The sequence below is a fragment of the Mustela putorius genome, unplaced genomic scaffold (genome assembly GCF_011764305.1).
Source record: "Mustela putorius furo isolate JIRA1106 unplaced genomic scaffold, ASM1176430v1.1 tig00000242_pilon_pilon_pilon, whole genome shotgun sequence".
Classification (NCBI taxonomy): domain Eukaryota; kingdom Metazoa; phylum Chordata; class Mammalia; order Carnivora; family Mustelidae; genus Mustela; species Mustela putorius.
In genome coordinates, this window is record NW_025421325.1 from 379,014 (window position 1) to 451,102 (window position 72,089).

The 72,089-nt window shown below is 38.8% G+C and overlaps 1 long non-coding RNA gene across 1 annotated transcript; it reads left to right on the top strand.

Annotated features, from left to right (window-relative positions):
- The first annotated feature begins 11,486 nt into the window (after positions 1-11,486).
- LOC123391553 lies at positions 11,487-58,516 on the top strand. The gene is made up of 3 exons (XR_006606241.1): positions 11,487-11,862; positions 27,953-28,086; positions 57,906-58,516. It is a non-coding gene; the product is annotated as an uncharacterized LOC123391553 (long non-coding RNA).
- The last annotated feature ends 13,573 nt before the right edge of the window (positions 58,517-72,089 follow it).

A 72,089-nucleotide genomic window follows, 5' to 3' on the forward strand; every position in this document is an offset into this window, starting at 1 on the left:
TCATTTGAAGATTCATCTGGGATACATGTCCAAGATGGTCCACTCACATGGTTGGCAGTTGATGCTGGCTATTAGCTGAGGGCATAAGCCAGAGCACCTGCAAAACACCTCTCCATGTGGCTTGGATTTTTAATAGGATGGTCACAAGGTCCTGAGAGGGAGCATTCCCAAATAAGTGTTTTTAAAAATCTGGGAAGAGGGTGCCTGGGTGGCTCAGTGGGTTAGGCCTCTGCCTTCGGCTCAGGTCGTGATCTCAGGGTCTTGGGATCGAGCCCCGCATCGGTCTCTCTGCTTGGTGGGGAGCCTGCTTCCTCCTCTCTCTCTGCCTGCTGTTCTATCTACTTGTGATCTCTCTCTCTGTCAAATAAATAAATAAAATCTTTTTTAAAAAAATAAAATTAAATAAAAATCTGGGAAGAAACTGTAAGACAACTTCTGACACAGCTTCAGAAGTCCCAGAACATCTCTTATGCTGCATTCTCTCGGTCAAGCAAGTCACTGGGTCCATCCTAGATCCAAGAAGAGACTAACATGTCCCCACCTCTTAATATGAGGGGCAGCATATGCACACAGAGAGGAAAGTAGTTGGTGCTGGACATATCTCGATCCTAGTTACCATGGTTCATCCTCTGGTCACCACAATTTACACCTTTCTCATCGGCAAAATGGACTCACCACAGCTATTAAGATCCTCTACCATCTTATTTGATTATAGCATCAACTAAAAATCTAGGATCTCCTCATTTAAATGACAGTCAGATACAGATGATGTAGTTCGCTGGATATAACTCTTCAAGTATGCTCTCTCTCAGTCTGAACACCTGCGAACTCAAGAGTTAAGTTATCTCCCCATCCCACACACATAAGCACAAATCCCACATGCAATGGTAATACACAAATAGGATGACCACAACAAATATTTTTTTCAGAAACAGGACAGACGGGGCACCTGGGTGGCTCAGTGGGTTGGGCCTCTGCCTTCGGCTCAGGTCATGATCTCGGGGTCTTGGGATCGAGCCCCACATCGGGCTCTCTGCTCAGCAGGGAGCCTGCGTCCCTTCCTCTCTCTCTGCCTGCCTCTCTGCCTACTTGTGATCTCTCTCTCTGTCAAATAAAATAAAAAATAAATAAATAAATAAATAAATAAATAAATAAATATTTAAAAATAAGGAAAGAAACAGGATGGAAGTGGAGGAACTATCAGGAGGCACAGAGCAGTGCCTGGTTCACAGAATTCTAAAATCCTAGAAGACACATACCACTAGTTCTTTGATTGGGGGCTAATCTTCTCCCCTGGAGTGGCTCTCCATGACTCTTGATTCTACCCCTTGGACTCTTAACTCTTCATTTTGAGTCGACCTTCCTTTTTTTTTTTTTTTTTTTTTTTAAGATTTTATTTATTTATCAGAGAGGGGGGGGGGAGAGAGCGAGCACAGGCAGACAGAATGGCAGGCAGAGGCAGAGGCAGAAGCAGGCTCCCTGCCGAGCAAGGAGCCCGATGCGGGACTTGATCCCAGGACGCTGGGATCATGACCTGAGCCGAAGGCAGCCGCCCAACCAACTGAGCCACCCAGGCGTCCCTCGAACTTCCTTTTCTATAAGAAATTCTGTTTGGTAGCTGAGAAGCTTTCTCAAACTCTTTCCCGCCTGAAGAAGTTCAGGACCTTTTCATTTTGAACTATTTTGTCCTGTCAACCCAAGCAAACTATGCTTGCAACTACTTCTTGAAAACTTAATATATTCCCTACTAATATTGGTGTTCACTCCTTTTACACAAAATCTCTCTAAGACTTGCCTTCTCTACCTGCTTGAGAGTCAGGGTGCTATGGGAAGATGCCCTTAAGATTCTCAGGAGCCCTAATGTCCACCTGACAGAGTCTACAAGGCCCACACTTCCATCTGAGGGTCAACGATGGGTGATACAGCTGCAGCTTTAATTCTAGCTTTATCCTGTCACCAGAATTACTAGTAATTTTCTAGCTTTGATCTAGAAAATCCAAAATCCCAGAGCCCCTTTATAATCTTAAGAAAATTTTACTTCCCGGGAAACTGTCCAAAAACTTAAGAGTATCTTTTCCTCTCTCTACATCTGTTACTTTAGTGTATGTTGCTAAAAGAAACAAGATGACACTTTCAACATGGTACATGGAAAGTCTTTCTGGCCAAATCTCTTAGTTCGTTTCGACTTCCCACATATCTGCAGGCCACATTTTTGCCAAACCTTCTAAGATTACATAGCAAGAATTCTCACTCTTCCTGTTTCCAACAATAGCTTCCTCACTGTCCTCCAGGTTTTGCTAATCGTTTCCTCAAGGCCTTCCAATATTCACCTGTGACCTAGTCTCAAAGCTAATGCCACAAGTTTTAAGTCTCTGTTACAACAGAATCTCAATTCCAGGCAATTTTTAAAGTTTTATTTTATTTAAGTAACTTCTACATCCAAAGTGGGGCTCCAACTCACGACCCTGAGATCAAAAATCACATGCTCTTCAGACTGAGCCAGTCAGGTGACCCTCAATTCTGGATAACTTTGTCTCATGTATCTAGTACTATGTGACAGATCAACCCATATTTAGAGGCTTAAGACAAAAATGCATTATTACCTTGCATAGTCCTGTGTTTAGACAGGGCCCAGCTGCGTGGGTCTTACTTGGAATCACTTGTATGAGTGCAGTCAGATAATTTCTGGGGTCGGAGTTATCACATGGGTCGAACCTCTGAAGGAACTTACTAAAAAATGGCTGTTGATGTTCTAGCAGGGAGTTCTGCTAGAGCTCTCCCCCAGAGCACCTGCATAGGATATCTTTAGAGAGCTTTGACTTCTCACAGCATGGTGGCTGAGTTCTGAGAGGGAGTGTCCAAAGAGAAAGTCTTTCAAGAGATTCATGTGGAGGCTGCCAAGCGCCTTATGATTTACCTTAGAAGCACCAGAACATCCTTTCCACCTCATTCTATTAGTCAACTGGATCACTGAGGGCAGCCCAGATTCAACAGAGGAAAATTAGATTTTACCTCTTGATATGAAGAGCGGAGTACACTTGTGATATAGAAAGAATTGATGGTGGCTGTCTCTACAGTACCTACTGTCATAAACCACAGAATATTTATATAGTCTCAAAGTCTCCTTAGAGTGGAAAAAACCATCAGACACACTACTGTAACCAAATGATCAATGTTAACATCTCTGTGAAGTACTCAACCTTACTCTTGTGTTCCCACCCAAAAAGCATAAACTGTGTCTTATGAGGAAATAGCAGACAAACCTCAATGGAGAAAATGTACTCTTCAAAATGCCAAGGTCATAAAACACAAAAACGTACTAAGGAACTCTCCAGATTATGAACTAGGGACGCATGACAACTAAATGCAGAGCACAATCCTATATTTGATACTGGGCAAGGGACTTCTTTTTCCTTTTTTCTTTCTTTTGTTATAAAGTAAATTACTAGGAAAATTACAAAACTTAAATAGGGTCTTTAGTTAAGATGGATGCATTGAATCAATGATAATTTCCTGCTTTTGATAATCATACCAAGGCAATTTGAGCTTTATACACAATGAGGTATTTGGGAGTAAATTATCATTATGTCTATAATTTACTCCCAAATGGTTCAAAAAACAGCAATAGCAATAACAGAAAGATAAAGGAAATGTGGCAAAATGTAAACATTTAAAGAATTCCTTGTGCTATTCTTACTTACTTTATGTAAGTCTGAGATTTTATTACAAAATAAAAGCTATAAACAAAACTAACAACGAATTAGCAGATCAGTAAAAAATACTAAAGAATTCAGAAATGGAATCAAAGAATGAAAACAACTGATATATAGGAAAAGATAGATAAAATGTCATGAAATAGGAAGCCCCGTCACAAGAAGTCCAAACATTTCTGAGGAAAAGCTTTGCAGCACAAATGACAGAAATCTCATTTCCTTAATTTTCAAAGGTAGTCACAATCAAACAGCACAAGAAGAGCAGCAGTAAAGAAACTTAAGCAAAATACACAAGCAAACACTTACAAAACTAAATGCAGGTAGCCAAAATATGCAAAGAGATGCTTTAGGGCTTAAATTTTATGAGTTGAGCACATGTGTCTTTCTCCATCCTTTCCCAAACTCCCACTGAAATTACAGTAGACGATTTTTTTTTTTAAAGGCATTAATTCGTAAGTACAAAGAGAGCATGAAACAAGACAAGAGTGGAAAAAAAGAAAAGATCATAAATTATAAAATCTAGAAAGCAGATAGGAAAGCAGTAACTATGGTACATGCCAAACATCTGCAAATTAAGTGCCAATGGGCAGGGGCAGGTGGAGGGGGAGCAAGTAGGAAGAATCATGCTTGTTTGCTTTGCCCCGGAATGACCCAAGAGTTAAGGCACCAGGTATCACTAAAAGTGAAAATGCAGGGCAGATCATTCTAATTGTCAAGCTCCCCTGTTCATTGGGAAAATAGTATGAAATAAGAGGCAAAAATGCCTATCCTCATGGAGCTAATCTCCTAATAGGTGCTTATAATAATATGGAAATATATAATATGGGGATAATATATATTAAAATAAAATAGTATATAATATGCAATTATAATATACTTCATTATGATATATTCAATTATATATTATATTTATATTCTATGGCAGTAAGGATGGTGGAAAAAAAATCAGAACAGAGGTAGGCAGTACTGCGGGTAGGAACCCACTTTAAAATACAGTGATCTGGAAAGCCCTTGCTAAGGCTTTTATCTGACCAAAGATTAAAGGAGTAGAGGGAGCCCACCATCTGGGTACCTGAAGGGAAACAGTACATCAAATGTAAATGTCTTGAACTGGGACTGTGCCTGGCATGCCAGGGTCTAGGTTGATATGGGGGGTGGATGAAGACAGGCCTTAGGGGATGGTCAGGAAGTCACTTGGACACCTTGGAGGCCATTGTAAAGTTTTTGGAATAAGACAAGGGGACTTACAAGTATTTGAAGCTGAAACCTGGAGAATTAATTGGAAATCATAAAAAAATAGTAGTTTCACTCCTAGAAACTACTAGTTTCCAACAAAGGGAGGAGAGGACCTCTCTCCAGCAACAGTAGAAGATGAGAGGCTAACATTCTTGAAAGGTGTGAACTGTAGAGTACCTAGCCACAAAGACATCAAGCACCAATGGAGCAAAGTCCCATACTGAAAACGCCCGGTAAGTGGAAGTCCCCACTTCCACCCACCATTGCCATTCCAGTCCATTTTCTCCACTAGCTTCCTGCTCCCCACACGACGATGGCTGCCCACTAGATCATGGACAATTTCTGTTCGAGAAAACTAGCCAGCCCAAGAAAAAAGAGCTCTAGACTGACATTTGGTAATCTTACAATGATATACGAGGTTCTTCCCCAATCCCCCTGTAGTAAAACCCAACTCTCCTAGAGCTTCCAGTCAACACTCTTAAATATGATCAGCCAATTACAAATTGCAAAACATTTGTGGAAACTCTTCTCCGTAAAAGAAAGACGAAAAGAAGTAAACCAAAGAAGTTCAAAGAAAATAGAGACAACACATGATACTATGAAAAACAAAGACTTTTTAAAAAATCTATAACATTCTTGGTGGGGGGGGACCAATATTGCAGATGGGGGGTGGAGAGCTGCTACCAAAAGAATATCCAGAGGCAGAATGACCAGCCTTCTTAGTTTGTCCAAGTATACCTCGGTTTTAGCACTGAAAGCCTGCTATTCCTGGAAACTTCTCAGTCCCAGGCAAACTAGGGAGGCCAATGAACCTACTAGGAAAGGAGAAAGTTTTATTAAATTCAAAATATGACAGCAAAAATATAGGGTAAAGCCAGGGAACCCCCATAATCCCACAGGTTCACTGAATCCTGCCCTCTCCTGGGCTTCTCTCTCCTTCTTCCCTAGTCTTTCCTGCTCTGACATCAGAAAAACTAGCTAAGAAACTGTTGCAGAAGTCCACTCAATAGAGGGTAAGGTGGTATAAGGAGGACAATAAAGGAAGGAACCCACTGAAGAGATATCTAAGAGGTAGAATTCAAGAGGGTTAGCCTTAAAATTTCAGAATGAAGAAAATACTTCTGACATCTTCTGGTCCAATCCTTTCTTTTTATAACCCAGTGCCTGACTTATAGCAGTAGCTGAATATACTAAATCTTTGCTGAATAAATTAACAAATAAATGAGGAAAAAGCCCCAGAGACGTACCGACACTATTGATTATTGCATACCTGGCGTAAGAACATCAGCCTCCTGACTCTTTAATCAGCGTTCTCGCCATCATGTCACACCTGGTCTAATCACGAACAAAAATGATAAAGACATTATCTCAACTTCATTTTAGGGCCACAGCCCAAATCACTGCCTTCACATTCTCAATGTCATCTATAAAGTAGCACATTAATTTTTTTTTTTTAATGACAGCAGAAATAACAAACCAATAGAAGAGCCTGAAAAATAAAGTTGAGGGCAAAAAGCAGGGTAGAACAAAGACAAAAGTAAAAAGTAAAAGAACAGAAGAGAAAAAATATTTTTTGCAAGTAGAGAATCTGTCTAGGAGATAAATCATCAAATAATGGGAGTTTTTCAAAGAGAAAACAGAAAATAGGGAGGAGAAAATTATCAAAGAACTAATGCAAGGAGCATTTCCTGGAATGGAAGGACACACGTTCCCAGACTGAAAGGGCTCACTGAGGGCCCAGAACAGTGTTTGGGAAAAGGAACTGCACCTAGGGACATTATCAAGGAGGCTCAAAAGAAATGACCTCTTATACATCAAGATACTAGAAGTGGCTATTTCTGAATAGTAGAATTAAAAGTGACAGCAGCAGGAAGGCTGCTTCTGCCTCTCCCACTCCCCCTGCTTGTGTTCCCGCTCTTGCTCTGTCTCTGTTAAATAAATAAATAAAATCTTAAAAAAAAAAAAAAAAAAAAGAAAAGAAAAGAAAGAAAGAAATGATCCCTAAAGCACAGAAAGAGAAACAGGGAGGATGGGCAGAGAGAGAACAGATCAGATTCCAAGGGCTTAATAGCATATTTAACCACTCAACAGCAATGCTAGGACGTTTAGTTCATAGATCATGCCTTTAAATTTCTGAGAGAAATTATGTCAACATAGACTTCACACCTATTCTACCCAGATGAATGTGCAAGGGCAGTTGTGTGTATCAGCAAAAATCCAGAAACAATCTAAATATCTATTCCTGGAGGTAAAATCAATTATAACAAATAAAAGTAACCTTAAAAATTATTATAATTATACAAATAAAGGGTAAAATGATAATATCTTAGGGGCGCCTGGGTGGCTCAGTCATTAAGTGTCTGCCTTTGGCTCAGATTATGATCCCAGAGTCCTAGGATCAAGTCCCATCTCGGGCTCTCTGCTTGGCGGGAAGCCTGCTTCTCGGTCTCCCACTCCCCCTGCTTGTGTTCCCTCTCTCTCTCTGTGTGTCTCTCTCTGTCAAATAAATAAATAAAATCTTTTTTAAAAATTATAACATAGGGGCACCTGGGTGGCTCAGTGGGTTAAGGCCTCTGCCTTCAGCTCAGTTCATGATCTCAAGGTCCTGGGGTAGAGCCCCATGTCGGGTTCTCTGCTCGGCAGGGAGCCTGCTTCCCTTCCTCTCTCTCTGCCTGCCTCTCTGCCTGCTTGTGATCTCTGTCTGTCAAATGAATAAACAAAACCTTTTAAAAAAATTATGTTTTCACCATTTAAAGCAATGCAACAAATTCTACTAAAGAATTAAATTAATGATATGTACTGACATGGAAAGAATGCCATTATATATTATTAGGTTAAAAAAAGTATATTTCAAAGTAACATTGTACAGAATGGGATTTTTTATAAAGGAATATATAGAAAAAAACAGTATATAGATATACAGAAATATACAGATATATAGATAAAATAACTAAAAAGAAAAATCTCTGTGCCATCAGTGACTACCTTCAGAAGTTTAGCTTATCCTTTTTACTTTATACAGTTCTATAGTAGCTGGGTTTTTTTTTCTTACAATCTGCAAATTATTTTTTAAATATGTATAGATTTCATTTCTTTGCGATGACAGCACCATCTAGTGGTCTATATCAACTTTTTAAACATTTTTAACTTTAATGTGAAATTTAATAATTTCACATTAAAATAAAAACTAGTAAAAAATAAATAAAAATTTAAAATAAAAACAAGTGGGCGCCTGGGTGGCTCAGTGGGTTAAGCCGCTGCCTTCGGCTCAGGTCATGATCTCAGGGTCCTGGGATCGAGTCCCGCATCGGGCTCTCTGCTCAGCAGGGAGCCTGCTTCCTCCTCTCTCTCTCTCTCTCTCTGCCTGCCTCTCTGCCTACTTGTGATCTCTCTCTGTCAAATAAAAAATAAATAAATAAATAAATAAAAATTAAAAATCTTTAAAATAAAAACAAGTAACTACAGCACACACGGGAAAAAAACTATTTTTAATATGGCATTTAGAGCAAATAGAGCAAATATAGAGTAAATCCTTATAACTTCATTGAAAAAGTTTATCTTTTAGAATAATCTCTAAGATATATTAAATAGGAAATTCAAAATACAGAAAAATATGTGCAGTAATCTATCATTTGTATTAAAAGGAAAGTATAGCATTCTTGCATATTTGATTGTATATGCATAAAATGTCTCTGGAAACACACAGACACACCCTGGTGAAGTTGGATGTCTTCAGTGAGGTTAAGTAAATGGCTGAAAAATAGGAATGAAAGCAAGAACTTTGTCTGTGTACCCTTTTGAACCTTTTGAATTTTAAGCCCTGACATAAAATGTAAGTTAAAAAATAAGTCTTTCGCCTCACTGCTTCCAAGAGACCAAGATGGGTCCACCAGTGGTTCTCCTGGAGCCATCCGAGAAAATCTGGCCAGGCTTCCCATTCTTACCATCTCGTTCTTATCTGCTTAAACCAGCTCGTTCTCTTCCAGAAATATGCCCTCAATCTGTGCTACCCGTGTTTCTGTCAGCAGACAAAGGATTAAGTTGGATTGAGTGAACCTCTTTGAATGGGTCATCTAAGACACCTACTTTAACCGCAGATATCCACCATACCTACCTTAATGCTAACTCTTTGTATATACAGCAAAAATACTTAAAAAAATTGTTAAAAATGAAAAAAAAGGGGGGCAGGATGGAGGGTGCCTCGCTGCCTCAGCCACAGAAGCATGTGAGTCTTGATCTCAGGGTGGTAAGTTCAAACCCCACATTGGGCATAGAGTTTCCTTTAAAAAAAAAAGAAGAAGAAGAAGAAGAAGAACAGAGAAAAGAAGTATACAGACATCAGATGGAAAATAAAAATTGTAAATGGAAAATCTACTGACAGTTCTATTAAATAAGAACATATAAAAGTGTTAATTCATGTGCACAGAAATTATACACATGAGCAAAGGAGTTTAAATAAAAGGGAAAGAATGATAATTTGGGGGGCGCCTGGGTGGCTCAGTGGGTTAAGCCTCTGCCTTCAGCTCAGGTCATGATCCCAGGGTCCTGGGATCGAGCCCCACGGCGGGCTCTCTGCTCAGCAGGGAACCTGCTTCCTCCTCTCTCTGTCTGCCTCTCTGCCTACTTGTGATCTCTCTCTGTCAAATAAATAAATAAAATCTTTAAAAAAAGAATGATAATTTGGGGACAGATGGTCCAGGGGTGATGATCACAAGGCAGAGTGCTGGCAATGTCAATGAAAGGATAGGTTGAATCTGAGAGAAATTATGGAAAAAGTCCTGGATTTGAAAATTCTAAAATGTTACCAGGTTCTGATCCTGGATGAGAAATACAGGGAAGTATAGAGTGGTGCTATTTAATAAAAATATGAGAGACACATATGTAATGCCAAATTTTCTAGTAGCCACATTTAAAAGATCAAAAAGAAAAAGGCAAAATTAATTTTAATATATCTTTTTTTATCCAGTATATCCAAAATATGATCATTTCAATGTATAAATTCAAAGGAGAAATGTGTATTTCATACTCATTTGGGTTAATCACAATTCAAATGTTCCATAGTCCTACGTGACTGGCAACTATTGTATTAAACAACAAAGAAAGATTGAATTTAGGAGAAAATAGCATACTTTAAAAATGCAACATGGGGGCTTAAGTGGGTAGGAGAAGAATAAATGAAACAAGATGGGATTGGGAGGGAGACAAACCATAAGTGACTCTTAATCTCACAAACAAACTGAGGGTTGCTGGGGGGAGGGGGTTTGGGAGAAGTGGGTGGGATTATGGACATTGGGGAGGGTATGTGCTTTGGTGAGTGCTGTGAAATGTGTAAACCTGGTGATTCACAGACCTGTACCCCTGGGGATAAAAATATATGTTTATAAAAAATTAAAAATTAAAAAAAAATAGTGAGCTTAAGGAATCAACAAGACATCTATATAAAACTATAAAGCGAATTGTTGTGCAGAACAAGTATGCAAGCAAAGATCAGCATTGGCTGTGGAGATTTGGACAGCCACATACATGAAATGATACAGCCATGAAAAAGGAATAAGAGAAGGAATGCTAAGTAGCATTTGCCAAAGCATGTTACTCAGAACATTAGGAACTCCAAAAGCTTATTTTTTAAATGACCAAATTAACCACAGCATCTTAATGCATTTAAAAGCCTGAAGAGAGAGGTGCCTGGGTGGCTCAGTTGTTAAGTGTCTGCCCTGGCGGGTCATGATCCCAGAGTGCTGGGATCGAGCCCAGCATTGGGCTGCCTGCTCGGCAGGAAGCCTGCTTCTCCCTTTCCCACTCCCCTGCTTGGGTTCCTTCTCTGGCTGTGTATCTCTCTATTAAATAAATAAATAAATAAATAAATAAATAAATAAATTTTAAAAAGCCTGAAGAGCCGGGTGCCTGGGTGACTCAGTCAATTAAGCATCTGCCTTTGGCTCTGGTCCTGATCTCAGGGTTCTGAGATCAAGCACTGCATTGAGCTTCCTGTTCAGGGAGCGTCTGCTTCTCCCTCTCCCTCTGCAGCGCCCCCTGCTTGTGCTCTCTTGTTCTCTCTCTCTGTCTCTCTCTGTCAAATAAACAAAGTCTTTTAAAAAATAAAATAAAATAGAAGACTGAAAAGAACATTTCGAGCAAGATTTTTCAACTCACAAATAATGTTCTGGACACATGAATTTAACAGCCTCAGAATAACTCCTGCCACTGAAATATTTATTTATTACTAACATCATTCTAGAGGTATTGCTCTTACTTCTTAATTAATTAATTAATTAATGCTTTTAAAATAAAAAATAACGAATAAGAAGAAAATAATGAGATCTCCTGGTGGAGTGAATAGCAAATGGGCTACTTAAACCACAATAAAAACCAAGACAAAGTCCCAAGATAAACAGTACTTGGAAAGTTAATTGTTTACCAAGTGCTTATTTGTTCGGCCTGGTTTACTGTTAAAGAACACTATAGAAATTGACCTGTGTTCGGACACGTCACCCTATCAACCACCTGTTGAGTCTCAACGTGCCTGGACGGAAGGAACAGTCTTTGCTTGCTCAAAGCTGTATATATTAGTGGTATTTACAGAAGGGCATGTGATAGAAAAAGTAAATAACTGAATTTGTTCATAGCTTCCTGTTTCCTTCTTGATTCTTCAGGAGAGGATGCCTTTTCCCTTTGGAAGTACAGATTCTCCTTGGACAAAACTTAATTAAAACTCCAGCTAGATTAGTAAACTTTGGTTAATGAATTGGCCTCAGGAAGCCCCTACATTTTCATGGCCTCGTAGAGTTCAGTGAAAATGTTTATTAAGGGACACAGCCTGTCCTGCTCTGACCCCAAGACACTGAAGACTCTGTTTGAATCAGACTCAAGGGCTTCTTCCTCCTCACCACTCTCAAGGACAGGAATGCTTCTGGTAAGTTTCTATAAAATCCTCATGTTTTCTTTGCCTCAAACGAAACTTTTTTTTTTAATTAGCCCATATTGTCTAGTAATTAATTTCATTGCCATAGGTAATGAAATTCCACTTATCGTTCTTTCCTGGAGTTTTTTTTAGTATAAAAGAAATATGGCTAAAAGGGGGGAGAAGAAGTCTGCGCTTTGTGGAACACACTCTCCGAATATTTTTCTTTTCCTTTGCCATCTGTGACTGATTTCTTTGTGCAGTTTTTATTTCCAAGTAACAAGAAATGTATTTTCATTTATTTTCAAGGTAGAATTAAGGAAATCCAATCACAAGATCTCATTCAGTTCTCGTATTTTCCTCTTATTGAAATTACAGTACCATATTTTGGTGAAAGCAAGAAATAATTTCAAGAGAAATATTTCTGAGGGACATAGCTAATAATGCATTATTTTTAATTTAGGACTAAAAGATAAATTTCCTCCTGAATTTTTCTTAAGATGTTTTGTAACTGGTGATAGAAATCTGTAACCAAAATTATTTTGTACTAGATACTCAACCAGCATTCTGAGGTAAAAATGTTATGAGATGTGCCTTAAAAATTCAAACTGGACTGAGGTTATTCAATTGCCTGTTGTGTTGTGCGATGAGGTACAGAAAATTCATCTGGTCTCATAGGGATCCTCTCTGTTGAGACAGAGCAGTAATCACATTACCAACAATTAAAACCAAAAATTCTCTGGGTTGCAATACTTATAATTAATCTACATAAAATCTACATAAAACACACACAAAATGTTGTGGGTTTTTTGTATTTTCAAGTCCAATCAAGAGTATTTTATCTAAGACTTTAGCAGCAAAGACTTTCTGTTCCCAAATTATTGAAAATTTTCATACATACAAAAAATTAAAATGATTATACCATGAACACCCAAATACCCACCACATAGATTCTACAACTAACACTTTGCTGTATTGGCCTCTTCAAATATTACCCAATACCCCTCCATCTATTCATCCATCAACTCATATTCTTTACTTTTTTTTTTTTAGAGAAGTTTAAGGTTCACGGCAAAATTAAGAGCAGGGAACAAATATTTCTCATATGCTCCCAGCCTCCCCCATTATCAACAGTCTCCCACCACAGTGGTTCACTCGATTACAATGTATTTTACTTTAATCAGGTTACAACTGATTAAATCAACACATCATAATCACCCAAAGTCCGTAGTTTATGTTAGGGTTCACCCCTGGTGTTCATATTCCTCCATCCCTGGCAATCACTAATAGTTTCCCTGTCTCCATAGTTTTGCCTTTTCTAGAACATCATATAATTGGAATCATGCAGTATCTTGCCTTTCCAGCTTGGTTTCTATCAGTAATAGACATCCTTATTGTCTTTTCATAGCATGGTGGCTCATTTCTTTTTAGAGCTGAGTAATATTCCATTGTCTGGGTATTCCACAGTTTATCTATTCACCTGCTGAAGGACAGTGTCGAAATTTTGGCAATGATAAATAAAGCTGTGTGCTGGGTTTTGTTTGGAGATAAGTTTCCAACTTCTTTGGGCAAACACCAAAGAGAGTAGTTGCTAGATCATGTAGCAAGAATATGTTTAGCTTTGTAAGAAACTGCCAAATTGTATCCCAAAGTGGTGGTACTGGGGCACCTGGGTGGCTCATTCAGTTATACACACGACTCTTAGCTTAGGCTCAGGCCATGATGCCCGGATTGTGAGATCGAGACCCACGCAGAGTCTATTTGAGATTCTCTCTCGCTCTCCCTCTGCCCCCCAACTCCTACTCTCTCTCTCTCTCTCTCATTCTTTCTAAAATAAGTGAACAAATCTTTTTAAAAAATGGCTGTACTAGGGCGCCTGGGTGGCTCAGCGGGTTAAGCCTCTGCCTTCGGCTCAGGTCACAATCCTGGGATCAAGCCCCGCACCGTGCTCTCTGCTCAGCGGGGAGCCTGTTTCTCCCTGTTTCTCCCTCTCTCTCTGCCTGCCTCTTTGCCTACTTGCTGACCTCTATCTCTGTCAAATAAATAAAATCTTTAAAAAAAAAAAAAATGGCTGTACCATTTTGCATTCTCATCAGCCACGAATGAGAGTTTCTACAGCTCTATGTCTTCACCAGTATTTTGTGTTGTCAGCGATCTGGATTTCTAATAGGTACAAAGCAGTATCTCATTTTACCTGGCATTTTCTTGATAACATATGATATGAAATATCTTTTCATATGCTGAGTGACATTTGTATCTTTTTTGGTGGGTGTCTGTAAAGGTCTTTGGTTTATTTTTTAACTGGGTTTATTTTCTATTGTTGAGTTTGAGAGTTCTTTGTGTATCTTGGAAAACACTGCTTTATCAGATATTGAGTTTTGCAAATATTTTCTTTCAGTCTGTGGCTTGTCTTCTCACTCTCTAAATATAGTCCCTCACGAAGCACTCTTTCATTCTAATGAATTCCAGATTACCAATTCCTTCTTTTTGGATTATTCTTTTGGTATTTTATAGATATTTTTTAATGTTTTCTGATGTCTGGTTTAAGATAAGAGCTATAAGTCAGGAACAGCCAGATGGAAGAGAAGCCCAGGGCAAGGTGTGGGGAAGGGCACAGAGCTTCCATGTCCTGTCCTGGAGCATCACTTTCCCTAAGTCAACACATGTTCACCAACCCAGAGGCTCCATCCTCTTTACTTGTATGATGCATTTTAAAGTTGCAGACCTTGGGGCAACCTGGGTGACTCACTCAGTTAAGCATCAGCTTTCGGCTCGGGTCATGATCCCAGGGTCCCTGGATCCAGGCCTCCATCAGGCTCCTTGCTCAGCGGGAAGTCTGTATCTCCCTCTCCCTCTGCTGCTGCTCTCTCTCTCTCTCTCTCTCTCTGTGTCAAATAAATAAATAAATAAATAAGCAAACAAATAAATAAAATCTTAAAAAAAAATAAAGTTGCAGACCTTAGTATACTTTACCTAAACATTTAGGGATACATGTCACTAACTAGAGTCCAATTGTTTAACTTTTTTCTTGAGACAAAGTTCGTGTGCAGTAAGAAGCACAAATCTTTAGTATACTATCAGATGGGCTTTGATAAATATATACATCTGTGTGATTCAAATCCTTGTCATCATTCCAGATCTAGAAACCATTATATTCCCCTGCTTAGTCGGTGCCTCCTCCTACCTCCAGAGGTAATCTTTCTTCGTCTCCTTCAGACAGTGCGTATGCATGATGTTGTTTTCATGTTCACTCATGTTTTTGTGTGTATCAGTAGGTCATTCCTTTTTTACTGATGAGCAGTAGCCTGTTGGATGAATATACTACAGTTTGTTTATCTACCTCTCGTTGGGGGACACTGGGGTTTCACCCAGGTTTTTAGCTATTCTGAATAAACCTGTTATAAACATTCTTACACAAATCTTTCCTCGCACACATGCTGCTGGGTCATAATGTAGTAATAACCTTGGTTTTATAAGACTCTACCAGAGATTTTTCTAAAGTAATCATACCATTTTATCAGCCTCACCAGCACTGTGGGAGAAGTTCAGTTACCCCATCCTCTTGTCAATTTTGAGGTTAAGCAGCGCTTAGTCTGTGTCATTCTGCTGGTTGGGTGGTCCTAGCTCATTGTGCTTTGATCACCATTTACCTGATGTCTCCTGTGGCTGAGGGTCTTCCCATGGTCATTTGCATAGCATTATTAAATGTCTATTTAAATATTTGGCCCATTTTTTTTTTAAATGGACTCTTGGTCTTTTTATTGTTGAATTAGAGGTGCTTTTGTAAGTGTATGCTGCAGCTACAAGTTCTTTGTCAAATGCATGTTTTGTAAATATTTTCCTCCTGTCTGTGGCTGGCTCATTCATTTTCTTTCCCTTTTGGGGGGAGGGGAGATTTTATTAATTTGACAGAGAGAGAGCACAAGCAAGGGGGAGCAGTAGAGGGAGAGGGAATTTGGCTCCCTGCTGAGCAGGGAGCCCTTCTCAGGGCTCATCCCAGAACCCTGGGATCATGACCTGAGCGGAAGGCAGAAGCTTAACCCACTGAGCCATCCAGGTGCTTCTTATTCAATTTCTTAAATGTGTAATTGGTGAGCACTAGTTTTAAAATTTGGTGAAGTCTAAGTACCTATTTTTGTATTATCATGAATTTCTGTGTGCTACCTAAAAACGTCTTGTTTTTTCTCAAGTTGCAAAGATAATCTTCTTTTTTGGGTTTTTTTTTTCTTTTTCCCTAGAAGTCTTATCATTTTAACTTTTACATTCAGTTCTAAATATTTGTGTTTGGTGTGAAGCAAGAGTTCTTTGTTTTCTTTCTTTTTTAATGAATATCTAGCTTAGTGAATATCTATCTTCTAATGAATATCCAGTGTTTAAAAAAAAAAAAAAAACTATTTTTTTCCCTTTCTCTACTCGGTTTCTTTGAAGACTATAGAAAATCAAATGACCATAAAGAGTAGATCTTAATTTTGGACTCTATACAGTTCCATTAATTCATTTGTCTCTTCTTATGCAAACACCACACTTTTTTTAATTACTGTGGCTTCACAGTAAGTTGCCAAGTCAGGTAATATGAGTCCTTTAAATTTACTCTTTTCTCTAAAATGTTTGGATGTGCTACCTCCTTTGCATTTCCATAGAAAGTTTACAATCAGATGATCAATTTCTACAAGGGCAAGGTAAGTTTACGACTATGATTACATTAAATTTACAGGTTAAGTTAAGAATAAGCTTAATAATATCGAGTCTTCCAATGTATAAATATGGTATATCTCTCAATTTATTATTTCTCTCAGAAGTGCTTTGTGGTTTTAAAGGTAGAGTTTTTGTTTTTTTTTTTAACATAAATGGTCACAGAATTCATAATTGTCCCAAACTGGAAACAAGCCAAATATGCATATTGGCGCATGAATTGATAGCAAAATGGAGATTTTTCATAAAATGAAATACTACCCAGAAGGAAAAGAATAAACTGAGTGGGGTTTATTCCCATTTTTTTTCAGGATGGAGGGTGAAGCTGATTGGGTGAAAGGCTAGTCTGGCAGAAAGTAGGACAGGGATCCCCTGTTGCTGAGAACGTCAAAAAGGGGCTAAGAATCACCTTTATTTTAAATAAAGAAATAAAGAAATAGCTAAGCCCTCCTTACAGTGACAACTTCACTTCTCCACTGGCCCTGGGGTCTCTTCAGCTTCCTCGCATCCCCACTGTTCTTAGGGAGGAGTTATGTGGCCGGTAGCTACAGTCAGCTGATCCTACCCACCCTGCTGACGCCAAGCCCGCTCCCTCCCCCAGCAGCCTTCAGGTCACTTGAACTGTGCAGCCAACTCTTGGCCTTTGTGGGCTTTTCCGTCCTCTGACCCTGTCTACATCCTGTGTTTCTGAGACTCCTTTAAACTGACACTCCATTCACCATCCTTGTGCCTGTGTTCTACTACTATGATGGATTTCTTATTAAAAATATACATCAGGGGACATCTCGATGGCTCCATTGGTAAAGAATCTGCCTTCAACCTAGGTCATGGTCCCAGGGTCCTGGGATCAAGTCCCATATCAGGCTCCTTCCTCAGTGGGGAGCCTGCTTCTCCCTCTCCCTCTGCCTGCCACCCCCCATCTTATGTTCCCTCTCTCTCTCTCTCTCTCTCTCTGTCAAATAAATAAAGTCTTTTAAAAAAGGATAAAAGAAAGAGAAATATTGTAAATCTAATGTTCTTTCTAAGACTATACGATGAAGACCAGCCATTTCTTTACATCATTTTAAGTTTTGCCACCATATGTGAAAAGTATTCCTTAGAATGCACTCTTTTGGGAAAAAAACAGAGTGTACCCTTTTGGTTGAGATGACAGAAACCAAATTTGAACTAGCTTTATGAGGGTAAAAAAAATTTGAGTGTATACAAGTATCAGACATATGGTAAGTATTTCAATGTAAAGGCCTTGTACCTCTTTTGTTCATTTATTCCTAAGTATTTAAATTCCATTTTAAAGGGAATCCTTAGATTTTATCTTATAATTTTTGAAACTGATCAAATATAACTGATTTTTTAATACTGACCTTGTATGTTGAGATCTTGACAAATTCTAATAATTCCTTTGTAGAATCCTTAGGATTTTCCACTTAAATTATCATGTCATCTGCAAATAGAGATAGTTTTATTGTTATGTTCTTCAGGTTTTTTATTTTTATTTCTCACCTTATTGCAATGGTTAGAACTATATCAGTGTAACACTGAATAGAAGTGGTTGGAGTGGACATTATTATTAGGGACAAAGCATTCAATATTTCACCTTTAATTATGATGGTAGTCATAGTTTTTTTAGAGATTCACATTATCAGGTTAGGGAAGAGCCCTTCTATTCCAATTTCTAGGAATTTTTTTGTTGTGAATGGAGTACAATTTTGTCAAATGAGCTCTCTCTATTGATTTAAATGGTTATATGGTTTTTTTTTTCTTTATACTCTTAATAGAGGAAATTACATTGATTGAATGTCAAATGTTAAACCAACCTAAGAATAACCTGGGATGAACTTGGTCTTTCTATCATCCTTTTTTTTCACCACTGGATCTTATTTTGTTAGGATTTTTCTGTTTATATTCATTAGGAATATCAACCTGTAATTTTCTCTTGTTGTTGTTTTTGTAGTATCTGTCAGGTTTTTTTTTTTTAATCACAATTAATGCAAGCCTCATAATATGATTGGGAACCGTTTTCCTCTGCTTTTATTCTCTGAAAGGTTTTATAGCATATTGCTATGCTACAAGGAACTCAATATTGTCACTGCGTATTTCTCAAAACAATTGCCCAGCTCTAAGTTTTTATTGCTATGCTAAGCTCAAGGGTTAAAGTGTCTTGCTTATTTTTAGATCGTTTAGAGCTCCACGATATATTCATTTATATTCATTTCTAGTATTTGAATGCCAACTCTTCATTAAAACACACACATACTGGATTTACTAGAAACCGAACTTCATGCTATAGTATAAATTTATCAGAGAAATATTCTGTTGACCATTGCTAATACAAAGAAGTGAACTAAAGGGGCACCTGAGTGGCTCAGTTAAGCATCTGATCATCATCTCGGGATTCTGAGATCAAGCCCCGCATCAGGGTCCCTGCTTGGTGGGAGTCTGCTTCTCCCTCTCTTCCCCCATTCATGTTCTCTCTCATTATCTCTGTCTCTGTCTCTCTCTCTCTCTCAAATAAATAAATAAAATCTTTTTAAAAAAGTGAACTAAAAACTTCATCTTAACAGTTTCATAAAATAATTGAAGTGTTTTTTTGAGTTTATTTTTATGCTTTACATAATTCTCGTATCTTTTTCATCAAGTCATCCATTATTATCACCAAAAAAGGGTTATAAACTGGTCTTGAAACTTAGGGCTTATCTTATAATTTTACAGAGGTAGTTATAAAAACAGACATAATGTCTGCCCTTTGGATCTAGCAATCCAGAAATCACAGCACTGACAAACAGTAAAAGAAGCCATGGTCAATTACTCATTCCTAAAATAGAGTCTATAGTTGGCAAGAGTTAGATTAGTAAGACTGTGCTGTCCAGCAGCCCCATGACCCACCATCACAGTCATGCCTGAGATGTGACAAGTAACCTCCAACCTGGACAGCAGACTCAATTTAATGAAGTATCCCATGCTTTGTCTTGGCTCCCACTTCCAGGGCTCTGGCCAGCTCAGCCAGTGATTACAGGAAGGAGAAGAACATGCAAGAGAGCCACCTCAATCCAGCCAGCCTCCAGCACGCCCAACAATCACACAACACACACTCTGCAAGGCCAAGGAGTACCAAACAGGAAACTCTCTAACTTTCCATAGAAACTCGGCAGTGTAAAACTAATGATTCGGAGGGGACATAAGTATTTCTGCCTTAAAATGGCAACAAGTAGGGGTGCCTGGGTGGCTCAGTGGGTTAAAGCCTCTGCCTTGGGCTCAGGTCATGATCCCAGGGTCCTGGGATCAAGCCCCAAGTCGGGCTCTCTGCTCATCAGGGAGCCTGCTTCCCTTCCTCTCTCTCTCTGCCTGCCTCTCTGCCTACTTGTGATCTCTGTCTGTCAAATAAATAGATAAAATCTTTTTTTAAGAAAAATGGTAACAAGTATATGCAAAACAAAATAGGACAGCTCCTCTCAAGTTTTAGGGAACCCAGACACTGGAGATATACCGGACATCATCTGGAATTCAGGATGCTGGAATTATAGCTATGATGTCCTGAATGTCTTTCTTTCATTTTAACAAATATATATTGCAACCAAAATGATAAAATGTCTAGTTCAGCAAAAATGATAGAAAATACTCGGCAGCATCTAAACAGAGCCAACAATACTGCCATAAAATAAGATACAAAACACTTGTTTATATGTCATGTAAAACTCATCTAAACTCTCTCAGGTTGAAAAGCATTGCAGTTACTCATTTGTGGGTGGATTTATGTGATTCTATACTGCCTAGAAGAATGAAACACTTTGAAGAACTAGCAAAGAGGAAAATCTGAACATACCTGTATTCATGCTCTCCTGGGGCAAAAATAGATCTCAAATAGCCCTGAATTAAAAAGATTTTGGAGATCTATTATTTTTCAATCACAAAGGGATTCTGACTGTTTTTGATTAGAGGATGAATATCTAACTAGAGACAAAAGAATAAAGAAAAAATAAAAGTTAATATTCTTAGCATGAACTTGAGTTAAAATAGTGTGTGTGTGTGTGTGTGTGTATATCCTTAGAAGGCAGAAAGGGGAAAAAAAAAACCTAGGAAACCTATACCTTAGAGAATTGCAAATTTGGTGATGGTTCTTTCAGAAATATAAACCCACTGCCTAAAGAATTCTGTGAGAATATCAAAATGGGAACACAAACCTTCTGTGATTTTTTTTCCTATTTTACTTTACTTTCCAAAATCCCCCAACAAATATAATATTTATAATCACAAAAAAATCAGTATTATTTTTAAATCACCCTTTAGAAATCCAGAAAATGATATTAAATAAACTAAAAACCAATAAATACATTAAAAGGGATGAGAATAGTCTCTTTAAAATAAGTATATAGCTAAAACCTGAAAAATTTTGAAGATTGACCAAATAGAGACACAGTTTAAAACTGAGGGATTTATGTTTTACAAAGAACAGATCTGCAGAGGCAAATTAAACTTAGCAATTTCCAGAAGAGGGTTGGGGCACCTGGGTGGCTCGGTTGGTTAAATGTCCTACTCTTGATTTCAGCTCAGATCATGATCTCAGGGTCATGGGACAGAGCACTTTGTGGGGCTCCCTGCTCAGTGTAGTGTCTGCCTGAGGACTCCTTCCTGTCCTCTGCCTTTCCTCCCCTCCATCTACTGCCCCATGCTCACTCACACATGCACATGTGTGCATGTTCTCTCTCTCTCTCTCAAATAAATAAACAAATCTTTAAAAAAAAATTTCAAGAAGGGGGATAATTTTCAATGACTAATTTACTGCGCACCCACCAAATGTAAGGCACTGTTCAAGATACTTTATCTCCTATGATTCCCCCTAAAACTCCAAAAAGTGGATTCCCTAAACATGTAGATTAAGAAAAGCCAATAAACCTCAGTATATTTTGACTTGTTCTCATTGAGCAGATAACCTTGTTCTAAGCAGTGTTTTCACCAAATATTTAAAGGCTCGTGTAGAAGACCCACCCATTGGCATAGGTGACATAGAGCTGAAAGGATTTGCAAAGTTGTGGCATGATGAGAAAATGATCCTAAAAAAGGTCTTAGACAGATGGGATAGATGGGCTAAATCTAATAATATGAAATCTAATGAGTAAAAAAATATTAAGGATCAAACAACCAACTATAAAAGAATTCAAGTTAAGAACTATAATTTGGGGCGCCTTGATGGTTCAGTCAGTTAAGCAGCTACCTTCAGCTCGGGTCATGATCCCTGTGCCAGGACAGGATCCCTGCTCTGTGGGAAGCCTGCTTCTTGTGATCTTGTGATCTCTCTCACTATCTCTTTCTCTCAAATAAATAAATGGAATCTTAAAAAAAGAACAATTTGACAATTTGGTAATAATACAGAGAAAAAGACATGGAAGTTTAGTCTGTCAGTTAGTGTATGTGTGTGTATACACACACACACACACACACACACACACACATATTTTTTTTAATCAGGCCTGATTTGCAACCAGATCATTGGAAAAGGAAAACATGTAAAAGGCAGTGCACACAGCTACTGCTCTATGGGACCCTAAGCAAATCAAATTATTGTCTTCATGGGGTGCCTGGGTGGCTCAATCCATTGGGTGGCTGCTTTCAACTGGGGTCATGATCCTAGGGTTCTGGACTGACCATCGGGCTCCCTGCTCAATGGAGAGCCTGCTTCTCCCTCTCCCTCTGCCTGCTGCTCTGCCTACTTGTGCTCACTCACTCTCTATCTTTCTCTGTCAAATAAATAAAATCTTTAAAAAAAAAAAAAAAACAGTATTGTCTTCCACTTGGGTACTTCACATAAAAGATTTGGAAACCAGGGAGAGAAATCACAATGGAAAAGAGATACAGAACTGTATCAGATGAGGAATGGTTCTTTTAGAGAAAAGAAAGGAGGTGCAAGGGACATGTTATAAATTCATTGTCTTCCAATATTTGAATAGCCCTCACACAAATGCAGAATTATTTAAGAACTGAATTGGAATGGCTATGAGGAGAAAAAGTTGTCTAAAGAAGTTTTCTAAATGAGCAGAGAGTTGGCCAGAAGTGAAAAAGGTTGCTTCCAAAGGTAGTGAGTACCCTGTCATTAGAGGAATTCAAACTTGTGCTGGGATCTATTCTGCCAAAACAGTTTAAGGAGAATTCATTGTGTAGTGAATAGGCAAGGTGATCTTTAATTGTCTTTCCAAACCTGAAATTGTATTTAAGGGAACGTTCTCAGGAAGGAGATAGCTTTTTAGTCAAAATTTGAAGAGAAGAGGCTTGAAATATGGAGTCTAAGAGAGCAGAGGTCAATATGGCAGAGAAACCAAAATACTGAGGAAAATCAATCAAGGAGACATTTATCAGACTGAAATATGAAGTAGAAACAACAGTACCGGAGCCAACAACACACCCGTAATTCAGCAAGGGCAACCGAGTGTACGAATATCTTAGTCTGTGTGTACCACCACAACATGAAGCATCGCAGAGCGCTCTGGCCATTCAAGCTCATTCGCTTCCAACCTATAGCACCTCTGGACCACTAGATGGCATCATTTCTTTTCCTTCTCTGTTTTTACTTGGCTTTCTTCTGTTTTTCCAAGAGGAAGGAGTCCTCATAGGGATACTGGCAATAAAAACGATTTTTTGTTCTCTGAGCTGCTTTAACAAACTTAATAGCCTTCATATTCTCTGAAGAGGCACACAGCATGATTGATCTGATTTCCAAATATTGAAGGACTCCAGAATGTTCAACAACGTATTCTACATCTCTGCTGACCGTGAGGAAATTTAAAGAATTCATATCCTCTATTGCTGAATTCACACATGATTCTGTGGACCTACCCCCCACCCCACTCCGTTATCTTCATCTCCCCTCTTCCTCCTTGTACTGCATTTTAACTGGTTTTGGGGCACCCTCTGCACCCCCTATAGCCAGCCAACTTCCAAGATCCTTCTGCTCTTCCTTTACATTTCTTAGCTTCATCCCTTCCTCTCTAATCCCATTGCCAGAACCTAATACAGAGCTAAAAACTCTCACTCCAAGTTTATTACAGTTAGAGTTCTTTTCCTTCGATCTGTTCTTCACTTGGAGATGCAATTAATATTTTCAAAACACTACCTCATCATGACATTGTACTCTATTTTTTTAAGTAATCCCTTATGCCCAACATGGGGCTCAAACTCACAATCCTAGAATCAAGAGTTGCATGTTCTGCTGACTGAGCCAGCCGGGTGCCCCACGGCATTGTACTTTTAATGGCATTGTATTTACTATCCAACAGCATTTAAGACTAAGCTGTCACTATGACATTAAATTCTTTCATTTGTCCTTTGCCTAACCAATATTATCTTCTCCCACTACCTAACATAAAAACTCCTTTCCAGTTAATCTGCATAATGTTTTGCAAAACAGGATTCTAACTATGAGGGTAGGTTTTGGTTTGTTTGCTTGCCTGCTTGCTTAGTGGTTGGCTCATGGCCAGTATAGTATATTAAGAGTGAGGATTTCTGGAACCCAGGCTGCCAGAGGTGGTATTCTAGCTCTGCCTATACTCGTTTTATTTTTTTTGGTAACTTTTTAAGTGAGCTCTACCCCAATGTGGAACTCAAACTCATGACCCCAAGATTAAGAGCCACAGCCAAGAGCCCCCACACGCTAGTCTTAGAGTTTAAGATAAGTTAGCTCATGTCTCAGAGCTTCAGTGCCTTCATTTATGAAATGGAGATTAAAAACAGTATCTACCAGGGCGCCTGGGTGGCTCAGTCAGTTAAACATCTGCCTTCAGCTCAGGTCTGATCTCCTGGAATAGAGCCCTGAGTCAGCCTCCCTGCTCAGCGGGGAGCCTGCTTCTCCCTCTCCCTCCACCCCTCCCCCTGCTGGTTCTCATCTTCTCTCTCTCTCTCTCTCTCTAAAATAAATAAAATCTTTAAAAACAACAACCACCACAACTAGAGATCGTAATGAGTTTAATGGGTGCCAGGAGTGGAAAAGAGGGAGGACAGGGATGAATGAAGCATAAGAGAAACTATTCTGTATGATACTGTAATGAGGTTGACATAAGTTTGCCAAAGCCAACAGAAACATATAACACAAAGAGTGAACCCTAATGTAAACTATGGATTTCAGTTAATAATAACATTTCCATATTGATTCATTAATTGTTTTTTTTTAAAAGATTTTATTTATTTATTTGACAGAGAGAAATCACAAGCAGATGGAGAGGCAGGCAGAGAGAGAGAGAGAGAGGGAAGCAGGCTCCCTGCTGAGCAGAGAGCCTGATGCGGGACTCGATCCTAGGAACCTGAGATCATGACCTGAGCCGAAGGCAGCGGCTTAACCCACTGAGCCACCCAGGCGCCCTTGATTCATTAATTGTAACAAACAAACCATGCTAATGCAAGGTGCTAAAAATAGAAGAAATGGCAGAGAAGGAAGGAGAATATATGGAATTCTCTGTACTGTCTGCTCAATATTTCTGTAAATCTAAAACTGTAGTTAAAAAAAAAAAAAACCCTAAGGCTATTTCTTATTTTAAGATATTAAAATTATATATAGAAAAGAAAGCTTATGTGACTTTAAAAGCAGCCAATAATGTGTTGACCTACTATAAAGATCACACCTATGATAAAGATCTACTTATTACAGAGAATCAGGCCTTTGAATAAATCATTAAATTCTGCTTATTTATGCCAAGGTGACTTAATATCAGCCAGTTCCTATAATATTGCCCAGACTTACTGTCAACATGATTTAGCAGATTCTGTCTGTACTCCTAGAAATTCACCTTGGATTTTGGAAACACTGGAGTGGGAAAAATATATATATTCTCAGAGAAATAAACAGAATTCATCCATGATTACAGATACAGACATACCATAAAATGAAATTTCACTTTTCCCTACATTCTGATTTCCCCAAACCACCCAGAACACCCACTTCTGTTTTAATTACTGTGTTGGATGACAGCTCCTTCCCATGCCTTCTCAATCTGAGAATGGAGCTGTGAGTCTGGGTTGGTTTTGTTTTTTTTTTTTTTTTTTAAACATTTATTTATTTATTTATTTATTTATTTATTTGACAGAAAGAGAGAGAGAGATCACAAGTAGGCAGAGAGGCGGGGGTGGGGGGGAGCAGGCTCCCTGCTGATCAGAGAGCCCCATGTGGGGCTCGATCCCAGGACCCTGAGATCATGACCCGAGTGGAAGGCAGAGGCCTTACCCACTGAGCCACCCAGGCGCCCTGTGAGTCTGGGTTTTGATGCAGCAGGGTTGACGGGAAGAAATGGCGAGGCAGTATGGATGACGTCGCCAACTCAACAACGCTCTGGTGGTCATAGGTAATAATTAACTTCAAATTCCTACCCCAGAGATGGCAAGACCCCAGAGAGAACAAGGAATAGGACCAGAGATGGACAAGGGCTTTTTAGTCAAGGTGGATTTAACTTCATAAAAATAATTTTTTAATCTAAATAACAAAAGATACCAGAAGCAAAGACAAAAGATATATTGAAGGTAATAGAATATGTATATCTAAAATACATAATGAGAGTCTACAAATTAGTGAGAAAATTACAAATGCCCATTTTAAAACTGGACAAAGGATAGGAATAAGGTTTTCACAGACCCAAAGTATAAAAATAGTCAACATATGAAAACAATATTCAACCTCACTAAAAATCAGGGAAAAAACAGTTTAAACAGAGAGAGAATTTTCAACTTCAAACTGGTGGAAAAAACACTAAGGAGAGAGCGTTGGGGAAAGATTGGGGAAACAGTCCTTTACATATGGTATTGGTTTTTTGCAAATTCCATGGAAATTTATGAAGAAATAATATTTCAAAGTTGTATAGTGTCAGTAATTCTACCTCTTATAAATCTTTCCTAGAGAAATCTGAACCTCTCTGCAAAGTTACATTTACAAAAATATCTTTGCTGCCGCATTGTTGGTAATGACAAAAAACTAGAAAGAGCCCAAATTTTCATCAGTTCAAGAGTGGTTAAGCACATTATGTTAGGGTCATACTCTAGAAAGCTGGACTCCATTAACCAGAATTAATTAGGTCAATGTGCAATGGTATTAAAATGTTTTAAGATACATTTTAACCTCCATTTGCAGTATCCTTTATATTTTATATTTTAAAACATACGTACCAAAGGCACCTGGGTGGTTCAGTCAGTTAAGCATCCAACTCTTGTTTTCAGCTCAGGTCGTGAGATCAAGCCCTGAGTTGGGCTCTGTGCTGTGCATGGATTAAGATTCTCTCTCTCCTGCCCTCTCTCTCTCTTAAAACAAACAAACAAACAAAAAACATGCAGACCCATGACAAAGAAATTCTGTCCTACAAGATTCTATCTTTAAAAAAAACACAAAAAGCTACAAGCTTCTAATCAGAGTTCCCAAACTATTTTCAAATATTAAAAAAAAAAAAAAAAAAAAGTCCAGAAGAAAAGAAATCTGTCAAAGCCAGCAGATTTTTAAGAACCCGTGATTCCCTCAGCCACCTCTGTTCTGCAGAGGACAAACCTATGTTGTCTCTCAGTTACAGGGTCTGATGAGGTCATCTTAAAAACACATTCAGAGAAAACTGAACCCTTCAATGAAAGACTCAATAAATCACTTCCACAAAATAGACAGTAAATGAATTTAGAATGAGTTACAGTGGAAAGATGTGAAATCTCATTCTCTGGGTGTTCTTAAAATTATAACATTAACCCACATGTCTGAAGTCATTTAAATATTTGGCATTCGTGTAGTAAACGCTGAAAGGCAGAAAGACAAAAAGAGGGAGGTTACTTCCAACTAGGTAATCCTATAATTTTCCCCCAATGGAGATCCTATTTCCTGTCAACATACACGAGCTCTTGTTGTTGGAGTCTGATATTGGAAGTTCCACGGCTGAATTGTTAACACGCTTGTATTTAGTTAGGCTGGGTTTGATCCAGCTACCTGAGGTCTGTGGGTTTTTTTCAATAAAATTTGCTTCAAATCGTCTATCACCTGGCTGGCAGATGCCAGGTAAGTTCAGGCCCGTGAGCAAAAGAGATTTTACTCTGAAGCTGGGTCTAGTCGTATCAGATAGATACTAACATCACTTCTTATTCCTTCATGAAATGAAATACACCCTGTTTTTACTCCCAGAGGGGTATCCAAAAACTCACAAATGTATGTAAACAGAAACTGCCTCTGCCATTCATTCACGTTCTCTTCTAATCTGCATGGTGAAGGCATAAGTTCAGTGATACCAATAGTTCTGCCAAACTTCGAGAAAACAAGAGCACACTCGCCAAATGTATTGTTCCAGGTGCATGAAAATACCTTAACAAGTTTCAGTAAATCTCACAAGTGTTTAATTCTAAAATAAATAATTGTCAAACAAACTGTCTCTAGATTAGAGTGTGCTGAGCCACTGTTTGGTTTCTATTACAGGTGAAGACGTTTGTGGTGGCTCATGGAGCTTCCATTCACCAGGCTGGAAATGGCATTCATTTTACTGGCTTTTGTTATCTTTTCCTTATTTACTCTGGCTTCCATCTACACTAACCCAGAGGAGAGGAATGAAGGTAAGAAGGGAAAGCTCTTTGAGGCTGGTCTCTATGTCTCTATGTCTCTTTCCAATCACCTTTTTGTATGGTTTGATTGGTTTGGTTTCTATTCTGTGTGAGGAGGAGTTTGTTTTGGGATGTGGTATGCACATGTGAGAAAGAGAGACAGAGAGTTTCTCATTAAGTAGCACAAAAAACCTATTGTGGCACTTCACCACTATTATTAAAAGGTTTAGAAATGGGGGCCCCTGGGTGGCTCAGTGGGTTAAAGCCTCTGCCTTGCTCAGGTCAAGATCCCAGGGTCCCGGGATCGAGTCCCATATCGGGCTCCCTGCTCAGCAAAGAGCCTGCTTCTCCCCCTCCCACTCTCCCTGCTTGTGTTCCCTCTCTCGCTGTGTCTGTCAAATCAAATTCAGGGTCCTGGGATCAAAAAAAAAAAAAGCCTGGTTTAGAAATGGACTCTGCCTGCCTTATCACCTGATTTCTGATCCCAGAATCTGGCAGATTTTATCCCTTGAACCTAATATACATATAATGTAAAATTAATATATATACTATAAAATTCAATATTTATTTATCTAATTTTAACTTTCACCATCTTCCCATTCCTGTCCCAAGTCAGAAATCTAAAATGTACAAAAAAGCCCAATGTTCTAAAAAGTTTTTAAAGGTAATTTTTCTACGAGGCAAACATAAATGAGTTTATAAGAAACAAATTCCAGTGCAGTATAGTATGGAGTGTGGTTGTGTGTGCACGTACGTGTGTATGTATGTTCAACCATACATGGGAAGGAAAAGGATTCAAGTTTTTTCTAATGATTTCTTGTCAAAGCACAAACATTTGAAAAATAGATAGAAGTATTTTAAAAATTCGACACCACATGTTTACCCATGGCCAGTAAGAACAATTGTTAGCAACAGCTTATACAACTTCAGTGGTGTGCTTGGTATTTCACTGTAGTTAGAGGCTCAATACAAACCTGATCAGGACTGGCCATTTTTAAGGCCAAAAATTTTACATATATATGAGGGAAATTATACACATTTGTAGAGATAAGAATAAAAATCATAAAAAGAAAATTGTGCTTCCTATGATTGTGATGCCCCTCCATCAATTTTTGATTCTAAAAGTTCTCTCAATAAGGCAAAATATTATTGTCTTTTTTTTTTTTAAGATTTTATTTGTTTATTTGACAGATAGAGATCACAAGTATGCAGAGAGTTTGGTGGGGGGGAGCGGAAAGCAGGCTCCCTGCTGAACAGAAAGTCCGATGTGGGGGCTCGACCCCAGGACCCTGGAATCATGACCTGAGCCGAAGGCAGAGACTTTAACCCACTGAGCCACCCAGGCGCCCCCAAAATATTTCTGTCTTGACATACAACAACAGAAGTAGAAAACAAAAGTCAGTGAATAAGTCCAATTCATACTGACATGCAGATCAGGAAACAAAACAGGAGTCCATAAGTCTTTTCCCGCTCCACATTATGCTAGTTTAAAATGGGTTTGGTTGAAATAAAGAGTAAAACCCAAATAGCAGTTACTTTCACTAGATGATAATGTAAGTAGTAAGTTCATGGCTGACGCAGCACTCCATGGTATCCAGGACAGGCTAGTCCTCTCTTGATTCTCTCCCATCTTCAACTTCCAGCTGCTGTGTCACAGACCAATGTGACTGACCCATATTTTGCCATCATTTATGCATGCCAGTCCACACAAAGAAGGAGGAATGGCACACTTCTTTCCTTTGCGGGCACTTCCAGAATTCGTGTACACCACTTCCCTTTAGCCAGAATTTCGCCCGTGGCCATACCCAAAGGGAAACTACAGAGCAAATTCTTATTCTGCAAAGCATGTGCTGAGGTAAAGTTCGGGGGTTGTGTTCCTGAAGGAAGAAGGAAAACCAGAAGTGTCTGACAGACACATAGACTCTTTTTTTTTTTTTTAAATTTTATTTATTTATTTGACACAGAGCGAGAGAGAGCACAAGCAAGGGGAGAGGCAGAGGGAGAAGCAGGCTCCTCGATGAGCAGGAAGCCCAACTCAAGACTCAGTCCCAGGACGCTGGGATCATGACCTGAGCTGAAGGCAGACACTTAACCAACTGAGCCACCCAGGTGCCTATGTGTTCATAGACTCAAAACCATGAATTAATTAAGGGGCTAATAGTCATTAAATCAGGGAACATTTGAGCTAGAAAGAATGATTAGAGTGCATCTAATCAACTGATTCTTAACCAGAAATGAATATTGAGAGCCACATTATGCCTATGTCCCATCACTACCTAGTGAATCTGCATTTCTAGGCATCATACCTGGCCACGTGTCTTTAAACATGCTCTCTTAGCTTTTCATCTTTGGTTAAGAAGTACTGAATCTGGGACACCTGAGTGGCTCAGTTAGTTAAGCGGCTGCCTTTGGCTCAGTTCATAATGCCAGGGTCCTGGAATCAAGTCCCACATCTGGCTTCCTGTTCAGTGGGGAGCCTGCTTCTCCCTCTCCCTCTCCCTCTACCTGCCACTCTGCCTGCTTGTGCTCTCTATCTCTCTCTCTCTTTCTCTCTGTCAAATAAATAAATAAAATCTTTAAAAAAAAAAAAAAAAGAAGTAGTGAATCTAACTATTCGTATTTTAGATAGGATTACAGAGACCCAAAAATGTTAGTAAGTTTCTCAGGTGCTCAGTTAATTAGTAGAAGAGCCAAAACTAGAGCACAGGTCTCACAGTTCCAAGTTCACCCCATCTTCTATGCCATCTGCCTCCCTAATTATAATCCATGAGCATGAGGAGCCAAAGGATTAGAAGGGTCATAGAAATTTACCTTTCCCTTACATTTTCATATTCTATTGTTCATGATTTTCTTTTTCTCCAACTCTGTTCTTCCTATACCTATTGTTTATTTTCCAAGCTAAAGCTATTCTTTCACCTGAATACTATCACACTGACAGAACTAGAGCTAGCTTTTCAAGGGCTCCCATCAAAGAACACCTCTGGCTTAGCCCTCACTTCTCTTCATGACCACCAGATCAGTCATAAGCACAATTTTACATGAGAAGCAAAAAGCGTACCCTTTCCTAAATGTGATAAAACTTGTGAGTAAAATCCCTTTCTCAGCATAGCGGAGAATTGTAAGAGTCACTGAAAATAAACTTAAATGATGTGAATTTAATTTCACAGATGCAGGGGGTGCCTGGTTGGCTCAGCATGCAGCTCTTGATCTCAGGGCCATGAATTCAAGCCCCACATTGGGTATAGAGATTACTTAAATAAATAAATAAAAGCTTAAAAAATAATTTCACACGTTTATTAAAAATCTACAGTGTTAGGGGCACCTGCTTGGCTCAGTTGGTTAAGTGTCCAACTTTTGATTTCAGGGGTTGCCTGGATGGCTCGGTCAGTTAAGCAACGGCCTTTGGTTCAGGTCAGGATACCAGGGTCCTGGGATCCAGTCACACATTGGGCTCCCTGCTCAGTGCGGAGCCTGCTTCTTCTTCTGTCTCTCTGTCCCTCCCCCCTGAACACTGCTTGTGCTCTCTCTCTCTCTCTCAAATAAATCTTTAAAAAAAAAAAAAAAAAAAAGGGCAACTGGGTGGCTCAATGGTTAAGCCTCTGCCTTCAGCTCAGGTCATGACATCAGGGTTCTGGGATCAAAGCCTGCCTTGGGCTCTCTGCTCAGCAGGGAGCCTGCTTCCCTCTCTCTCTCTGACTGCTTCTCTGCGTACTTGGAATCTCTCTCTGTGTGTTAAAAAAATAAATAAAATCGTTAAAAAAAAAAAAACCTCCTGATTTTGACTCCGGGTCATCTCAGGTCATGATCTCTGGGTGGTGAGATCCAGCCCTGCTTCAGGCTCCCCTCTGGGCATGAAGCCTGCTTAAGATTCTCTCTCTCCTTCCTCCTCCCCACCTATCCCCACCCCTGCCTCCACTTGCTAACACACACACACTCTCTCTCTCCCTCTCTAAAAAAATGTCTAATGGTCTCAAGCTCTAAGTAATGGAGGATCTAAAGATGAAGAGAACGCAGTTCCTACCTCTGGAAGCTGATAAGCTAGTGGAGGATTCAGTTGTATAACCAGAGAAAAATTCAATAAATGGTCTACCAGAGATTTTTACTAGGACAATGGGGTCAGAATGGAAAGATCTTACTCAGGGGGCACTGAGATGGGCTTCACAGAAGAAATGGCCATCTTGGTACAACTGAATATTGACAGTATAGGGTGAGGTAGAGCATATTCCAAATAAGAAAACAACTTAAGGAAAACTACCGAACTGGAAAAATTTATACATATATGTGTGTGTATACATACACATACATATGTGTATATATATATACATGTGTATATATATAGACACATACATATATAGACATACATATATACACACATACGTATATACACATACATGTGTATATATATACATACACATATATATATGACTGATAGAAAATCAACTATAATTTGAAATGTAAATAAGTCCATCAAGAAATTGGCAAGAACTAAACACTGGCCAGAACTTTCTCAGTCCTTTCAGAGGTCAAGAGAGGAAGCAAACATGTGACTAGTGTCACCTTTAAACCCAAGAGATGGAGGCCTCTGTTTTCCATCTCCCACTTGAAAGCAGTAGTTTTCAAGCTCTAATTTGCATACAGATCACCTAGTGAGTTTATAAAAAAAGTATGCTTTGTTCAGTAGGTCTGGGTGGGGACCTAAGATTCTTTTTCTAACAAGCTTCCAGGTAATGACAACATTCCAGAAGATAAGTCAAGCCACTGATGTACACATTCCTAGTGCCGGGGTGATCTAGGTCATCTGTGTGCAGCAGGTGAGGAGAGACCTTGGGTATGTGGCTGCGCTGCACACAGGCCAGAAAGCAAGTCCCCCTATAGTACAGAACAGATACAAAGGCAGGAAGAAAAGAGATCACAGGGAGCACCTGGGTGGCTCAATGGGTTAAGTGTCAGCCTTTGGCTCTGGTCATGATCTCGGGGTCCTGGGATTGGGCCCTGCATTAGGAATCTCTGCTCAGCAGGGAGCCTGCTTCCCTCTCTCTTTGCCTGTATCTCTGCCTGGTTGTGATCTCTCTCTCTGTCGAATAAATAAATAAAATCTTAAAAAAAAAAAAAAATGGAAGGAAGGAAAAGAAAAAAGACCACAGATCCCACTCTATTCTTGCCTCAGCTCTTACAAATGTAAGGAATGGATGAGTTTACATTTTTAAAAAATTATTTTTATATTTAGGAGATTCATAGTCATTCCTTAAAAATCAAAGTATTTTAGTACTACAAGATTCCATGCAACTCTTAATAGTTTATGAATCCATATCTCATTTGTAATTAGCATTCTAAATTCTCTTTCTCTATGTTTTTTTTTTTTTTTTTTTTTTGTTGTTGTTGTTGTTGTTGTTGTTGTTGTTGTTGTTGTTTTGCAGATTTTACCTATTTATTTGACAGACAGAGATCACAAGTAGGCAGGGAGGCAGGCAGGGAGGGAGAGGGGGAAGCAGGCTCCCCACTGAGGAGAGAGCCCAATGTGGGGCTTGATCCCAGGATCCTGGGATCCTTGATCCAGGATCCTGGGATCACCACGGGAGCCAAAGGCAGAGGCTTTTAACCCACTGAGCCACCCAGGTGCCCCTTTCTCTTTTCCTTTTTATAAGGAAACAATTAAGACAACCTTCTTTGTTAAAAGAAGGTGTAATGTATGACAAAGCCCTTAGATACTTCAGGAAAATTTATTTGTTGAGAAACTGACCAATATCCTGCATTTGTTACCATAAGGGGTCACCACATAAAACTTTCAAACACTGTCAATTCAACAACTTTTCACTGGAAGGAAAGTTCTGGCTATTTTGATCTCTAACTGAATTTACATAGATTATTTACCTTTGACTGCTTAGAGGTCTTTAGGAATCTTGCTTTCATTCTGGACCATAACATATATTTTAAATATTAAACTGAAAACTTAAAATTTAGCTCTTACTTATACATTTGAATCCAAAGAAGAACAGAATTTAGTCACTGTAGAAAATCATGAAACCCCAAAGAAATCTTGCCTGCTCAAGGAAACTTCACCTAACACCACTGTGATCAAAAGTCTTCTGTGGACTTCAAAACTACACCAACACATTCTAGCATTACATACACACCCAAAATTCGTCATCCCAAGACCATTACTGTTTTTCTTTGAGATTCATAAGTACCTACTTTGCTGCTATATTGTCTTAAAAATAATAAAATAAAATGTGTAGCTTGATCATTATAGAATTAATTTACAAGGTGCCTTTCCAAAGATACTTTAAGAATCCACTCAACCTGGGGGCACCTGGGTGGCTCAGTGGGTTAAAGCCTCTGCCTTCAGCTCAGGTCATGATCCCAGGGTCCTGGGATCTAGCCCCACATCAGGCTCTCTGCTCAGGAGGGAGCCTGCGTCCCTTCCTCTCTCTCTGCCTGCCTCTCTGCCTACCTGTGGTCTCTGTCAAATAAATAAATAAAATCTTAAAAAAAAAAGAAGCCACTCAACCTGAAAAAAAAAAGTCTTATTTTGATGACTTGAAAATTGAGAAAAATAAAAGCCACATTATAGGAGTGGAATTTAAAATGAGAGAGAGCTGCTTTTTCCCAGTCCAAGACACGGCTCACCAGACTACCCCAGCTCACTGTCAGCATAAAAAACAATGATGATGACAGTGTTTACCAGGTAAAAGGAAGGATGTAAAAGGCCGGGTGCTGAGCACTTCAGGTGTACTATTTCCTTTCATCTTAAAACAACCCTATGAGATAGGTAATAATAACCTCACTATTTTACAAGCGAGGACACTGACACTTTAAACCTTAACCTTAGATCACTCAGCTAATAAGCAACAGAGCCAAAGTGGAACTCTGGTATAGGACTTAAAAACCTGTATATGTAACCAGCATACTCTCTTTCTAGATTACCCTGAAAAAGATACTTGTTTTAAGAAAGAAAGAAAAGAGAGAGAGAGAGAGAAAGAAAGAAAGAAAGAAAGGGAAAAAAGAAGGCAAGGGAGGAAGGAAGGAAGAAAATGCATACACACCTCCCTTTATTCCTACCAAGGACTTTAATTGGCTAAAAATATATAACACGATAAAACCACATTCCCAGAAACTACATTTCTGGGTGGCTAAGTAAAGGAGGGAATCTAGACAAAGAGAAAACTAAGGGTGGGAGACAGGACTGGGTGAGATGGTGAGGAGAAGGCTCGCATACCGTTTCAGCAAAGAGTATAGACTGCGTTATGAAACATTACTTCATTCATGGCCTGGCCCTGCCATTTGGTGACTCTGTAACTTAGGGCAAATGACACAAATTCTCAATCATCTGGGTACTGGGAAAGGTGATAACACCTGCCTCATAGAGCTGATGTGAGAACTGCATGAAATAAAGCATATGAAACACAGAGGGGTGCCTGTTATTGGAGTTTTCTCATTTGAAGTCTTCATAATTAGGAGTTTAGATAGAGTACTGAGGATCTTGATAAAGTAAAGGAAAATATTTCTACAGAACCCAAACAGTCTGTATTCATATAAACCATCCACATACTGGGTAAATGTATTTCTTTTAAATCAACAGCCATACTATACAACCAGTATAAATCAACTACCTACAAGAGATAGAAAGCTGATGTTAGGGAAGGGGAAGGACCGCTGGAATTGCGCAGGCAAAGCCACTTGTCAGTGTCAAAGCCACTTGTCACCCAATTCAACGCCTGGGTGGCTCAGTTGGTTAAGTGTCTGCCTTCAGCTCGAATCATGATCCCAGGGTCCTGGGGTTAAGCCCCGCATCGGGCTCCCTGCTCAACAATGACAACTCCCTTTCTCTCTGCCTCTCCCCTCCCATGCTGTGTCTCTGGCTCTGCTCTCTCTCTCAAACAAATAAATAAAAATCATTAAAAAAATATTTTGCCCTGAAAGTAGATTCACTTTAAATAAACTTTTCCACTACTTGTTATTCTCCAATTAAAAAGAAGTTTCCTGTTACAGAGGTATATGATGTTAGTCACCATCAGTTACCATCAAAGAAATTAGCTGGATACATGCTGCCAAGTTACCCACTTGGAGGGAGTGGGTCAGACTTTCAGTCTTAGGCTTTCTTTAAAGCCAACCCAGAAGAGAAAACTGACAAGTCAATGTTTACCTGAGCTCTGTGCTTCAAACAGCTCTAGTTAAGAAATCCCTCCAACTTTTGTTTTCCAGAATCCCCCGACTCTTGTGTTCTGGGGAATGGCTTACTACAAAGAACCACCTTTCTCTCATATGACGTAGATAAGACTGTCCACTCTTTCTCATGATTTCCATAAGACTCTCCATGACTCCTTTGTTTACCTGTGACAGAGCCAAACACAGACCTTTCCACTTTTGCCTGAACCTGCTGACAGGGAGGGACACGGACCCTCCAATTCTGTGCTCTTTGTCTCACGAATGATCTAGCTGAGATTAGAACTGTTTGTCTTCCTGAAACTAGCTAGGGAGAGAGATCAACATTTCCTGCACAGCTGACCGACAGACTTTCTTTGATTACAAAACAATTCCAACTGTAAAGCACTCACGGTGACTTTTCTACTCCCCCCTCTAGTTGTCTAAGGTAAAACCACCTTGCCGAGACCATCAGCTTCAGATCTGGGATGTTCTCCCTTTTACCAGAGCTTGAATAATATCTGTATCTTTACTTTTTTAAGAGTTTTGTCTTTGAGAAAACACAATCTCGTCCCTACATATAAGAATACGATATGTATATGATAAAAATACATAATACAATGGTTAGCAGAAATACAACGATTTCTGGGATGGAAAAAAAAAAATAGAAGTAGTGCTCACTAGTAAGACTCTCATTGGGGTCTGTAGCTCAGTGATTTTGAACTTGTTTGACTGAAATCCACTTCCAGATCCGTTCCTACCCAGACACACACACACTCATCCACATGTGTACAAATGAAATGAGACTTTCATAAGATAATACTTCACTTCACCCCAGGTGACACACTTTAAGACTTTGTGTTGTGTTCTCTTTGTCATCTTCTTTTTTAATATTGATGGCAGTCCTCCTAATAGACTATATGACCCATTAAATTTCATTACGTTCTAATCATTTCTAAATTCTAAATTCAGGGAATACCAGCAAATACAGCTGGGGAGACAATTTCACAAACTACAGGTTAATCCCTGAGGCAAAAATCTTCACTAATTTACCACTGTCTAGAAAATAAAGTAAAAATTCCCAAAACACTTTGGATTCTTCCAAGTGAGATATTTCCACTTACCTACTAATAATGCCTTCCTCTTCTACCTGAATCTTATTTATTCTTTAAAGCAAAGGGGCACCTGGGTGACTCAGTGGGTTAAAGCCTTTAAAGCCTCTTCCTTCGGCTCAGGCCATGATCCCAGGGTCCTGGGATCGAGCCCCACATCCGACTCTCTGCTCAGCAGGGAACATGCTTCCCCCTCTCTCTCTGCCTGCCTCTCTGCCTACTTGTGATCTCTGTCTGCAAATAAATAAATAAAATCTTGGGAAAAAAAAAAAGCAAAGTTCATTTTCTCTATTCTATAATCAATCTAACCGAAAAATAAGTTCTTACAGCACCTCTGTTATATATCACTAATTTGATACTTATCTTTATCACCCTGTATTATTAATTATCTTTGCTTGCATAGGAAATGCAACCACAAAATAACGAAACAGAACTCCTTAATTTGTTACTGGAATCAACAGGCCATTCAGCAAATATAGTTTTATTTCGTACTGTCTACAAGAAGACACTGTGCTAGGCACTGAGAGAATGAGAAATTACCCAGTCACCAGACTTGTCTTTAAACTCTAGAGTTTTTTGTGGGTTTTTTTTTTTAAGATTTTATTTATTTATTTGACAGAGATCACAAGTAGGCAGAGAGGCAGGTAGAGAGAGAAAGAGGAGGAGGCAGCAGAGAGCCAGATGCGGGGCTCGATCCCAGGACCCTGGGATCATGACCTGAGGCAAAGGCAGAGGCTTTAACCCACTGAGCCACCCAGGCGCCCCTAAACTCTAGAGTTTTATAGGAGAGTTGAAGTAAATAAATAAAAGTACAAAATAATTTTGTTCCCGTCAAAATAAAATTCTTAACCTCTGTATGAAGGCTTTCTTTGAAAATTCAAAAAAATAAGACAGTTGACCACCAAAAGAAGTGTTTTAAAGAAAATAAGAAAGGCCATTTTGCATGCCCCTGGAATACAAACTTTGTAACACAGAGGTTTGGTCTGTCTTAGTCACTGCTTCACCCCAGCGTTTACAACACTGCCTGGAACAGAGGAAGCTCTCAGTAACTCACTGCTGAATGAGTTAATAAATAACACTGGCATCTTGGGGCACTCGGGTGGCTCAGTTGGTTAAGCATCTGCCTGCAGCTCAAGTCACTATCTTGGGGTCCTGGGATCTAGTCCTGCATCAGACTCCCCCGCTCAGTGGGGAGTCTGCTTGTCTCTCTGCCCCCCACCTCCACTCATACTCTTTCTCTTTCTCTTTCAAATAAATAAATAAAATTTTAAATAATAGTATGAATACCTGCAGCTTTTATTTAGACAAGTTCAGCATGAGTTCCAAATACTATTAGCAGAGAGGACATTGTCTTTCTCACACATTCTAGAACTCCTTCTGCTGCTGCTACTAACAGCTCAAACTGTTTCCTGTATATTCCTCATTGAACTCTCACATTAAATTTATGAGGCAGATCCTTCTACTCTATTGGATCTAAAATCCTCAAAGACGACCCACCGGAGTCCCGTCTATAAAATCCAGTGAACTTGTAAATGAGCAGAACGGCCATAATGTGTGCAAAGTTAATATCCACATTATTTGTAAACCTCCTTCTGGAGACCCAGGAACGGGGGCACAAACTGCTTCAGAACAACACTACTCACTCTGGAGAGGCTCTTCTGGCAGCACTCAAGGTAGACCTGATCACCCTTTATAGCAGTCAGGCTTGATAGCCATGAATTGAAACCAAATTTTAACCTCACTCAAACAAAACCAAACGAGGATGAGGATACCTGCTGGACAGAAGAAATCATGTGATGCTGCCACAACCAAATAGAAAATGGTGTGGGGGCATTTCCCTTTTTGCATCACCCAGACCGCCGCTTCCTTTTATTTCCTTGAATTGTGAAGAATTGTTTTCCATCCAAGTCTTTGTTCTTCCCTTTGTAAGCCGGACGGCATGAAGCTACAGTATTGGTTTAGAAGAGGCTCCTGTCACGGCCTCTTTGTATCTTCAGAGACTAGCACATTGTGACGCAGCCTGGCTGTTTCCTGCCTGAATGACCTTGTCGCCCACCTGCTCCCCGGGCCCTGTCTTTGAAAGCTCTCTGGTCTAATGACCCGTAGGAAGTGATAAAATGTAAGTGACCCATAAGGGAATTATAAGGATATTCTGGGTAGGTAATGATCCTTCACCAAAGGTGTGTCCAACCTCCTGACGAACAGGAGCCTTTCCGACATCCCCGTGCCAGACGTTACCTTCCAGAATGATCGAGGGACTGCCGTAGAGCAGCCCTGGTGTCTCCGAGCCAGGGGCACCGAGCTTCAGGGAGAGAAAAGAAGATAATTTTCAAATTATCTTGGAATTCCTTTGCTCCCGGAACTTTTTATCTGTTAAAAGTTTGTTGAGATGTTTCAGCTAATGCTAGCCAGTTGTACCCATGTGACCAAAAAGCCCTGTACTCCTTTCTACCCTTCCTACCTGAAGAGACCCAGGAGAAAACAACAGTTAGAATATTTGTATTAGCATCAGCTGGAAATGGCTCGAGTCCTGTCCCTGCTATTTTACTTGCAATGTGACCTGAGCAAGTTGTATGAATGCTCCGAGGCTCACTTCATTTACATGATTCTAATTACCCATGCAAGGCTGTTCTGAAAACTAAAACGTGGTACTATATTTAAAATAAACAGGGGCACTTGGGTAGCTCAGTTGGTTAAGCGACTGCCTTCAGCTCAGATCATGATCCCAGCATCCTGGGATCGAGCCCCACATCGGGCTCCCTGCTCAGCAGGTGGCCTGCTTCTCCCTCTCCCTCTCCCACTCCCCCTTCTTGTGTTCCCTCTCTCCCTCGCTTGCTCTCTCTCTCCCCCTCTCTGTCAAATAAATAAATAAAATCTTTAAAAAAAAAAACAAAAAGCCTATTATTAAAAATTAATAGGTTAACCTGCAGCACAGATGCTGCATTCATTATTTTACTGTTTTTGTTGGTTTTGTCCATGGCTATTCTTAAGAGAATACTCTAGGCATTTCTCCTATGTGTACTGTTTCTTCGCTCCAAATCAGCAGAGTTGTGTAGAAGTAAGTCTCACTTCTACAGCACCTTACAAGCTAGTTCTAATTTTTTCACTTGTGGTTTGTTGTTTAGTTTTTGGCTTGGGCTTTCATTTGCTTGGTGCTGCCAAGTGCCAATGGATAGTAAAAAGCATTTGTTGGGGTGCCTCGCTGGCTCAGTTGGAAGAGCATACAATGACTCTCAATCTCAGGGTCGTGAGATTGAGCCCCACATTCAGCGTTAAGATTACTTAAATTAAAAAACTATTAAAAGACTGGGGGGAAAAAAGAAATATGTATTGAGTACCTGTTACTCAACTCTACAGCAGGCATCACAGACCTTTAAAAATAGAAAAGACACCTCCTTTGTTCTGGAAAGACCTTCTGGCTAGCAAAAAATTGTTGCAGGCACCAGTTTTAATTCTGGAGTTTGGGCGGCTGTGTCCTTAAAGGAACACTGAATAAATACAAAACAGCGTCAACAAATAAAAACCATTACAACACAGCTAGGGCTCTAACCTAATCATTTCTTACGAGGCTGAGAAATGCCTCCATAGTTACTTTGCTCAACAGCTCGTCTCCGTGTATGTAACTGTTGACTCTAACTGCTTCACTGCCCTGACCACAGTCTTTGAAATATTCATGAGGCAAAATTCTGGCCCATGCCAGTAAACATATTTCGGTACTGATCTGATGTTAAGGAATTCCTCTTACCTCTTACAAAGGAAGGTTTCATCCCACTTTAACCATATCGCACCATCTTGCACACGGCACCATGTGCACTCAGCAGTAGCAAAAGCAAAGGTGTATATAGTGAGCAAAATCTGGCAGGAGAACCCCGCAGGGTAGGCTAGGGCACACCTGTTAGCCATTGTTAGCTTAGATTGTGACAGGGGTGCCTGGGTGGCTCAGTCAGTTAAGCATTTGCCTTCAGCTCAGATCATAATCCCAAGGTCCTGGGATCACAGGGAGTCTGCTATTCCCCCTGCTTGTACACTCTCTCTTTCTGTCAAATAAATAAATAAAATAAAAAAAAAAAAAAAAAAAAAAGAAAGAAAGAAAAAAGAAAACTTAGAATGTGACAACTTACAAACAAGGAATAATTAAAGAAATCTTAGAAAGTTCTCATATTCACATTTGTTTCTCGTATAGTGAGATGGACACTATAACAGTTCAGCTTGCTTTAAAAAAACAACTAGAATATTGATGGCATCAAAAAACTGTAGTTGAATTAGCCCACACAGCCTTTTTGGGAAGAGGTGGATTTTTAGAAATGTATACAAAGAAAGAGTCAAAGGAACATGTTTAAGCACAAGATTTATAAAGGTGAAAAGATAAAATAAGAAAGTCACATGCAGAGAACAGGCCACCTTCACCAGAGCAGGGAAGCTACACTAAAAACAATTCTGAAACTTCCCTGAAACCAGAGGTAATATGGTAAAGACAACTTCAGTTCTAGCGCTACTCAGTGAGCACCAGACTTCAGCCACGTGGTCTGAGATGTACGTGCAGGGGGAAAAATAGGAAGCTACTGAATGATTTTAATCAGAGAAGAGAAATCAAACGGGGTGTTCCCTGAGGCACTGGTTATAGTAGTAACAAAATGGAAACAAGCTCTATATCCTTCAACATGGAAATAAGATAAACCACAGCAGATGCACACAGTAGAATACTATGCTCAAAGAACTCCATATGCACTGTCATCAAAATATTCAAGATGCAGGAACTGGAAAAATAAACTGCTGAGCTGTATTATGATCTGATTTTCAGTTTTGGGGTTTGCATATACATTTGCGTGTGTGCTTATGAACACACACACACACACACACACACACACACACACGGATCAACCAATTCATGGATCATATGTAGAAGGACAGGAACAGAGAAACTGGCAAAGGTGAGTAACTCTGGAAAGAGATATTAGGAGAGGGGACTTCATGCCCTTCCAAACGGATTAATTCTTTTACCAGCAACCTATTATAAATTTCTTGCACAGTTAAATAATCATCCATCTATAGCCATTTATGGCTTACACAGTACTTTCACACGTCTCCTGGGACCCTCATAGACCTGTGATGTTGGGTGGGGAGGCAGGAGGGTCCCCGTGTCCTTCCTGATCTAGGAGATACATGACCTTCTGAAGTTACACAGCCAGCCAGCGACAGAACCATGTATCCTGACACAAGTGCATCGCCTTCCAAACTCCTTAAGTAAGCACAACTGGGGGAACTCTCCACACACAAAAAACTCCAGTGAGCTGATAATCATCCAAATAGTTCATTACATCTTTTCCTGAGGTTTTTGTCATCCTCAGAGGGTCCTTTCATTGTGATTCACTTCAACTCACTCACCCCTTTTCTTCCTAAATAGACAACATTTTCATTTAGTCATCAAATAATACTGAGTATCTCCTGTATTTGAAACATTGACAGCATAGTAATAAACATGTCATTTAATCATGTATTTGACAAATATCAGTCAAAAGCTTAGCAGACATTCACTGTGGTAGCTGTTGACTATTTTGTTAAACAAAATTTCCCTCGTAAAGCTTACATACATAATTCTGGGGAAATTGAATATTTAACCTCATAACTATTTTCCTAGGGCTATGGTAAATGTTAGCAAGAAATATAAAATGCCAAGAAATATACAGTATGAGAATCTGACCACACGTAAGAGACTAAGAGACACATCCCTGAGAAATGACATTTAAGCTGAGCATTGAAGGAGATAAGGGTAAGGCAGTGGGGAGGGGGAGAAAGAGAGCTGACATTCCATCTGTGGAAGACCAAAGGGGCATGCCATTCGGTGGAAAGGGGCAGGAAAAACTAACATGATGTCACGTATGGTTTGGCCAAAAAGTGTGTGGCATTCAGGCAGAATGGCTGTGGTGAGGTAGGTCAGTGGCCTGGAAGCCAAGGTCAGGACTTCTGACTCTATCCTATGAGCAAAAGGAAAACAATGAACGATTTTAAGCAGGGTAGAGACACAATTAGATACATATTTTTATAAAAGATCATCCAGACAAGACCGGAAAGATAATGCTGGACAAAGTAGGAAGATAAACAAGAAGATGACGTGGAAGCCACCCAGGCAAGAGGTTGCCTTGATGAGGGAGAGACAATGAATGTGTCTCCACTCAGCAACCCTGAATTTTGAAAGATGTTTCATTAAAAAATAAAAATAAAGTTTTCAAATACCATGAAATCAGATAGGCATAAAGCAAATATAATTCTGAACTTAGAAAAAATCTCTCTGCTTTGTAAGTTTTATGGGTCTGCCAATCATAAAAGTTTGATTTAGGGCGCCTGGGTGGCTCAGTGGGTTAAAGCCTCTGCCTTCAGCTCAGGTCATGATCCCAGAGTCCTGGGATCGAGCCCCACATCGGGCTCTCTGCTCAGCAGGGGGCCTGCTTACTCCTCTCTCTGTCTCTGTCTGCCTCTCTGCCTACTTGTGATCTCTGTCTGTCAAATAAATAAATAAAATCTAAAAAAAAAAAAGTTTGATTTAAAGTTATCTGTTCCTGAAAGAAATCACCACTGCAGTGGTCCATGTTAATCAGACAGCACCAAACACATTTGACATTTAAGGAAATTCCTATTTTTTCTAGATCAGTCTCACAAATCAGAGCCAACAAGTAGCCATAAGATATAAACCATACAGCAGTCAGGAGTAGTGATGCAAAACCAAGGAAGGAAGATACAGATTTTATGCATGTAAATGAGGGGATGGATTTTTTTCTGCAGGAACAATACATCTTTTTCCAAACAACAATAACAACAAATAAATCCCAAACAAAAAAATAAATACATGCCTTTAATAACACTAAATTAATTCAATAGTACCAGCACAAACTGTGGGAGTTCTAGTTGATGACTTGATATAAGATTATTTTCTTTTGTACACAATTTGAGTTGTCTACAATATAACACATTTTCAAGAGTTGATGGTATCCATAGAGCAAATAATAATAGTATTTTGAGCGTTTAGTGCATGCCAAGCATTTACTCCTCATTTGATCCTGGTGACCACATTATAATATAGGGATGTATTATTATCACTACTTGAGAGATGAGGAAAAGGAAGCTCCCAGAAGCAATGTGCCCAGAGTCTTAGCTAGGAAGACATAGGTCTAAGTCTGAATGCACAGTCATGATTCTTGGTTGTTGTTTTTTTTTTTTTTTTAAACACTTTATTTATTTATTTGTCAGAGAGAGAGAGAGCACAAACAGGGAAACAGCAGAGGGAGAGGGAGAAGAAGGTTCCTCACTGACCAGGGAGCCCAATGTGGAGCTCCCAGGACCCCAGGATCATGACCTTTGCCGAAGGCAAGACACTTAACCGACTGAGTCACACATGTGCCCCTCATGATTCATGTTCTTAATCAGCACAGCTGAGTCAGATGCAAGTGTGGAAAATAGAACTGATTCAGAAGTATCTGTGTGACTGTGTGGCCAAATTAACCCTCACATCTAAAATTCAAGTGTCCTTGAGCAAAAATAACCCACAATTGTTTGCTATGGCAGTGAACTTTTTTGGAAAAAAGTGACCTCCTACCCTAAGGAAAATGTAAAACAATATTGAGAAAGGAAGGAACAAATATAAATCCAGACCCGGACTACATCAGTTTCAAATGAGGGCATCATTAACCCCCCCTAAAGTGGTGTTTGCAATTACCCGAGTTTGACCATAAATTAGCTAAAATGAAACATAAATTAAATATCTTCCGATCCCAGAGACGTTCTCACTGGGATATGTATAAGTGAAACAGTGTGGTCTTGTAAAGCATGCAGATGAGGACTGTGTGTTCATTTCCAGTTCTCAAATAATTAGGGTTGGGTTTTCATTTTCGTCACCTCAGGCTATTTCTGTACTGTGTGAGTGAACTAACAGCACGCTGAACTCATACCTCACGCCATAGTGCTGTGCGTGCCAATGGCCGCCAGCACCAAGGTTTCCAGTTAAACTGTTGGGAATGAAAGGCCAAAATGCTGGATCCCAATGCTGTAATAGTGAGGAAAGCCTTCACTTCGTAATAGTGAGGAAAGCCCATCTTAGCAAAAAGACCCAACTAAGATTGCTGGCCGGTCTGTAGATGCACTCTCCTTACACATAGTTTTAAGATTAATTTTCTGCATTCTTTCTGTTTTCATCGGCTGCCATGAGCCTTATGGCCTTATGAATCAAACTGTCCGAAGTTAGGAAGCCACAGCCATTAGTGGGACTGAGGTCCTCCTATCTATTTCTCTCACCTGGAAGCCTTGAATTATGACTAGAATTATAGAGGGTCACAGTTCATTCTTTCTGATGGCAAGTTTCAAGCTGGTTGTAAGCGAAATCATAACATCCACTCAGCATCAATACTCCTGACACACCTAATCTAGGGAAATGGACGGACCGATAAAGTTATGCTTAAAAAAAGGAAAAGATGCAAGAAACCGTTTAATAAGGCTTGCTAGAGGTGGCAATCATGAGAGTAGGTAACTAGTTGCTTACATGAATCTCGGAAGTAATTTCAGCACCAGCCAGTAAAGGAAAATGTTTTACAAACCTTTAAATCTAAGAAAAAATAATTTTACTCTGTTGTGTTCAAGAACCACTTCTCTGGAATTCACTTCCAGCCAAGGACCACACTAGACAATGAGAATATCAAGGTTTTGTCCCTTTCCCCAGTGAACTAGAAGAAGTGCGTACATCTCTTACAAACAGTCCTTTAATTTTATCTAAAATGGGATTGGCTTCTCCTCCTCCTTCACCTTTTTTCAAAGTCCGTGTAGCCTGGGCCAGGCATGTTGGGAAGATCTTTGTACATCAGAGAATCCAACACTGGTAAATTGGGTTCTATTAAAATAGAAACTGTAAGGGGCGCCTGGGTGGCTCAGTGGGTTAAAGCCTCTGCCTTCAGCTCAGGTCATGATCCCAGGGTCCTGGGATCAAGCCCCGAATTGGGCTCTCTGCTTAGCCGGGAGCCTGCTTCCTCCTCTCTCTCTGCCTGCCTCTCTGCCTGCTTGTGATCTCTGTCTGTCAAATAAATAAAATCTTTAAAAAAAAAAAAAAAGGAAAGAAAAGATAGGAACTGTAAAAGGATCAGTAGCTCTATACTGAGAAAGAAAGAAAGAATGAAAGTTTACAAAGACATTCATAACTTTTGTGCAGCTATTACATACTTTATTTATATAACACTAATTTTTGAAATTTTAGAAAATGTGCATTAAATTCTAAAACTCTAAAAATTCACCAAAATGCACAAAGAGATTGAGATACTACCACATATCCATGAGGATGACTTAAAAAAAATATATATAAATATATATATATATATATATATATATATATATCCAATACCCAATGCAGCCAAAAATACAGAGCAACTGCAACTCTCTTGTGCTCCTGGTGGGAATGCAAAATAAAATAGTACAACCCCTCTGAGAAACAGTTTGGATTTTTTATAAAGTTAAACATATGCTTACCATATGATCAGGCAATCCTCCTCCCAAGACTGTGTTCACTCAAAAGTTTTCATAAGTGGGTGCCTGGGTGGCTTAGTGGGTTAAAGACTCTGCCTTTGGCTCAGGTCATGATCTCAGGGTCCTGGGATTGAGTCCCGCATCTGGCTCTCTGCTCAGCAGGGAGCCTGTTTCCACCCCCCTCTCTCTCTGTCTGCCTCTCTGCCTACTTGTGATCTCTGTCAAATAAATGAATAAAATCTTAAAAAAAAAAAGAAAAAAAAGAAAAAAAAAAGTTTTTCAGAAGTGCCCAAAACTTGAAACAACCCAAATGTCCATTAGTGGGTATCTGGATAAAGACTATGATACTTGCGCACAACAGAGTACTACTGAGCACTGAAAAAGAATGAACTACTGATTGATCCATGCAACGATATGAACGAATCTCAAATGCATTATGCGAAGTTAGTGTTTCTCCACCTTAGCACCATTGATGTTTTGAGCCAGACAATTCTTTGTTGTGGGAGGCTGTCTTGTTCACCATAGGATATTTAACACCATCCCTGGCCTCCTCCCGCCAGATCCAGAACAGACTCCCCCAGTGCTCCCTGTTCTAGCAAACAAATATGTCTCCAAATATGTCAGATGTCCTCTGTGTGAGCCAAGGATGCTTTCAATTGAAAACTACTTTGCTGAGTGCAAGAAGCCAAACTCAAAATGTTGCATGCCTTAGGATTCCATTTGTTTGACATTCTGGAAAAAGCAAAACTATAAGGGCAGAAAATAATAACGGTTGCCAGCTGATAAGAATAGAAGGAAGATTTGAGTACAAGAAATAGCACGAGAAAATCGAATCAAGGGGTTTTTTCTGTATCCTGAGTATGGTGATGCTTTGGTCTTGGCAAAATTCATGGAACTCTCCACCAAAAAAAGTGAGTTGTACCTTATGTAAATTAAAAAATAAAATTTAAGAAGCACACGAAACACTACTTTATCTCTAAAGCAATATAAATACTATAGTTGAAATATATAAACTTAAAAAGGATAATATTCAATGCAGCATTAAATGGCAGAGTTCTGCATTTTCATGTCAAATATCAAAGAATGTAATATACAAAGGACAATAAAACATATAAATAGTACAGAGAAGTTTAAAGTTATCTATGAATAAGTGTGTATATCTGTACCTAGAGGATAATTTTAAAAGACATTATAAGAGTTTCTTTACAGCAGTCATTTCAATAAAATGAATGTATTGGATTATCTTAAACTCATTTCTCAATGCAAAGTTATCTGCCAACATAGAAAAGTTGTATCCTTCAGATTTTTATATAAAAAGTTAAAGGACATCTTGCTGAAATAAAATATTTTTTCACCTATACAGACATTTTTACTTCAGTTATATACACTTCTCTGTATTTACTTGTACAGAAAAACCTCAGAAAATGTAAAATACAGAAGCTATTTGTTTTATGACATAAATTTTTTTAAATTAACTATCAGAGAATTGCTTTAGTAACTTGGAAATGACAAGGATTCCAGGCATGATTTCCCCTTAGCAAGGCATAATAAATTCTGCAGCTCATACACCATCTGCTGAAAAGCAAAGTAAGAATGGTGGCCCTAAAAATTAAAATTAGAAGTAACACAGCAGTAGCTATGAAGAAGGAAAGTTGGAAGCAGAGCCCCAGCTGGAAGATGAGACTAATAGTGTGGGAGCTATAAGGGGACATCAAGAGTTTCTCACCACTCCCTAGGGAGATGTAAAATACATGATTTGAGTACAAAAGACATTCCAAGCTTGATTCCCAAGACTGCCCTTAAGTTATAGACTAATGACCGCAGCTTAACTACCTTCTTTATTTGAACTCTGAAACAAACAACGTTTAATATGTGGCTGGTAAGTATAACTGGTAAAGCCATTGGTTCTTGATATTAGAAAATGCCCCAGGATGCCTGGCTGGCTCAGTCAGAGGAGACTGTAGCTCTTGATCTCAGAGTTATAAATTCAAGCCCCACTTTGGGAATAGAGATTATTAAGAATTAAGAAAAAAAATTTTCTTTTCTTTTAAAAAAAAAAAAAAAGAAAATGCCACATATCCAGATAAAACTTTTTTTTTTTGATGCAGAAAAGACCATTTGATGGGCATAAGAAATATTTTAAATGATGGCAAAATAACCCACAAATGGGTGGAATTAGATACAATGTAATGAATTTCATAGGAATGGAAATACAGCAGTAACCCAGTAAATTCAAGAATATGGTTTGTTGACTCCTGTTTAACAGACTACAAAAGATCTTGGGAGAAATAAGGCCCACAGTTTACTTCCTTGAGTGTTGAGATGCAAATAAGAGAAAGCCAGTTCGGGAATCCTGCAGCCTATTTACACACCTGGGAATCTTAACAAGAATCAAGATGAAAACGTCTCAAAGGAATGTGCCATAGCTGGCCTCATTCCACTGATTATACAGAGTTCCATGGGTACTTCTGGGATACTGTGTCTTTGGACAAAAAGAGCTTTACTTTTAAGCTGCTGCTGAGAGTTCCCAAACCACCACTCCCACAGCATGGGGGAGGGGTGGGGAAGTGTCTTTTTTTTTTTTTTTTTTTTAATTCCCTGAATAGTTCAGACAATCTTGAAACATTTACTAAGGAAGAAGAAAGATTTCTTCAGGACAAAAAACTTTTAAAAAATGACTCAAAAATGGGTTTCTTTAGCTATTTTTGTTGGTCCACGCTGCTTTATTTCTCAAAAACTTTATTAACTCTGAAATTCAAGGTCAGTCATCAAAAGTCTGTAAGCCTCAATCTCCTACTCTGTAAAATGGAGATAACATCACTTACCCTGCCTGGTGGGAAGATCCAGTGAAATGATGCATTCAAGTAAACCTTGGAAACTATAAAATACTAATCATGGTGAAGGAATTATTTATATAGGCACTAAATATTCTGTTTATTAATAAGATAGATTCTTGAGATAGAGATCCAAATTTTTTTCTAGGTTTTATTTATTTGATAGAGAGAGGCAGAGAGGCAGGCAGAGAGAGAGAGGGAAGCAGGCTCCCTGCTGAGCAGAGAGCTCGATGCCAGCCGGATCCGAGGACCCTAAGATCATGACCTGAAGGCAGAGGCCTAACCCACTAAGCCACCCAGGCGCCCCAAGATCCAACTTTCAAATATCCAATGTATATTTTATATAAGCTTGTTATATGACTCTTACGAATGGAAACCTGTTTCAAAAATTGTAAAATCATGTCCCCTGGGTGGCTCAGTCAGTTAAGTATCTGTCTTTAGCTCAGGTCGCGATCCCTGGGTCCTGGGATCAAGCCCCACATCAAGTCGCACAACTGGGTCCCTACTCAGCCAGGAAGTCTACAGTCTACTTCTCTCCCTCCGCCCCTCCTGTGTTTTCTTGTGCTTGTGCACACGTGTGTGTTTTCTCTCTCTCTCTCTCTCGGTCTCTTTTTTCCCCCTCCCCTCCAAAACAAAATCTTTAAAAAAATATTGTAATATCAGACACTTTCTTACAATGGTAGAAGCAGAATATCTTTTGGAATAGATTGTCCAATGTCATGGCTACAGACAGCTCGGATCCTCTCAGCTCCCTAAATCCAATCCTAAACTTCGATTTGTAAATAGTAAAAATTCGGTAGCATGAAAAGATAGTAATTATCCCTAAAGACCACATAAGCTATGGTTTTCCCTTTTGAGATGGTCGAGAGTCCAAGCATTTTTAAGAAAGTATGTGAGTACAATAAACCAGTGTCAAATTTATATCTAAAAATTATAACCCTAAGGAAAATCAACTTTACAGATTTGAGGAAAGTAGTAGAATTTATTTTTGTTTTTATGACACAAGTTCCCAGGAACTTAATCCTCATTGAAGGATGTTTGCTGAATTATTTACCCAGTAACTCAACCTCCACCCACCAGCAGTGACAGCCTTCATGGCTCCAGCTCTAAGTAGTGGGATATATTTAGATTATCCTAAGAGATATTGAAAATTCCATTCAAAAGCTACCTGAAAGCTTTTCCCTGGGCCTGGTCTATACTAAAGTAAAAGAGTGCCTCAATGACATCTTTCTAGAAACTTTGATAGCTACATTTTTTTATGAGTAGTTAATATTCTGCCACTCAATGGTCACAATTATTGCCAGAAATCCTAGGATTTAGAAATACAAAGAGAGAGAGAGAAAAAAAGATTAACACTTGCTCATTGAACATGTATTTTATTTTTTAAGTTTTTATTTTAATTTCAAGTATGCATTTTAGCTTATGTGTATATTTCCTTCTAGAATTCTAGGGCCTTTTTTTTTTTTTTAAGATTTTATTTATTTATTTGACAGACAGAGATCACAAGTAGGCAGAGCACCAGGCAGAGAAAGAGGAGGAAGCAGGCTCCCTGCTGAGCAGAGAGCCCTATGCAGGGCTCCATGCAGGGCTCGATCCCAGGACCCTGGGATCATGACCTGAGCCGAAGGCAGATGCTTAACAACTGAGCCACCCAGGTGCCCCAAGAATTCTAGGGCTTTATTTTGGCATTCTTGGGCCAAAGACTGATTATTTAGAAAATGTACTCACACATTAACTACTGAAGTTTATCTTTTTTTGTGCCTAAATGCTAATGGCAAGTTCCTCTAGGTAGAACACCAAACCAGTGAAGCTTGATTGACTTTTGCCCGAAGTGCTTTGTCACCGCCTTGTTAGAATATTCTAATACTCTAGGCTGGGTTTAGAGGCTTGGAGCCTGCTTGACCCTACACAGATGTAAAGTGTAAACAGGTATGTACAGGATACAAAGACAGTTATGAAAAAAAATTGTTGGACCTTAAATTAGCACCCATAAACCATAGGCATAGCTCAAACTTTGTTCTTGGAATCGCTAGTGAAACCATGAGGTTACAACTATTACCAATAATTCCTTGCAGAAACTAAAGACCATTTTCCAGAAATGTTTGAGGACAGAAAATTGAGAGAAAGAAGGGTGACCTTAACTTCTACCCTCAGGGGTAGATGGTTATATTTTTAATAATTTTCAGTGCTCTTTGTTTACCTCTTAGAGTGTTTTTATTAAACAATTCTTAAAACTGCTTTTAAAAAAATGGGATAATGGCACTTGTGGTAAACTGAAATTAATGTTGTTCTTCCCTAGACAATACCAGGGAGGGGGGAGTTGCTAAATGGTGTGCCAGGATTTTTATAACTACTATGAGCTGGTTAGAGAAAGAAATGCATATTTTCACAGGATAAACATAGCCTTTCTCTGGTACTTGAATCGTTCCCCCATCCCTCTCTCCTCCCTTCTTCTCCTGTTTCCCTTCCTCTATACCTTTCTTTTTGTTTCAAGTTAAAAATAAGCATTTGGGCCTTTTTTTTTTTTTTTTTTTTTTAACAAAGCTAAAAGTAGTGGATAAAGTCAGGGTAAACCTAGTGTTCTCTGTGCTCTTTCTTCTCTGACAATTGAATCTCAAATGTCATGAACTCACTTTACTTGGATAATGGCAATTCTACATTTCTTAATCCTGACCTCCAATCCTATCCCTCTATAGAAAATACACTTTATATAAACATATGCACACTATCAGCCGCCCAGAGATATAGGTCTGTTTTGTATCCTGTTCTGTTCTAGTCTCTTCAGTGCTAATTTAAGAAGGCAACAATTTAAGAGAAGGACTTTGGCTATAGCATCAAGTTCTCATTTAGACATACACTTGTGCTTTTAACATCTATGGCGATGTTTTTGCGTACATGCACCGTGGGGCATGTATTACTGTCAATTTTTCAGGGCTATAGTACCATTCCCCATCTAGCCTCATTGCTCAGCTCTTTAATTCAATCCTTTTCAAAGACTCTCCCTACCATCTTCACTCTTACATTATTATGAAGACTTCTGTTTGCACAAGTGTTTTTCAGATGTCTTTTCAAACCTTTGTTTTTCTTGGCAAGTAATACAAATATCGCCGGTGTTCACTTTTCCTGATTTGGAAGAACTTTTTTAATACTATATAGTATTTACGTTTCAGAAAGGTAGTTGTCTATAATTAATAATACAGTATTATATATTTAGGAGTTATGATAATATGGTATTATATATTTGAAAATTGCTAAAAAAAAGTTTGAGTCTAAAAAAATTTAAAAATTAAAAATTAAAAAGTTGAAGTAGAGCTTAGAAGTTGTCATCATAAGAAAAAATTATACAAATATGAGTAGTGAAAGATATTAACTAGACTTATTATGACAATCATTTCACAATATATACATACAGTGAAGCATCATGTTGTACACCTAAAACTGATATGTTATAAATCAATTCTACCTCAATTTTAAAAACTGGAAAAAAGAAAAAAAATAATTTTAAAGTTGAATATAATTGCTTACTCTACTTACATTCATTAGAATTAATTCTTCTGATAAATAATAGTATTTGCAAAGATAAATGGTATCTTCACTAAATATCTTATGTATACTTTTTGTTTTTCCATGTGGTAAATCCATGGAAAATATTAGAATTTCCATTTCATAAAAGGAGAAACAAAGTCTCAGAAATTAGTGCCCTAGGCATTGTACTGATGAAAAAATATTTCAAGTCAACTAACTTCTTAGCATCCAACACTAATCTGTAAAATTCATTTTCTCCCCATTTTTAAGACTGTTTCTTGAACTCATTTAAAGAAACTTATCTAATATTTTATATGTCATTGTCAGAAATTTCAAACAATTTCACAAAGCATTCTATGGTATCCTTATTTACTATTTCAGGCATAAAATCCATCAGTTCAGAAAGTAAAATGCATTTGATTTTATGTCTTACCAGAAAATTTGGAGAGTTCTGTGACATTAATGCAACTTGAGAGTTAGCAAGCAATTGAAACAAAGCACTTAATCTCTGATGTTCTTACTTTAAAAGTTCTATGTGATTTGGGTTGGGCGGAATCTCAAAAGGGACCATTTCTGGATTTTTTTCCTTATACACAACAAAAATTCAAGAGTAATTTAATTATCATAAGGAGTTTTTCAATCAGCTTCAGTGCTAGTCTCTGAATGTTTGCGGATTCCAAGGATCTGCAAATAATTAGCTAACAGTCCTGGAATGCAGAAATAGATTTGTCAACAGCATTGGTGTTGAGGGTGTTAAAGGAGAATCAAAGATAACAGAGATATAAATGAGTTCACTCAGGTGACTGCCTGGAGTCCCTCCTTTATCTACACTGACATTCTAGAGGTAATAACAAAAATTTGGTCAAATATCTATATGGAACAGATTAAGGAATAGCTTAACAATTTGGTTCTTACATGAAAGTCATGTTGTCGCTTAACATGAACTGTCAAAGTAATTGCACTTTCACTCATGTCCACCAATATATTTGTTAAACCTAAGAGAAACTTCACTGTGTAGAGGCATGCTATTCTCAGTGTATAATTGTTAGTTATTTAACCTTTCGAGTTTTACTCCTGCCTCCATATAGGATTTTATATCTAGAAAAGAATGAAAGCAAATCCATTTGACCTCCCAGTAATTACCAGAAATTACCAGAAATGTACCAGAATTAGCTAAATCTTGATGAATCTGACGCTTCTTCACCAATGTATTTGCATCAACCTGAAACATTTCTGCAACTCAGAGAAAAGCAATATGGAAAGGTGGTTCTTATTCTTGAGAAAAAGTTCTTTCTTTAATCTTTTATTCTTCTCTTGACAAAAACGGAGGTTAATGTTTCCCTCTCTCAGATTCCCTATTCTCTGACACCTTTTAGTTATTTTCATGATATGTCAACCCAGTCTAACATTTTTATGCAGGACATTCCTTTCAAAGTAACACAGAACTAGAAACCTAGTTTTGCTGCGAGGACTCTCTTGAAATACCCCTTTATTCATCTGGAGACCATTTACATCTTCCCTTTCTTTAGGTGATGCCTACTTTTTCTCTCACAATAAATAAAAGATAATCAGATAAACAATGAAAACATGGTCTTTGGCCAGCTGCCACAGCATCAGAATTCTTCAAGGTTTTGCTTACTTTTAAAAACACACATGATGGGGCGCCTGGGTGGCTCAGTGGGTTAAGCTTCAGCTCAGGTCATGATCTCAGAGTCCTGAGATCAAGCCCCGCACTGGGTTCTCTGCTCAGCAGGGAGTCTGCTTTCCCCTCTCTCTCTGCCTGTCTCTCTGTCTACTTGTGATCTCTGTCAAATAATAAAATAAAATCTTTAAAAAAAAAAAAAGATTTTTCCCACACTTTAAAACACACACACACACACACACACGAAAAGCTATCATGACTAAACGACCTAATCAGGAAATTTGAAGAAGAACTTATAAGCTAGACAATTTCTTTACAGTATCTTTATAATATCAATGACTTAAATGATACTGTATTTAAAAGATCTTTCCAAATGTGGGTACCTGGGTGGTTCAGTGGGTTAAGCGTCTGACTCTTGATATCTGCTCATGTTTTAATTTCCAGGTTCTGAATTCAACCCTGGCAAGTACCATTCAAGGGGCTCCTGGGTGGCTCAGTCAGTTAAGAGTCTGCCTTCGGCTCTGGTCACACCACGGTCCTCGGATAAGAGTACCGCATTACACTGGGCTCCCTGCTCAGTAGGAAGTCTGCTTCTCCCTCTCTTCCCCTTGTGTTCCCTCACCTCCCTGCTTATGCTCTCTCTCACTATCTCTGTTGCTATCTCTCTATCTCTCTCAAATAAATAATCTTTTTTTTTTTAAGTACCATTCAAATCGGAGTTGGATGCTCCACTGACTGAACAACACAGACACCCCCATTTGTGAAATACCTAATTCACTTTCAGCTGCCAAAGTTTTACTATAGTAAAAGTTTTACTATAGTAACTTTGATTATAAATCTAAATGCTGGGGTGCCTGGGTGACTCCCAGTCATTAAGTGGCTGCCTTCAAATCAGGTCATGATCCCAGGGTCCAGGGTTCGAGCCCCGCACTGCGCTCCCTGCTCAGTGGGAAGCCTGCTTCTCCCTCTCCCACTCCCCCTGCTTGTGTTCCCTCTCCTGCTGTGACTCTCTCTCTCTGTCTCTCTCTGTCAAATAATAAATACAATCTAAAAATAATAATAAATAATAAATAATAAATAAATCTAAATTCCTTCAGGAACGAGATACATAGAAGTACACATTTATTCGGTTTCCCCTGACCTCCGCTGTCATTCTTCATCTCTTTTGTAATTTCCTCCTCATGTTGGAGGAACCAGAACTCAATCCTTTGATCTCTTCTCTGTCTACACACACTCCCATGGTGATCTCTTTCATCCAAGTCTTTTGGCTTTAAATACCAACTCTAAATGGATGACTCACAGGTATAGACCCCCAGCCAGAGCTCATTTCGACTTCAAACTCAAATACCCAAACTTAATTCCTGGTATCACTCCCCGAATCTCTTCCATGTCTGTCCCTCCCAAGCCGCTGACAGCTAGATCTTTCTGGTAGCTCAAGACGGGTCTCTCTTTCTCCCATACCCTGTATCTAAACTGTCTACAACCTGTTAGCTCCAGCTTCAAAATAGAACTAGACCTCAATCACATCTTAAATTTGCACAAACATGGCCCTGGTGAGCCACCATCATTTCTCATCTGGAGTGCTGCAGTAATTAATTATATCATCCCTTGGCTCAGAGCTTGTCATAGTTTCCTGTTTCACTGACAGTAAAAGCCCAAATCTCTACAATGGCCCACAGAGCCATATGTTTTTCCCCTAGCCTTTTGAACTTCTTCCCTAGTTTTCTCCCCTAGACCCCCCTGCACACTGCCACCCTTGCTGTTTCTGGAACATTCAGAAATGCTCCTGCTTTAGGATCTTGCCACTGGTCACTCTCTCTCTCTGCTTGTATTACTTTTACAGCTCATATCCATACAGCTCACTTCTCCTTCTCCAGGTCTTTACTCAATGTCATCTTCTCAATAAGATTTATCCTAACTACCTCATTTGAATTTCAACTCCTCCTCACCTCAGTACTCCTGATCCTCCCTGTCATGTTTTATTTTTTTTAATATAGAACTTACTATCACAATATACATTTTCTTCTTCTTCTTCTTCTTCTTCTTCTTCTTCTTCTTTGTTTGTTTATTGCCTGTTTCTGTCTGCAAGAATGTGAGTTTGGGAGATGTGGGGAGAAGAAGACAGGAATCTTTGTCAGCTTTATTCACTGATGTATCCCCAGCATCTAGCACAGATCTGGATGCATTGTGGATGCTCACCAGTAATTGCTTAATGAATTAATAAGCGAAGATTAGTAATAATAGTTGACATCAGCACTAAACAATATAATGGACAGTATGAATGATCACAGCTGATAGAAGTAAAATCCCAAAACTATACAGTGCTTTAAAGCGCACCTGAGACAACTCATCTGAAAAATTTAGAAAATAGAACCAGAGAAATAAAAAGATTTGTCAAAGATCATAGTGTTAGTTCATAGCAAAGAAAAAACATCTGGGTCTTTTGGTTTAGTGGTTTTCCCCAGTCTTTACTGATTCTCTTGCCTACCCCCTAGGTCTAAACAAGACTTCTTGAGGTTCTGGAAGACCGTCATAATTATGTCTGCCTGGTGATTGACTTGTTTCTCCCTAAAAACGTAAACTAGTGCCTAAAGAAATGGTATCTTGATAGCTCCTATGCTAGGTCCATGGACCCTGTAACAGACTGAGATTGGCCACCAGACCACATAATAATGACACTAGGACCCGAGGATCTGAGCACAGGGGGCTCCCAGAATCCATCATGCAGCCCTCTACACCCCAACTCTGTCTTCTCACACCCAGTTAACTTTAACATCAATCTAAATGCTCAAATACTGCAGAAGCAGCTCATGTCTTGTAAAGGACATGATCAGCCTTGGTAGTACTGAACAAAAACATTACCTGGCAAGAAATGAATGTTCAGCCATCTCTTCTCAGTGGTTGGATTTCTGCTTCCTTTTCACTTTGTCCTCTTTCCCGCAGTCCACTTCCTTTCTTTAGCTGACAGGAAAAGCGACAACAGTGAGTACCCAAGTCCTATACAACCAAAGTTAATTTCTACTTTTCCCAGTGGTTGATTCTCAATCCTTTTTCCTCCATTCTTTTTTATTATAGAGGAAGAATACCAAATAAAGGAAGAGAAAAAGAAAAGAAAAGCCTCCAAAAAGAAAAAAACTCCCCAAAGGAAGAACACAAAACTGAAGCTATTTAGGTTCACGGAGGCCACCTATGACATCACAGTCACAGAAACTTTCCACTGAGGACATGGAGGAAGTGGCCAAAGGAGCTACTGACCCACAGTTAATAAGAGGAAGAGATGATCAATAAAGCTAAAAAATGCAATTACCAATCAGGCAAGATGGTAACAACCCTTAACAAAGGAAATCCTGGGGAGAAGGCTTCCTAACATTTCTGTGACTCAGCTTTATTTAAAAATATTTATTGTGCCAATGAAGAGCGATATGCCATGCGAGGTGCAACTGTTTATACAAAAGAATACGGCCAAAGTGGTAATAATAGTAAGATAGTACAAAGAGCAAGAAGAGCCCAAATCACGCGTGTTAATAATTTGCTAAGAGAAAAAATAAGCTCATTTTAATCACTTGTTTAAACTTGAGATTCATATGGTAACATGTAAGAGACTTAATTGTCCTAATACATGATGTGCAAACTACAATCAACTGTGTAACTACTTCTTTTCTGAAATAAACATGAAATAGAAAGAACTACATATTTTCACTGAGTTAAGGTAGAAATTTTGAATTGTTTACACTAAATAAAAATACTATCATCACTTCAGTGGGTTATAAAACATAAATTTTTAAGTTCTGCAGCACAATATGGTTTACAATGACATGAGTCTTTATAAACTTCTGATCGTAGTACTGTGTAAATTCATAATGTATAAGTATCTAGGAAAAAGTGTCATTCTGTGACTATTTTTTCCCTAAAAGTGCAATTTCCTATATTTATCTAATAAATAGATATTAAATCATCACAATCAGTACTGGTAGTATTGTAGTGACAGGAAGGAATCCACACACTGCCAAAGATAGCTAACATGCATTTAGTAAGAATCATAGCTTAGGTCTATATTGCTTCTGGCTATTGAGTTCCAGTATGGAAAAGACCCAATTCGTCTATACTTGACAATGTCCTGTACATTTTGCTCTCAAGCAGAGTTAACAGAAGCAGTTCCCTGTCGTAGGTAAATGTGCACATTACTGTCAGCATATTGTTTAGCAAAGTGGACCTTGCAGTCATTCAAGTAATAGGTCAGAATACCAAAAATTCGAAGGGACACATGAAGTTAGAAAGGACAAAGCATGCACTTTAAGGATAAATGGATCTGGGTTTGAATCTACTCCCAGTCTTTTCTTTATGTGCTTGGGCAAATTACTTCATTTTTCTGAGCCTTGATGTTCTCTGGGAAAAAAGTGAAGATAAGAAAAACGTTCTTTGCCGGATTGATGAATGGATAAGACACAGCATATATAAAATGTATAATTCAGTGCCTAAGATAGTTGCTCAAAAAGTCTAGCTGCTGTTATGAGAAAGCATTGATATTCCTTTAGACCTTTAGGTTTACTTGATATGGTTTTTTGGGAAAAGCAAAAACGTCTACAATGTGATTGAAAATACTTGGATGCTGCCCAGTTCGGTCCCTTAACTCATCTTACACGGTATTGCACTGAGTGGGAATGGAAAGCACTTAACAATGAATTAAGAATATTTCAGTCCAGGGCACCTGAGTTGCCTTGTGCTTAGGTTATGATCCCAGGGTCCTAGGATAGAGTCCCACATAGGGCTCCCTGCTCAGCAGGGTGCCTGCTTCTCCCTCTCTCCCTCGGCTCCCCTGCTCATGCTCTCATTCTCTCACTCCCTCTCTCTCAAATAAATAAATAAAATATTTAAAAAATATATTTCAGTCCAGATGGTAAAGAAGAGATATGAAATAAAATCTCCCTAACATGTTTAATAGAATAACTGACAAATCCCTAGATTATAATTTTGTTGCCTGGAGTAAAACCAATCTATCAAATCAATTCAAGTTGTTTCTGAAGCAACTGTACTACTCATTCCTGCCATTGTCTAACAGACATGACACTGAAAATAAGAATGTTGCTGTATCGTGATTGCATATAAGTTGTAAATAAATTGTCTCAGATACATAACATATTCTTAAACTTTATCCCCAGCAAGCACAAAATTATGTTTTTAAATTTATTTTAGTAATCTCTACATCCAGCATGGAGCTCACAACTCCAAGATCAAGAGTCATAATCTTTTCCAATAGAGCCAGCCAGGGTCCCAAAATTAATTTTTAAAATATTTTAAGAAACTTTCCATTTTTAAGTTTATCTGAATGTTCTCTCATTTCTGACTTTCTGACTTACAGCCAGAGTAATCATAAATTGAATAAAAAACTGAATCTTCCAGAAACTGGGAGATATTGGTATTCTCTCAAAAATTCCTGTTCTTTTTTTTTTTTTTTTTTTTTTTTAGATTTTATTTATTTGACAGACAGAGATCACAAGTAGGCAGAGAGAGAGAGAGAGAGGAGGAAGCAGGCTCCCCACAGAGCAGAGAGCCCGATGTGGGACTCGATCCCAGGACCCTGAGATCATGACCTGAGCCGAAGGCAGCGGCTCAACCCACTGAGCCACCCAGGCGCCCCCAAAATTCCTGTTCTTAATAGCTTCCCATCCTGGATTCTTGATAAAAGAGCTTGGATAGGGATGCCTGGGTGTCTCAGTCAGTTAAGTGTCTGCATGTGACTCAGGTCATGATCCCAGGGTTCTGGGATAGGGCCCCCATTGGGCTTCTTGCTCAGCAGGGAGCCTGCCTCTCCATCTTCCTGCTGCTCTCCCTGCTTGTACTCTCTCTCTCTCTCTCTCTCTCTCTCTGACAAATAAATAAATAAAATCTTAAAAAAAAAAAAAAAAAAGCTTGGATAAGTACTCAACACTCAAAATGTACCCATCACATACACCTCCTGTTTTGATGTGTGCAATTAGAAGTTTAACTATATCTGTGCCCTCTGAAAGTTACTATAAATATATAGATTTGGAACCCTTATTTTTATTCCTTAATGAGAATGTTAGACTCTGTTCAAACTCTCATCACACTTGACAAAAATGTCCTCTTGCTTTAACAGCAACTTTCAAGCAGCCATATCCTAAAGAAACCCTGCTTCCCTGCGTAGCATTTCTTTGTGCATCTCTAAAAGAATTAGCTGTTTTTTGTTCGAACAGGTTTTCCATTTTGCGGTGTTTAAAAGGCAGTAAAGGAGAGCTAAGAATTGGAGAAATACAGTGGATAAGAATTACATGTATTTCAAACTCCTACTCTTAAAATAGACCCATGTTGGTGTTAATGGGTCGCTTTCATGTCCACTCAGAGAATAAGAGCCAAACAAAGAAAAACGTTTGCTCAGATAAGAGAAAAATTCCACCAAGAAAAAAGAAGATAGGAAAAAGAGGGAGAGAGAGACTCAAAGAAGATATAGTGTTTCCAACAAGTAAACATTTTATTTTGCTTGACAATAGGTAAGACAACATGCTCCTGTTTGTTATTTTCCCAACTATCAGTATTTTAACTGATTAAGACTAAAGTATTTTATTTCTCCTTGGTCTGATTTGGGAAGAAAGGCCAAGGACAGGAAATCTGAGTCACTTTATTCCTGAGAAAACCTTTGTATTGCGAGCATTCATGATGGTGATAAAACACACAGATGGGTTCAAAATGTTACCTCTGCATTTATCCACCCCAACAAAATAATAATTGTGTAATCACATGGAAATCGGAGTAAATTTTTCTAGTAAATTTTTCTAGAAATAAAATTAACAATCCATCATTTGTGCTAACTGAAAAAAGAGAAAGAATTTTAAAAGTTTACAAATAATGCAAAAGCCAACTTTACTCAACGGTTTTGAGCTTTTCTCAAGCTTAATCTATTATTTGAAGAGCTAATCAGAAACTAGACCAACTAGTTTAAGTTTTAACTTGTTCCTCTTTCAATCCTAAATCCTTCTGGGGAAAAGATATAAAGGAACAAGGAAAAGTCTAGAAGGTTTGGAGAAGCAAAATAGAAAGGAAAATGCAGACAGACAGGTGAGCCATGTTTTTTCCCCAATCTCAGAATAAACTAATCCTGTCCTACATAACCCAGAAGTGACTCTTCAGGGCCCAACCTATGTGCTCAGACTGGACCCCACATGCTAGGTACTGTATTTGGGTCATTAATCTTCTGGACAGTGGTTTTCTCCCAGAAATCACATATCACCTCCCCTAGAGAGAGAAATATCTCCAGTGTTCCATCCCTTAGTTTCCCTCCCACTGGACAAAGCTTATACAAACTCCTAGTGGGGCTATGTTTATTTAAAATACTGTTGGTATCAGTTGAGTTATGAGAACATAAAACCATGGTTGAACTAAGGAGTTAGAAAGAGTACACAAGAGGCAGAAACATGTGCTTTCAACCGGTCTTCAGGACCTGGGGCAAGGTGGAATTAATGGAGCCACAGACTAAGAACGTTAAACAGGGATGAAGAAAGAGGGCTCTATGGACCTCTGCCTGCAATTTTCAAAGGCACAGCTTTCAGGTTTCAAAGGAACCAGCTGACATCAATTCCAAGATGGTTTTCTAGATCCCACAGACTTTCACATCTATGGTTTGCAAAAGAATTAGCCATACGGAAAATTAGTTTCATGGCTCTTTTCTGATTTCTCCCAAGGGTGATAGATAGCCAGTGCCATCTCATTGCATGGAAGAGAGGCTCATTCACTACATTAATTGCGGTCTTAGGGAAGGTGTTGACCAAGTACAGCCACATGGGGAAAATCCAGTTGCCCAGCGGCTTTTATAAGTTTGACTGGCACACAGTCTTGCTCATTCATTTATGTATCGCCTATGACTGCTCTTGAGCTACAAGGGCAAACTTGCATAGTTACACCAAATACCATATGGCCTTCAAAGCCAAAAATATTTACTGCCTGGTCCTTCAGAGAAAAGTTCGTTAACCTCCATCTTGGGTAATGAGAGTTTATTCTTCCATAGAATGCCCATTGAGAAAGGCTGCTGGTGTGTGACTGAAGCAGTAAATCCAAGAAAGAAACTGTGATTCTCTCAAAACCTACCTCAAATATGGGGCTGGAGGACGAAAACTGAAACTAAATGAAAACTAAACTAATAACTGGACCTAGGGAAAATGACGTATCACTCTGAATGAAGAGGTAACAATAAGTAAAATTAAGATGTCTGCCTATTCCTTCTATACCTATCTGCATGAAGTTTATGTTGCTAAATATATCTAGTAATTCTGCTACTGTCATCTTTTCACTGAATTGTCAGCTTCTTCAGATTTTTTTTTTATCCAATGTGTCATGTCATGTTTGTCCTTACTCTACTCATTTCCCCTTCTTAGGAAGATAATTAGGAAAATGTTATTTCTCTATATGTCCCTCGGATTTCATTCAACTTTTAAGAATAAAGTTATCTTAGGAAAGCAGTCATGTGACATGAATATGGGCTGTTTAACACATGTTATTGAAGAGGTGGAGAAACAGACTTGCATATATGATTGATGTGATTGTATGTTGGTATAATCTCTTTGGGGGACAATTTAGCAATAGCTACTAAAGTCACAAAAGCAAATTACTTTGACCCGGTTTTTAGGAAATTTCTGCTTTTAGGAAATTACCCTCAGACATACATCATTCAAATATTTAGAACATGAGGTATGTAAAAGATTATTCTTTGCAGTATTGTCTTTTCACCAAAAGATTGAAAACAACCTAAATACCCCTCAGTTGGGGTCTAGTTAATTATCTTAAGGCACATGCACCAATGGAATACTAAGCAACCATCAAAAAAGAATGGAATACAGGTTTATGCACTAATATGGTGACTCACTTGTTTATTTTTTTAATAAAAACCTATTAAGTACCTACTATATTCTAAACAAAGAGGATACAAATTGGACAAAACAAATTTTCTTCTCACATGGAATACCAACAATAAACAAATAAAAATGTGTAAGTGTGAAATGGAGTAAAACCAAACAAGGTGGGGGACCTGGGTGGGTCAGTGAGTTAAAGCCTCTGCCTTCGGCTCAGGTCATGATTTCAGGGTCCTGGGATTGAGCCCCACATCAGGCTCTCTGCTCAGCAGGGACCCTGTTCCCCCCACACCTGCCTGCCTCTCTGACTACTTGTGACCTCTGTCTGTCAAATAAATAAACAAAATCTTAAAAAAAAAAAAAAAAAGAAAAGAAAAGAAACAAGGTAAGGAAGATAGATATTTGCCCAGATTATTGCTCTTGTATTTATGATTGTCAGGGAAGTTAAGGTAGCATTTTAACAGAAACCTGAAAGAAGTGAGGCCATGCATATATCTGGAGAAAGAGCCACCCAGAGATAGAGCTCCCACAGAAAGTCCCTGAGATGGGGCGCCTGGGTGGGTCAGTCAGTTAAGCATCTGCCTTTGGCTCAGGTCATGATCCCAGGGTCCTGGGATCAAGCCCCACATCGGGCTCCCAACTCCAGGGAGGGTTTGCTTCTCCCTCTCCCTCTCCCCCTGCTTGTGCTCTCTCTCTCTCTCTCTCAACTAAGTAAATAAAATCTGAAAGAAGGAAGGAAGGAAGGAAGGAAGGAAGGAAAAAGAAAGAAAGAAAGGAAAGGAAAAGAAAGTCCCTGAGATGGCACATTTAAGAGGCTGGTATGACAGATATCTAGAAGCCGCGGGGAGGCATACATACAGACAGGTAGAGATGAGAGGTGTGAGATGAGACTTGACAGGTAGTGAGAGGAGTACCATCAGGACACTATGGTCACCCAAGTAAAGAATGTGACTTTTACTCTCAGTTTCATGGGAAGCCATCAAAGGGTCTAGAACAGATGAATGACATAATCTGGCTTTTTTTTTTTTAAGATTTTATTTATTTGTTTGACAGACAGCAATCACAAGTAGGCAGAGAAGCAGGCAGAGAGGAGGAAGCAGGTTCCCCACCGAGCAGAGAGCCCGATGTGGGGCTCGATCCCAGGGCCCTGGGGATCATGACCTGAGCCGAAGGCAGGCAGAGGCTTTAACCTACTGAGCCACCCATGCACCCCTGATCTGGCCTTTTTTAAGGATCACTCTGGCCGACCCATTTGTTAGTCAGAAATGGATTGCTTTAATAGAATTAAGAGATGACACTAGCTTGAACCATGGTGGTAATAGAGGAAGTAGCAAGATATATTTGCCTTCTGGATATATTTTAAATGATATCCAAAAATTATTGTTTAATTAAGTGCTAAGAATAACACGTGGTACCATTTGTGTTTAAAATAGATGAAGATGACACCCATCAGGAAGAATGAAATCTTTCAATGATGTGGATGGATACAGGATATTATGCTAAGTGAAATAAGTCAGAGAAAAATAAATATATGATTTCATATGTGGAATTTAAGAAACAAAACAGATGAACATAGGGGAAGGGAATTTAAAAATAAGATGAAAACAGAGGGACTTATAACTAGGAAACAAACAGGGTTGCTGGGCAGCGGGGAGATAGGTGTGGGGAAGGGATAACTGGCCATTGGACATTAATGAGGGCACTTGATGGAAATGAGCGCTGGGTGTTATATGCCACTGATGAATCATTAAATTCTACCTCTGAGACTAATAATACACTATGTGTTAATTAAATTGAATTTAAATTAAAAAATAGATGGAGATGATATATAAATACATGAAACCCCTGAAAGAATACATGAGAAATTGGCAGCTTAACTTGCTTCTGATAAGGAGAACTAACTGGGAAACAAGGGTGGGAAAGAGACTTTCGGTGTACGGCCTTTTGTGTCTTTTGAACTTTGAACCATGTGATATACCAATTATTTTTTAAATTAATTATTTACATTAAAGTTTTTAAGGTTCGTGAAGAGAAGCACGATCTCTAATTCGTATGGACTATATTTTCATTTACTTGCATTTTTAAAATAATTAAAGAAAAATAGAAAAAAGACTGAATCAAAGCACCTCTTGATAGTTCTCCCTCTGAGTTTTATGAAGCTGATGTCCTATTAACATAAAAAGAAATCCAATTTGAATGAAAAAATATAATATAATCTTTTCTTCCCTTAGAACTTACTTTTAAATTTGCTGCTTTCTTTTGTAATTTTCTTCAAACCTTCAGAAATTCTTTTTTTTTTTAAGATTTTATTTATTTAACAGAGAGAGAGAGATCACAAGGAGGCAGGGAGGCAAGCAGAGAGAAAGGGGGGAAGCAGGCTCCCTGCTGAGCAGAGAGCCCGATGCAGGACTCGATCCCAGGACCCTGAGATCATGACCTGAGCTGAAGGCAGAGGCTCAACCTACTGCGCCACCCAGGTGCCCCCAAACCTTCAGAAATTCTTAGTCTATTTTCATATAACCTTTCTTTTAACTACCTACAGTTGTCACCTAATATTTAGTAATTCACAGTACATGGAAAATAAAGTATACAGCCAAATTTGATAAGGATTAATGAAGACTTTAAAGTCTAGGAAAATATTACTTCAACATGAAAGCAATTCAAAGTACATGACAATGCTGAGTGACGGAAGGACTACGTTTATGTATCCTTAGCATTAGACTGAATTATACAGGGTAAGCTATGCTATGCTCATCTATTATAACAAAAGTACAAAAAGAAAAGAAAAGAAAAATCTCAATGGAAACAATGCATTACCTCTCCTATAATAGTAGACTGTGATTGGCAGTTTGGGCTGTGGGTTACTCGGATCCCAGTGAGGACTCAGAGACAAAGGCTACTCCCCTCTTGTGGATGCCACTTCGTCCATGAAAAGACAGGAGGAGAGCTGTGAGTGAGATTTTTATGGACCAGATCTGAAAATGTATATGTCACTTCAACAGACTTTCTATTGGCCAGAACTGGTGATATGATTTATTACCCAACTAGAAAGGAACTGGGAAATACATCTTCCAGGGTGCTCCAGACAAAAATGGTTTGGTGAGCACTATATCTCTGTCCCATTGAGGAACCAAAAAATACACAACTTAAAACAAATACATTCCAGTAATGTTCATTGAATTTTAATGTTAATGTATTATACTCAATCCTGCCAAATTCAAAATGATCTTCCAGGATGCCTGGGTGGCTTAGTTGTTGGGCGTCTGCCTTCGGCTGAGGTCACCATCCCAAGATCCTAGGATTAAGCCCCATGTCGGGCTCCCTGCTCAGCTGGAAGCCTGCTTCTCTCTCTCCCACTTCCCTTGCTTGTGTTCCCTCTCTGGCTGTCTCTCTCTGTCAAATAAATAAATAAAATCTTTTTTAAAAAATGATTTCCATTGACTATTATTGTTATCAGAATACCCACATGTAGTTTATATATGGGTATTCTGCAATTCTATATGAAGAATTCATTTTAACTTACATCTTTCTTTAAGAATTTATTTCTAAAAAAACATTCTCCTGAGCTTACTCAAGTGTATTCTCAAAACCTCTCGGATTCCAAAACACACCTTCCTACATTTACAGCAGTCAAATACGGACTCCAGAAATAGATAAGCAAGGATATACTGTTTTAAAATTTAGTAAAATCTGAGGCACCTGGCTGGTTCAACTAGTAAAACATGGGACTCTTGATCTTGGGGTTGTGAGTTTGAGCCCCACATTGGATATAGAGAGTAGTTAAAAATAAAATGGTTAAAAAAATTTAGTTAAATCTTTGTCAATTTAATAAAGTATAATTATGAAAAATAGTGCATAATATTTTATATTCATATACAAACTTCCACATACTATTATGAATTGTTACCTGTGTATATACACATTATTTCTTTAATTAAACTGTAAGCGTCTTATAGCAAACATTTTTTCTTTTTTTTTAATTAACATATAATGTATCATTTGTTTCAGGGGTTCAGGTCTGTGATTCATCAGTCTTACACAATACACAGCACTCACCATAGCACATACCCTCCACAATGTCTATCACCCAGTCACCCCAACCATCTCACCCCTGCCCCTCCAGCAGCCCTCAGTTTGTTTCCTGAAATTGACAGTCTCTTATGGTTTGTCTCCCTCTCTGGTTTCATCTTGTTTCACCTTTTCCTTCCTTCTCCTATGATCCTCTGCCTTGTTTCTCAAATGCCACATATCAGTGCAATCGTATGATAATTGTATTTCTCTGATTGGCTTATTTCACTTAGCATAATACCATCTAGTTCCATCCACAGCATCGCAAATGGCAAGATTTCAGGTTTTTTGATGGATGCATAATATTCCTAGCAAACTTTTTTTTTTCCTGCAACCATGCTTTAAATATAGTCCGCATTCAGTTAAAATGATCTACTTGCTACAAATATATTACTTTATCTGCTTCAAAGGACCTTCCCTCTTCTAAGTTACACTTCAATATTTACTTTCATCACATAAAATATAAGTCAAATATAATAAATTTTATTTGTTTCAGTTACACATTTATTTATGAAACAAATGTTTATTATGTACCGACAATGTGCCAGATAGTGTGGAGAGTGATAGGAACAAACTAAGAGATAGATATTATCCTACCCTCATGGAATTTGCAGTTTTTAAGGGTCATGAATAAACATTTACAATATATTGTAATAAGTGTATATGCTAGCAAAAGTACAATTTGAGAACGTGGAAGTACTTGGGAGAGGAAAATAGGGAGAATAAAAAGAACTTCCTACAAAAGTTCTGCCTGATATAATTAACAACATCCCGGAATAGGATATTAGTTCCCAAGAAGCTATTTTTACAAAGTCAATCTTACTTCTTTTCAAGGAATCTCACATCTTATGCTAACTAACATATTGTTATCTCAACTTATATTAAGATTATAGTCTGCTGACAAAGTGGGCACTTTTGTATATACCTATTTATTCATAGCACTGTGATATGGCTTTTTTCCTTGGCTATATCAAGATTTATTTTTAAATCTTATAATCAATGAGGATTAACCACATTACTCATGGTTATGTTCTTAATAGGATGAATCTGAATCCATCAAGCCACAATTGTTTAAGATTTCACGGTCAATCATTCAAAGTGGATTTGTTATTCAATTTCCCAAATTTGAGGTCAAAACTCATTATAGACAGGCTTCAATACATGTTTTTAAAGTGTTTAATCTCATTCTATTATAAAGGAATACCTGGGAACCCAAAAGGAATAGATTTAATTCCAGATAGATCTTTATTTTTTTAAAGATTTTTTTTTAAGATTTTATGCATTTATTTGACACAGAGAGAGACAGATCACAAGTAGGTAGAGATGCAGGTGGTGGGGGGGTGGGCAGGCAGGCTCCCTGCTGAGCAGAGAGCCCGATGCAGGGCTTGATCTCAGGACCCTGAGATCATAACCTGAGCCTACGGCAGAGGCTTAACCCACTAAGCCACCCAGGAGCCCCTCAGATAGATCTTTTTTAATTTCTGAAATTAACATTATGCTTAAAACTGAAATTAAAGACTCTATTTTCCCTTATACGTGGTTCTTCCTAATGGTACACAGCATCTGTAGTAGTTTGCTAGGGCTACCATAACAAAATATCCCCAACTGTGTGTCTCTAATAGTAGAAATTTATTTTCTCTCAGTTCTGGAGGCTGACGGTCCAAGATCGTGGTGAGTTTGGCTTGGAGAGCCATTCTCCAGCACCCCAGTATCTCTTCCTCTTCTTGTCCAGATACCAGTCATATCAAATGGGCCTCTAATGGCCTCCTGGTATCTCCAAATATGATTGTATTCTAAGGTACCAGAGGTTAGGACTTCAATCTACAAGTTTTAAGAGGGACACATTTCAGCCCATTTTAACATCTAAAGTGGTTTCACTTCCAAAGAAAAAGGATTTCCAAATAAATTAATTCTGCCGGAGAAAATGCTTACAGGACACCCAAAGGCAATTTATAAGTGAGTGAATGGTTTCTCCAAAATCACCTGGTAAGTAACTTACAAATGCAAACTCTTGGGATACCTGGTGGACTCATTCAGTAGAGCATGGGACCCTTGATCTCTTGAGTTCAAGCCCCATGTTGGGCACAGACCCTACTTCAAAAAAAAAAAAAAAAGGAGCAATCTTTAAAGCCTTATCCCACTACTGACTCTACCTCCAGTAGTTTCATTTAATAAGTCTAGAGTAGAATATAGGAATTTGCCTTTTTTAAAAATTTAAGAAACTCTGCCATGCTGCCACATTTAAGAAGCTCTGCTTGTGGTGCCCGGGTGGTTCAGTTGGTTAAGTGTCCGCCTTATGCTCAGGTCATGATCCTAGGGTCCTGGGACTGAGCCCTACATTGGGGAAACTGTTTCTCCTTCTGCCTGCCACTCCCCCTACTCATGCCCTCTCTCTGGCAAATAAATAAAATCTTTAAGAAAAAAAAAAAAAAGGTCTGAAAAAGACAGGACAACCTTGGAATTTTCTGGAAAGAAATAGGACATGCTTCCTTGTGCCCTAAGGGTCCATGTCCTAGAATCAGCTCCATGTAGGAAACTCCAAGTTCTTTTTAGAGGCACAGTGTCTGGACCAAGTGATGAGCAAAAACTGATTAAGATTTGTCAGCCAGAGCAAATGCTTTCTATCAAGAGAAAAATTCCTTTGCACTTGGGGGAAAAAACCACAAAAGCACAAGTACTTTCTTATTGCTACTATTCTTGCTGTGGCTTAAATAACATAACTCTAAACAACTTAGACCATATGGTGAACACATGTCAGTACCCTGTAGACCAAATTATACAGGCTTCTCAATTTTGAATTTTCATTAATGCTATGGATCAAATAGGAGCAATTTCATTAATTATATCATTGCATCATGTTGTAAGCAAAGAATTCAGAAAAAAATCTGTAATTTTGATTAAGCATTCCAATTAAATCTATTGCTATAAATACCAAAATTTATTTTCCTTGCCTTAATCATATAAGGAACTTAAAATTAACTGTCTACAAAGAAAGCCTCCATTAATCTTAATTTCTCAGTGTAATATGTTGTTGGATATAAACTGGTTTGAGTTGGATAGTCCTTTTTTCCAGGTTTCCTAAAACAAATTGTACCATTTTATCCCTTGTGCATTAGAGATTAGAAACTTCACATTAAAAACCAAGCTTCATTCCACATACCCCCCCCAAAAAAATCATAATTATTCCCACTTTATCTTTATCTTTAGCATTTTTTCCATTACTCATCAAATTACTCTCCTTCGTCTTTTCCTAAACTTTTGAAACTGCAAAGAACCTTAGCGATCTAATCCATCACTTCTCTCTAACACCACCACCTGAGTCCCAGCTACAATCATTCCTCATCAAGACAACGGAGAAGACCCCGACTGCCCTGGCTCTTTTCCCATTTGCCCCCCACCAGGCAACCAGAGCCATCCATTCAAAAGCTTGTCTGCACTCATCCCATCTCCAGTCATCCTATCCATCCTCCAACAGCCTCCATCCCACAACAGACACACCTTAAACTCTATCTTTCCACTGTCTTTATGATAAAGTTAAAACTCCTCAACTCTGTGGGCCCTGCAGAAGCTGGTGCCTCTGAGGTCTCCACCATCACCTTCAGCCATGTTAGCTCACTCCCAGGATTGTCCCCAGTAGGCATCTATCTTTAGATGTCCTGACACTCCCTACACTGTGTTGACCTCCCGCTTACAATTCATTCTGCCTGAAATGCTCTTCCCTCCTGTTATACCTTATTGGACTTATTGGACTTATTGTTGGAGGTAGCTAATTTTTCAAAGATGCCAGTGCCCCATGTTTTGCATAAATCCCCAGTGTATTCTATTTGAGGTTTCTCATGATAGGCCTGTGTTAACGAATCCTTTACTATTGGCCCAACTAACTAAAATGGTACTTTCTACGTAGTTGGTATGAAACACGATTGTATTCAAAATACTTTTTTAGTTCTGTGTTTGGAGGCATTCAGTAAGACCCCCCTTGGATAAAAGTAAAGCTCTTATTGGCATGCAGCATGTTTTTAACTTGTAATCCCCCTAACCTCCTTATTCTATGAAGGAGCAGAAACACCAATGCAAACAATAGGATACTCAGGGGGGAAACGTCTGCCAGAAGAAGGTGTGGATATCCACACTAGTGGGGAACTAGTGTGTGAAGATCCATTTGGGCCTTGTCCTGTGCAATTTGTCAGAATCCTCTGCCACAGTTACATAAGCCTCGGTTAAGAAATGGACCTATGTTGTTTCATCTATTGAATTGGAAGCACATCTAAAAGAAACGAACCTACCGTCAACCAAAACTTGAAAATCAGGTGTACCTATGGATATCAAGGAG